We start from the raw sequence: 72,089 nt of genomic DNA, 5'->3' as shown, positions 1-72,089 counted from the left end.
TATAATACTGCTTTTAAAGAATTTCTGAAATAAATAACTACTAACTTCTCTTGAAATAATAATAGAAACACAATTCTGGAGATTTCTCACTTTTTTTTATTCCTCTTAAAAGGCAATTAAAGACCAACCAACCAAACAAACAAAAAAACTCCACTAAACTACCTTTGAGGAAGGCTTCTCTCTGCTTACAAACTGTATCTTCATCATCTAACTGTGCAGCACAGCACCAATGGATGTGGAGAATGGAATAACACCTACTGCTAGTCAAATTTCACACAAAGATTTGAAGGAGTTTAATAAAGACTGACTAAATCAATGCACTAAATATCGTTAAATGGTTGGAAAGTAGTAAATATAGTACAAGAACATATCTTCCAGTTGAATTTCTTTTAGCTCATGAATTTTCAGGCTATTTCATTACAAAAAAAGCATTATAAATCAGAGATTATTCAGAAACTCACTTCTGATTTGAAACAAAACAAAAAGGGAAAAGTACATGCATGCACTTTAATATGTAACCAAATGCTAAAATATGTGACAGAAAATTCACATAGCATAACACTGTCTCATAGAAATTTGAAAACAGATCTGCAGTCTTTAAGTCACATATTAATTATGTATACCCTGAAGGAAAGGCCTGTTTTATAGAAAGAGGAGGCTTAAACAAAAATATTGTAAATAACAATGACATTTGTTGCACTGAAGAAAGTATTTTTAAAAAATATTTAACTTTTCTTAGATCAGTCTTTTCCAAAATAAACAAAACAGTATGGTTTCATAGAATCATAAGATCACCAGGGTTGGAAAAGACCTCCAAGATCATCCAGTCCGACCACCCAATATTTCCTCACTAAACCATTAAGGCTGAGTGAAGCGGGTCTGTTCAGCCTTGAGAAAAGAAGATCTGAGGGGATCTGAGAGAATCTGATTAAAGTTTATAACTATCTTAAGTGCGTGAGTCGAAGAGACATGGCCAACCTCTTTTCAGCATTCTGGGGACAGGACAAGGAGAAACAGCCATAAACTGGAGCATAGGAAGTTCTGCACCAATATGTGAAGGCACTTTTTCACAGCGAGTGTGACGAAGAAGTGGCACAGGCTTCCCAGGAGGTTGTGGATTCTCCTTCTCTAGAGATATTTAAGACCTGCCTGGACACCCACCTCTGCAGTCTGCTGTAGGCGGCCTGCTTTTCAGGGTGGCTGGACTTGATGATCTTCCAATCCCTGCAATTCTGTGATTCTGTGACTCTGTGAAACCATATCCCTTAGCACAATATCTAAACATTTCTTGAATGCTTCCAGGGATGATGACTCCACCACCTCTCTGGGAAGCCTTTTCCAGTGCCTGATCACGCTTTTGAAGCAGAAATTTTTCCTAGTATTTAGCCAGAACTTTCCATGGTGCAACTTGAGGTCATTCCCTCTAATGCTATTGCTAGTTCTGTGGGAGAAGAGACCAACTGTCATTTTACCACAGCCTCCTTTCAGGAAGCTGTAGAAAGCTATAAGGCCTCCCCCGAGCCTTCTCTTCTCCAGACTAAACAATTCCAGTTCCTTCTCCCATTCCCCATAAGGCCTATGCTTCAGATCCCCCACCAGCTCCATGACCCTCCTCTGATATGCTCCAGGGCCTTTATGTCTTTCTTTTAGTGAGGGATCCTGAACTGAATAGACTACTCAATGTGTGGCCTCATCAGAGCTGAGCAAAGAGGTTTAATGTACTTATTTTTTGTTTGCCTGTGTTTGTTGTTTGTTTGTTTTTGTATGTGTGTGCGTGTATTTGTTTATTTGTAAATACTAATGTAGTCTTAATATGAAAATAAACACAACTTTCATAAGCTTTAATAATGAACAGTTCACTCATTTGTAAAAATAATGCAGAAGTGTATCTATATTAAGAATACATTCCAACATATGAATGTTAACAACAGCATCTGTTAAAGTATATCTTATCTTAGACCATTTTTTTAATTTAGGTTTTGAAATGAAAGACTAGAAATCTTATCTTACTTTGTTATATCAAGTATCACTGTATATTTAAAAATACCTGTTCCTTGGTTTCTAACCACCTGTTCAGAACAAATTAACAACAATAGGACAAATACATCTTTGTCAAAACTATTACATAGTAAACCTTTGCAAAGAATGAAAGCTTCTCATATAAAGTGTCTGCATGGGGGATAGATATTTAGTTGTCTTAAAAAATAAATAAAAAAAATAATAATTTTAAAAAAATTCCACTAACTTAAGATGTCTGATTCACACTACTGTTGATAGACTTAGGTTAATTTTGTGAACTGCCTGTATACATGGCCTTCATTAACACCATATAATTATACTGAGATTTCCTGAGCTTGACTTGTCAGATAAGATCTTATCTAGATGAATGGTTTTTCTTGCTTTGAATGCTTGAATGAATCTCAGAGTCATTTGGCACTTGGCAGCCTACATTATGACATGTTATCAGCCAAGTAGTGCAAAGAAAAAATTAATTATTTCAAGGAAGAAATGCATGATAGAAATATTTTAAAATGTAACAATAGCTGTGTAGGCTCTAAGGAAAAATAATTGCAAAGCGGAGACAAGTCCAATGAAGAAGAACATCTTTCTTCAGAAACTTGCAACAGGGTTACCTATCAGTGAACACAGCTGTCAACCATCAATCCCCTTGCTGGAACATTATTTGGAGAAAAAAGTTAAAGTAATTCATGAAATGTTTTATTGTTCTCTTCCACATAAATTAATGCAACGACTTTTGCTGTTACTGTCATAATCTTGAGGCTATTTCTTAACATTCTTTTTCTCAAGGGAAGTCAGAAAGACAAATTGCATGTAGAGATAAAATGTTGGAATGCTATTTTTATTTTTTTATTTTATTTAATTCTCTTGCTATCTTATTCACCAGCTTACCTGTTGTTGGGCAGCCTCAGAACAGCAGAGGAATGCACTATGCACTAGCTGTTTTGTGGGGAAAAAATAAATAAATAAATAAATAAATAAATAAATAAAAATCACCTCAAAATGGCATTTTGTCCACAGTTTATGGAAGCATAATATTTAGATTGTTAAAATCGAGTTTAGTAGTACCAGAGTAAATGACTTTGTGAATACAGGCTTGTAACTGAGGTTCAAAGGATGAAGGCTTACTTTGTTAATTTGCTACAGATACTTGGTAATGAAATTGCCAATTCTACTCCTTAACTTTTCCTGAACATAAAGCACATATTTTATCAGTTTTTACCTGTAACTGCACTTATGTCATAGATTACTTACTACACAAACAGTTATATCTCCAAAATATTTTAGAATTTAAGGTTATTTTGTGTTTGAGTACTAAAGCAGAATAAATTATGAATTAAAACTACAAAAGCTGTTCCTAAAAAGCTCTTGATGCAGCTATTTTGTCACTCTGAAATCAATGCCTTTTTAATTCCATGGTAAATATAACAGAGACAAGGAGCACATTAACACTATTTGTGCAGCAAACTCTCAGCTACAAAATGCTATTTTTCAGCATAGTCACCACCATTAGCAGTGTGTTTTCACCAGTGATGAACAAAAGCCTGCATGCCATACTATAAAAATCTTCACCAGTGGAGGTGACCACTGTCACTGTCTCCACTGTTAAAATGCACTACCCACTGCCTCACTGTGCTCACATCCAGTCTTGGCTCTCCATAAAAAATTAGCAAGTATTGATGAATATCAGTAGGTGCCATTTTTTCCACATGGAGGAATTCAATTACATTCCTTTTCTTCTTATGCACTTCCATGTTAGGCAACATTTTGTCAGACTTCCCCTCTACTGCATCTGTCACACGACAACAAGATGAAACAAATTATTGGTGGGAAGGTTCAACATCTATAGTCATACCACCACCAACAGCCTCTGACATTATGAGTCAACATAATAAAATAATTTTTGACCAAATTGCTAGACTCTGCCTTTGCCTTATCACTGGGGTATTTCACAAAGTAACATTCTGGGTGAAAAAGAACAACAAGAGCATGTCCCCAAACTACAGCAAACAATAACCCAAGGAACAGGTATTTTGAGTCATAAGTAGGATTTTCTTTTTCAGTTCTGTGTGAACCTTTGAACAGATAAATTGTAAGCAATTAGCACCTTCCATATGTACTTGATACATATTCTAGACTAGTCTTACAAGCTAACTATTATTTCTATTTAATTGCTCTCTCTGTTTCCTATACAACAGAGTATAAGCTGAGTCTATAAAGAGTGAGAGAAAATGTAGTCTTCAGTGGCCACGATTATTTTCGTAGTAGATTTATATTAACTGAGAGGAAAAATAATCATCAAACTTCTGAAACAGTACAAAAATTTTCTCACAGCTGAGGACACCAAGCTGAGTGGTGCAGTTGACACGGTGGAAGGAAGAGATGCCATTCAGAAGGACCTCAACAGACTTGAAACATGGGTCTAGGTGAACCTGATGAGGTTCAACACAACGAAGTGCAAGGTTTTGCACTTGGGCTGAAGGACTCCCAGGCATCCATACAGACTGGAAGGAGTGGTCCTTGAGAGCAGTCCTGCAGAGAAGGACCTGAGGGTCCTCATGGATGAAAAACTTAACATGAGCCAGCAATGTGCTCCTGCAGCTCAGAAAGCAAATGGTATCCTGGGGTCCATCAGAAGAGGGGTGGCCATCAGGGACAGGTAGGTGATTGTCCTCCTCTACTCTGCTCTTGTGAGGCTCCATCTGGAATACTGTGTCCAGGTCTGAAGCCCCCAGTACAAGAAAGACAGAGAGCTGTTGGAGAGGGACCAGAACAAGGATGATCAGGGGACTGGAGCACTTCCCCTATGAAGACAGGCTAAGGGACCTGGGCTTGTTCATCCTGGAGAAAAGAAGGCTGTGGGATGACCTCATTGCAGCCTTTCAATACCTAAAGGGAGCCTACAGACAGGAGGAGAATCAATTCTTTGACAGGGTAGATAACTGCAGAACAAAGGGAAATGATTTGAAGTTGAGGGAGGAGAGATTTAGGTTGGATGTCAGGGGGAAATTCTTTACAGAGAGAGTGGTGAGGTGCTGGAATAGGTTGCCCAGAGAGGTTGTGGATGCCCCATCCCTGAAGGTATTCAAGGCAAGATTGGATGGGTCCCTGGGCAGCCTGGTTTAGTATTGAATGGGGAGTTTGGTGTCCCTGCATGTCGCAAGGGGGTTGGAGATTCATGATCCTTGAGGTCCCTTCCAAACCTGGCCATTCTGTGATTCTGTGATTCTGTGAAGACTGCAGGGAGACATGATTATAAACTTTCAATATTTAAAGGGACATTACAAACACTAGGGAAATCAACTTTTACAGGACAGAGAGTGATAGAACAAGGTGGAATGGTTTTAAACTGTAATAGGGGAGATTTAGATTAGATATCAGTGGGTAGTTTTATACTGAGAGTGTGGTGAGGTGCTGGAACAGACTGTCCAGAGATGTTGTAGAAGTACCATTCCTGGAAGAATTTAAGGCCAAGCTGGACGGGGTCCTGGGCAATTTGATCTAGTATTTGATGTAACAGCTGGGAACCCTGCCTGTGGCAGGAGCTTTGAAATACAATAATCCTTGAGACCCCTTCCAATTCAAGACATTCTATGATTTTAATAGGGGAAGAATTCAGCATTTGCTCTTGTTGAACTCCATGTAGTTGGTTATTGCCCAGTTGTCCAATTGTCAAGATCTTTCTGTAAGATCTCTGTACCACAATCCAAAACTGTAAATTGTTGAGAAGGACTCAGATACCTGTTAATTCCCTCAGGATTCTTAGATGAAACTCACCAATCTCCATGGAATTATAAGTATTCACCTGCTACAATAGGTCCATTACAATCCTAATGTTCATAAGTGAAAAGTTCACTCTCCCTGATTCATGTTCCTCCAACTCAGATAACTTAGAAGCCCAAGATTTGCTACCACTGAAAAAAATGAATGCAAAAACTCATTAAATGCATCTGTTTTTTAATTGTATCTGTATGTCAGGTGGCTACCAAGTATCTATCCATTGTTTTCCCTGGACTTTGTCCTGCTGTTGACATACTTAAATCTCCCCATTTTTATTTTGGTTTTTGTCTGACACCACAATGGACATTGTCAACCCAAGCTGAGTTTGGCTTTTTTTCCTCTTGTCTCTGCAAATGCAAACTGCATTTACATGTCCTTCTTGAGGAAGACCGATACATTCAGTAGTAGTGTACAGTTGAAAGAGAAGCAAAATTTGGATAGCACTATACCACAGCAACAGTTAAAAAGATGATCCAACTGGTAAAAAACAAAAATGATCAAGGAAGAAATGCTTTCCTGTATCCAATGATCGAGGCTTGCAGTGCAAAACTCCAAAAAGGTGGAATCTCCCGAAAGATATCCTTCCCCATTTGTAGTCAGTCCTCAAATGGGGTCTAGGAGCGGTGGAGCCTGGCTCCACCTATTCCAGTCACATAGGTGAATTGCCTTCACCTGTGCTCCCACCGCTGACCCAGTCCTTGCCTCAGGTGATCAATCAGTGGTTCAAGCTGTGATTCAATAGTTCCCATACATACAGGCAAAGATGTATAATCATAGATCTAAATATATGTATTTTTTTAGGATAATTCATATTCACTATTCTTAAAAATTGGTTTCACTGATTTCATTATGCTTTTCCTACAAATAAGGGGAATTTAAACTTTCAAAATAAGACTGAATCCTTATAAAAAGAACACAGATAAATTTAGTAAATTTCCCTTGTAAGGAAGGCTTTAATGCTTCCTTTTCTTTTTTTCTCTTTTCTTTCTCCTTCTCCTTCCTTTCCACTTCTTTTCTTTTTAGAAATTAGCTTAGCTTGAAAATCGTAATTTGGGTAAAATATTCATAGCAAATAATTTTCTAATTGAAGTTCAGTTTGCTTTTTCACTTACTTTGTGTGCATTTACATTTTTTTTTTTCTTGATTTAAAAATTGTTTGTTAACTCACCCCCTATATTGCTGCACAACTTTTAAAGAAACAATATGATAAGACTGTTCTGTGGAAGTCTTGTGGTTGATATTGTTTACTTTCATTGTGCTTTAATTTTTGCCTCATAATTTCAGTTTTCACAACCCGTGATGTATGACTAGCCATCTGATTACATGCAATACTGATTCTGATTTTGGAGATGAAATGATAACTGTTAAAGCTGAATGAGGAAACTATTTTTTTTTTTTATGGATCTTCTTTTGAAATATTCACAATCTGTATAACGAGATATCAGCTTGATAGGTAAGTTTTATGACCATAAATATATTAATCACATGAACATATAATCTCACGCTATCAACAAAACAACTAAAATAAACTAAGATAAACTAAGACAAGAAAGTGCCTGATAACATTGATAAATATTTGTATAACAATGAAAAATCAGCTGAAACAGTCATGTATTTTCAATACTGAAAGAAATCAGACACTTGTTTGATAGGAGGAAAAAAAAAAAAAAAAAGACATCTAGTATCTAATGAATTAAAATACTTGGTGTTTTTTTTTTTTTTTTTTTATAAAAAAAAAAAGCGAAAAAAAATTAAATAATATTAACAAAAATTATTTTTTTTTTTTTTTTTTTTTTTTTAAATGCTTTTTAAAAATGTTCTTTGGTGAAGGAGAGGAAGAGAGAAAAGATAATTATGAGAACATTATATTTTTTCCCCTGTGAAAATGATTATAAAATGTCACAGATTAGATTAACCGAAAGAAAAATGAGCACTTAGCAAATTAAATTAAAGTAGCATTTTTACAGGAAGAAGCAGATAGTGTACTTATTTTTGAGGAAGAGTCAAGGTTAATATTTGCATTAGTTTTATGTGAACACAATAGCATACATAGGTTCAAAAAAAAAAAAATTGTTTTTGATTATATTGCCAAATCTCCTGAATGGAGTTCAAGATTGCAATATATGCATTTTGTCAATTTTTATTTTTGCATACATGATTTTAAAGGTATTTTTCTACTTTACACACAATTAATTTTAAGAGCATTTCCTCATATTAGGAAAAAAATATTAATTGGAAACTAAGAATGCAAACATTCAAGTTGTATTCAACTTTCTGTTGTTGTTTTCTTTCCATCTGTGACTGTGTTCACTTTCATTCAGCTAATGCAACGTAAGGTTTTGTAATCTAACTCTCACTGTATGTTTACTTGTAGGAAATATTATTTTTTTAAAAATTGCTTTCTTGTACTATCCAGTGGAAATATATTTTGCAAATCTAAAGATGAGTTAAAAAAAAAAAAATCAATTTCTTCATTCAATTATTCTTTTTTCTCTTCTCCACTGATCCTTCCCAAAAGGTGAATGCTATAATAATAACTATAATAATAAATAGCTGGTTATATAAGGCAATGGTGGTTTATCTGATTGTTTATTAACTAATTTGATGCTGTGTTACGCTTAAAGAATACAGGCCGCTGTACACTTCGACAATATTCTGGAAACCTACTCCATATCTCCCGTAGGTCATCCATACTGCTGCTAGTTACAATTCAAAACTAGAGCTATCACCTAAATAAGGAAACTTCTACAATATATAATTCTTACACCAGTGAGAATCTGTGGTTTAGTTTCAACTATCCATAATTCTAAGATAGCACTCACTTCAAAATGCCTTTGGTTATTTTTAAATTTAATAAAATTTTTATGAATGTCTCTGGCTCCTATGAGGCTGAGTGACTGTTATATGGACAGCAAATATGCTCTTTCATATTTATAAAGTGTCTAATAGCAGGTGAGATTAGTTGAGAAATTGCCATGGTTACAAGTTCAATTACTATTCTCCAAAACAACAGTTAAACTAAAAATCCATTTATCAGTGATTTAGCAATCATCTTAAAAAATGAATACCAAAGGTAAGCATTCAGGCTAACAATAACAAATAATAATAACATTGAAACATAAGGTGTAAATATAACTATCCCGAAATCCCATGATTCATGCAGAAGTGAGAAGTAGTAAATTTTCAACTAGAAAAGGCTTAACAAAAGAAGGAAAACTGACATGAAAGTTAGAGCTCTCCTGGAGAAACAAAAATAAAAACAAAATGACAACAAACATCTCAAAACATATTTTTAGCAGAGTGAACAGGAAGAAGATAGCAAGAAATACAGAATTTAGGACAGGTAAACTATTTTTAAAATATTATTGGGTTAGATAGATGTGTCCATTAAACTCCAATGTTTGTTTAAATGTTAAAGGGTGGAAATCTTAATCAATTTGAGTTTTATAGACAGAGAACTGAAATCCTAGATGAAAATCAGCATGTAATTGCTAACTAGAAGTTATAGGATTGGTATGTTGAATAAGTTGAGAAAAATCAGGAAAAAAAAAAGTCAATAAAAAATGATGAGAAGTCAGCAAGGATTATGTCATTTAAAACATTTTAGAATAAATCTCTTCCATCTTTTACAAACAGTCAGCTAAGCCAAGCATGTAAGATAGGCCATTTCATTCTTCTAGGACTACCTGGAAAGGCTTGCTTTCTAGTATGTATTATACAAATGACTGAAGTACTCTGTGCAGATGTGGAGTGTGCACGTGTAAATCTCGTAAGTATCTAGTAGGCTAAGGAGATGGATGGTAACTACTTTCTTGACTGTTCAACATATTAATCACTGTGTATTTGGTGACCTAGCACATAAGGAAGGGTAGATGTGTAGAAACATCCCAGTTCATAGGATCGGGGATAATAACTCATAAAATTAAATGTGAAATTACAGACATTATAAAACGGAAACTTGCCTTGATGTTTCTGAAAAAATATTAAAATACCTTTTTTTTTTTTAATTTAAAATTTGAGAATAAGTTATTAGTAAATGGATGTTTTCTTTGTAATCTGTACTTAGCAATTGGAAATCATAAACACTACCTTCTTCACAATTGTATGTTAAGACAGCATAACATAACTGTGAGCAACCTTCCCTTCATGCCGCAAAATCTGTCAATACTTTCTTGATCTTCCTAATTACATATTGGAACTCCACAAAAGCCCATTAAGCAGTTTAGAGTTATCTTTATGAACAGTCTGCTATTAGTAATCATTAACTCAAGTTTGGAGGGGTTTAGAGAGGAATACAGAGAGAGAAAAGTATACATTTCATTTCTTTTCATGCTTATGTAATTTATATGTCCTGACCCCCTGGATGACTGCTATCAGTGATGCTGTAAGTGTTAGAATCAACTGCAGATACATCTAATTGGTAACATTCTACTCACAAGAGCTTGCAGAATAATCCTGGAAAATTGTGAATTGGCAATAAATTAATCAGAAGAAATTTGGTAGTAGGAGTTGCTTTTGGTTCTGTTTTTGTTTTTGAGGTGATATTTTGGACAAAATACTGAAAACATCAGTGCTTTTATGTCTCTGCTACAGAAATTACCAATTACCGTAGTGGGAAGTGTTTCCCTTCTACAGCAGCGAGTTCTACAGGGTATTACAACTAATCTGCTACAAGCTGTCATAGAAATGATAGACCTATGTATCATAAAACTGAATTTAACTGAGGAACATATGAATTAGTCTTGATATAGTATATGCATTTCTACTCCTGCAGAAATAAGAAATAAAGGAGTGAGCTCTGAACCTTATATTCACTTAAGATGTTTAGATCTTTTGAATCTAAAGATCCAGATAGTACTTTAGTGAGGGTTAATTATTATGCCATGCCCTGGAAGTTTCTACACTTTAATAAATTGAAAAATATATGCTTGTCCTGTGTACCCTGAGAAAATATTGCCAGAATTTTTTCTTCTAATACAGGGTTGCAACTTACTTAAAAAAGAGCCATCCACACTACAGCTATCAAAATAATTTGATTTATACATAAAGTGTTGATACATTCCTTTTTTTGAACTCCTGCAACTGGTTGTTAGGCTAAATTTTTGCACTTAATACCCTAAGATTTTATATACATGTAATTATCCAAGATTAAATGTACTTGTGACATCACATCTGAGTGGTCCATAAATCTGAATTCTTTGTTCATAATAAACATTTCCTGATCTGTGAATAAAGCAATGTGCTCAAAACTATCTTCTCCCTCTCAAGAGCCTGAATATATCATTCTCTGAATTTCTTTATCCCGTTTTTCTTTCCTTGCATTGTTTCCTTTTCGTATTTTTTTTTTAAATTCTTTTATAATAGTAACTATAACTATTAATATTAATATAAATATAACTATTATTTTCAATCTTGGAATATAAGGTGCTATACTGGCATAATTAACAAGGATAGTTTAATCAGGAAGGATAGGGTAACAGTACAAAAAAGACAGGGACCTCTTGGAAAGAGTCCAGCGGAGAGCCACAAAAATGGTGAAGGGCCTGGAGCATCTCCCCTATGAAGAAAAGCTGAGTGAACTAGGTCTATTTAGCCTTGAGAAAAGATGACTGAGAGGGGATCTAATCCAGGTTTATAAATACCTGAGGTGTGGGGGCCATAGTGGTGAGGCCGGACTCTTTTCCGTGGTACGTGGAGACAGGACAAGGGGAAACAGACATAAGCTGCAGCATAGGAAGTTCCACACAAATGTGCGCAAGAACTTCTTTACGGTGAGGTGACGCAGCACTGGAACAGGCTGCCCAGGGAGGTGGTGGAGTCTCCTTTTCTGGAGATGTTCAAGTCTCGCCTGGATGCCTACCTGTGTGACCTGGTGTAGGGAACCTGCTTTGGCAGGGGGGATGGTCTCAATGATCTCTAGAGGTCCCTTCCAACCCCTACAATTCTGTGATTCTGTGATTCTGTAAGGTAGGAATATCCAGAAGAACTTCTAATGTGTATATCTGAGTATGATTTTGTTATTTTTATTTGTTTTTAAGAGGGGAAAATGGGGAATTTAATCTGAACTAAGTGGTTAGAATGATTGTAAAAAACATTAGATGACTGCACAATAATAATCCTTTTTCAAGTCTGATTCGATTATCTGTTAAATGTAATTTTTAAGTGGCATATGGAACATAATATTCTGATGCTCAAAGAAATAAAATGACTGTGCTAAGTGCACCCCAGGCTGAAGAGTGACACTTATTCTGCCAACTTGTCTACTCAAGGCTTGCAGCTTTATCTGACCTGCAGTGACTTCAGTGGTCTGTAAACAGAAAATACAGCTTCTGGATGTTTCTTTATGTTTCTTTCGTTATTCTTCTACTGTTTCCTTTGTTAAAACAAAAGTAATTCTTAAGTGAATGTTTTAATAAATGTCCGTATTCTAATTTGTTAAATGTTTGGGTTTTTTTGTTTGTTTGTTTGTGATAAAAGAAAAATATCATGCAAAATAAGAGAAACTAAAGTCTATTATCTGAAAGGAGCATGCTATTTCTTATAGAAACTGTATTTGTCAAAATCTACTCAATTTTTAAACATGTATAGATATATATGAGATTATTATTTTGTGCATAGACAGAATGAGTTAATGCTCTTTACTATTTTGGGTCCACTTAGCCCATCAAATAACAGTATATCCAGCAACTACCTCATCTGCTTTTTCTCTTTTCTTTTTTTTTTCTTTTTTTTTTTTTCTTAGTAGAGGAGAGTAGGAGGCGAAGGCAGTAAAAATGGAGTGTCATTTTTTAGTGTACATGTCAGGAAATGACCTGAAAGCTAATGGATCTGGAAAGGTTGAGGGTTCACATTTGACCTGTTCATGATTATTGGTTTAGGCCTTTCACAGTCATGTAGCTGCTGAAATTCAACAGTAATTCTCCATTTTTGGAAGAGTCAGCATGTATTTTTCCACTTACAAATTTAATCATAAGTTTTTGAGAGATTTGATCCATAAGGAGACTAAAGTGTCACAATTATTACTATAGCAGAAAACCTAACTTTTAGACATCCTGCTAATCACACCCCAATTTCATAATTCAACCCTAAATTCACATCCCAAGTCAAATTTACAGGTTCCTTATACAATTAGATACCTTAAAACTGTTTTTACAGAATATTATATGCTCAATAGGAGACTGACTAATCAGTCTTTTGTAAACTGTGGAGGACAACACTCTACATATATCCTTACTCCTTTCAGAATCTTCTTTATAGAACAGGCATCTATGAATTTTGTCATAGATTAATATGCATAGTTGGTTTTAGGTAGCTTCATCTGAGACTATATTTGAGAAAGAAAAAAAGAGTGTAAAAGTGGAAAAAATTATATTTTTTATTGGCTGTAGAAATTTGGGGGCTAAGGATTTGGTTGTTGGGTACATAGCCTAAATCAGCTTCTTATTTTGTTCAGTTAACTGTCATACCAGGAGTCATTTCCTGCTCATTGGACCAGGTATGAAAGCATTATTTGATGAAATTCTATCATGATGAAATTGTGCAAATATGTGAACTAGTCATCTCACTAGAATTAGTATTATTAGAATTATTATAGAACAGGATAAACTCGTCTGAATCACAGATTCTCTTTCCTTTTCCAATAAGGAATTAATAAGTAGCTTGACACAGTCAATGTTTTCTGTAACTTTATAGTTCACTACTTAATTTTCTCCAGAACATTAAAAAAAAATTAAAAAAATAATAATAATAAAAAAATAATCTGATACTTAGGTTGCAGATAACACAACCAGTTTCTTCCTTTAACTTGAAGCAAAGGCTTCTGAGGTGGTACAGGCAAATCATAAACATGGTTGTTTAAAGTCTTGGTTATTTTTGGCTTGAAGGCATGAACAATCAAGTCCTTGAATAATCAGTGAATATTCTATCTAATTATAAAGAAAGTTTGAGTGAGCCTCAAAATATTTTCATGTTACAGGCCCAAATAATATGGGAGTCATTTACTATGAAAAATTACTGAAGGGAAGTAACTTATGTTCTTGGTGTTTACCCTTAGACTCTGATATCCCTAGGAGAAATTTGAGGTTACACTTTGCTTCTCTTTTTCTTGGTCTAAGGATACCTTAAAAACTCTTTCTGTAAAATTAAGCAATTTAATAATAGTCTCCCTCATGAATCAGCTGGTTAAGATTAGCTCATCCCATTTCCTTTGCTGCTTCTATCCTTCTGCCTTCACATTCCTTATGTCTTTGACATACGCAGGGTGAAAACTGGAGTAGAAGAAACATATGAGAAACACTGGACAATTATGATGAGTTCAGATTTTATTATGAGGTTCCTGAACAATCCAATATTTTCCTGCAGGATACTGTTTTACCCCAAGCTCTATTGCAAAGGCTGAGAATGCCTCATCATTAATTTCTCTACATTATTATTAATAATGTATTTCAATTTAGAAGGCTAAAGATAATTCTGATTTCATTAAGAAGGAAATAAAAATGGAGATATTTCAAACTACTTCTGTGCCAGTTCAGAATAAATTGAGTACATCTTGCTATGTGGTAGTCAGAAGAGCAAGGGTGCATTGGGACTATGTAAAGCTGAATCATATTAACCATGAGGAAAAACAAACAACAAAAACAAACAAACAAACAAAACAGAAAACAATAACAACAAAAAAAACATGGGACACCTTTAAGTGGTCCCATGATTAATTCCTGAGAACAGAATTTTCATGAATTAAATGTAGTATTTCAAGTGCCACTGTGTTTCAATTTAGAGAAAAGGGATGATGGTGCCTGAGTTTCACTGGGATAGTGCATTCAGACTTTTCAGCTTTAAAGCTGTCATGCTGTGGAAACCTAGAGAGTTTCTACAGATAAAGCCATGTAAGTCTGACATTTCCTGAATACAGTCCTTAATGATCACACTAGATCTTTCTGAACTTATTTGTGATCTGAAAACTGAAAAAAAAAAAAAAAAAAAAAAAAAAAAGAAAAAAAAAGGTTAAGGGAAAAGGTAAAAAGCTGTAATGAAGATAAGAGACATCTAACAGCTCACATTCTATATTTCTTGCAAGAAAATCATTGATAGTGATCCCAAATAACTGAGTCTTATGTCAGTCTATCTAACTAATTTTAGAGACAAAATAACAGAGCTAGATTTACCAATTTGAAGTTCATCAATATTGCTTTATCTTAATATAAAGGCAAACATGAAGATGGAGGCCAGTTATCTCATGAATCACATTTTTTTAATGCACTTGTTGGAACGTAATTGCTTCTTTACCTGGAAAAGAATAAAGAAAGACAGAAAAATGGAAACATAATGATCTTATCTCGATTTCTAAAGCGTATTTTAGAGATAGAATTAGGGCAAATACATGGGTAAAAGTTATATATGCTCACTATAGTAATGGTACCTGAGAATAGTTTCTTGATTGCCCAAATTTAATGAAAAAGAATTTGAGCAAATTCTTTAATTTTTTTTAAAAAAAAAAAAGATTATGGAAGTAGTAGGTCTCAATTAAATGATTAATAGTGAGTATTAAACTCCTGAATGTACCCCCTATCAGCTTGTGAATAATTTGTGATAGAATTTTGCAGAGGAATTATTTCTTTCAAAAATGGGAAGTATTAGGAGAAATATCTGAATAGTATTATGATTTTGTTTACCTTTCTTCAGATTATGTATTTTTTACCCTGTACCATCTTAGTGTGCTGTGCTGAGACAATTGGGTATACTTTCCTTTTGAGTATGCTTTTACTCCTCAAAGACTTGTTTTGTTTTATCTGCCTGAGAGCAGCAAGAGAAACAACTAGTATTTGAGTACAGAGCAATAATGAAACCATTGTACTGTTAGATGTAGTATTCTTTGAGGAGAGGATGCTAGTGCGTGTTTGCTATATTTGGGGCCATACATGGATTGTTCTAGAGACAGACCTTTTATACTTTTAGATTAAAATAAGAATAGCATTACATAGATTAAAATTCAAAAAAAGGGATAATTTGAGACAAAATGTACTAAAAATATGCATGCTTTTAATCTAAGGACCCCAAAAGTACAATATTTTGAAGAAATCTTGATATAGCACTCACCTTTTCAGTGCCACATCATCCTCTGCAGAGGCATCAGTGAAATTCTTCAAATCCATTTTTAGGAACCAGATACAGTTTCAGCAAAGAGGAAAACTGACATTTCTATTCCTCCTGTTCATACATACTTTGGGATAGCAGTGTATTTCCTTCTGAACTGTAACTACTGAAAACGCTGCTTCACAACTTGCTGATTACTGTTCAACTTACATGGAAGATTCAAACAAAACAGGAACATTTTGTGTCAGAACCTTGGAACAGTCCTGAAATGTATTCCATACCACAAAAACAAACAAACAAACAAAAAACCCTAAGAGTGGATTTAATGAGTGTAAACCATTCCTTCTGGAAGAAGGTAAACTAGAATTTTCATTTTAGTTGCTCACCAAAAGTTTCACATACTGGTCTAAACCAAGTGGTCTACACTGCTGTGAGTTCCTCCAATGCAAAAGTCCCACTGGGAATTATGTGTAAGTGCACATCCACATTGTTATAGCTTGTTACCCATCATCTCTGCACCTTCTCTCTTTCTCAAATTAACATTCCATCTTGCTCAAAAGAATTTTTTCTCTTCTGCTTCCACCTATGGCTCCTGGATCTCTTGCATTTTCTGTCATTTTTCCTCTTTCTTAGCCATTACTGTTTGTTTGTTTGTTTGTTTTTTAAAGGTAGCAGCTATTTCTGAATATTCAGAAAGCTTCTACCTGTTCCCATGTTCCCAAGGAAATGACAGAGCTTATTCTTAATGAAAAGACACTGTTATGAGGGGATTAATAGTTTATGTGTCATCAGGCTAACTTGTGGAAATATCTAACTGCTGATGGCTGCTGAGACAGTAGGCAAACAATGCCATAATTCATAATAGAATATGAAAACTGTGAAGGCTCAGGTCAAAAGAAGATATTCACCTATTACAGAGCTCTTGGACAGTTCTTTAGGTTAGAGTAAACCACCAGGTCTGCTTTTGTACTGAGATCCTGGGAATCCCATATAGGAAAATTCTAAGATCCTATCTGGCACATCTTTTTGGTTCAAGTTTCTCACAAAGGATCAACAGCACATCTACAGATAGCTATTTGGCTTGCTCTCTGCCACAGAAACACAGAATGACCATGCTTGGAAGGGACCTCAAGGATCATGAATCTCCAACCCCTCTGCCACATGCAGGGACACCAACCTCCACATTCAACACTAGATCAGGCTGCTCAGTGTCCCATCCAGTCTTGCCTTGGGCCTCTCCAGGGACAGGGCACCCACAACCTCTCTGAGCAGTACCTCACCACTCTCTCTGTAAAGAACTTCCCCCTGACATCCGACCTAAACCTCCCCTCCCTCAACTTAAAACCATTTCCCCTTGTCCTGCAGTTATCAATCTTTCAAAGAGTTGGTTCCCCTCCTCTTTGTAGGCTTCCTATAAGTACTGAAATGCTGCAATGAGGTCATCCCACAGCCTTCTTTTCTCCAGGCTGAACAAGCCCAGCTCCCTTAGCCTGTCTTCATAGGGAGGTGCTCCAGCCCCCTGATCATCTTCGTGGCCCTCCTCTGGATACTCTCCAACAGCTCTGTCTTTCTTGTACTGGGGGCTCCCTGTTGCTGCTGTCCACCCCTCTTCTAATGGAGACCAGGATACCATTTGCTTTCTGAGCTGCAAGAGCACACTGCTGGCTCATGTTAAGCTTTTCATCTATCAAGACCCCCAGCTCCTTCTCTGCAGGACTGCTCTCAAGGACTGCTCCTTCCAGTGTGTATGGATGCCTGGGATTCCTCTGGCCCAAGTGCAGAACTTTGCACTTTGCTGTGTTGAACCTCATCAGGTTCATCTGGGCTCACCTTTCTAGCCTGTCGAGGTCACTCTGAATGGCATCCCTTCTTTCACCGTGTCAACCGCACCACTCAGTTTGGTGTCATCAGCAACCTTGCTGAGGGTGCACTCGATTCCATCATCGATATCATTGATAAAGATGTTAAAGAGCACCAGTCCCAAGACAGACCCCTGGAGGACACCGCTCATTACCAGCCTCCACCTGGACATAGAGCCATTGATAACCACCCTCTGTCTGAGGTCTTTCAACCAGTTTCTTATCCATCGAGTTGTCCACCCATCAAATAAACATTCCTCCAGTTTGGAGATAAAGATGTGGTGGGGGACCATGTCAAAGGCCACAGATTGTATCAGGAACTCCCTGTGTCACCATTCTAGTTTCTAACCTGAAAATTTTTCTGATATTCTTCTGTACCTGTCATTATTACATGCACAGAGGGAGGGAAGAATTACAGCTCTGGTCTCTGAGATGCAGAGAGATGACACACAGCACTGGATCACAAGGGCTGTTTTGTCTTTAAAAGCTGACCTGGGGCTCTGAGCTGTGAGGAAATCTTCTGCCTGGCATTTAGGTATGTCAGAAAATGTCTGCCCAGTCTGTAATCCATGTAGTCCAATTCAGTCCCACTGACTAGCTGAGCTGTAGCAACACAGTCACCACAGGCTTATCGAAAGATTGATGCACATGGTTTCTTCCCTTTTTCAAAAGCAGTGTGTAATTAGCTGATGATATGGTAAAAGAGCCACACAGAACATTGGACAGTTTTCTGTCATACATCTTTGTGAATATCTGACTACAAACTACAAGGGCAAGAAAGGAAGAGGTTTTGTTTACTCAGTATTCAGAGCAGTTTGTGACTATTAATGTTTGGCAGACAACAGCTCTCTTCCTCCTTCAATTTTCTGTTGATGATAAAATTATGTTATGTCACTAGACAACCAAACTTCAGTGGACTACTGTCATGGTTTTATGTTTTTTGGTTTTCGGTATTCCACATCATAACATCATGTAGTGAACTGGGAGTTAAAGTGTTAATGCTCCAATTCCAGGTACCTGTCCCTTTACATTACAGAAGTCATGGGATCTGGCCCTTCCAGGTGGGGCGGTCTCTTACTGCCTTGCAGTGGGTGCTGGAGGGTGCTTTCCTAGCTGTTCCAAGCTTTTCAGGTTTGACTTGGTCTCAGGAACTCTCTCTCTCCTATCTTATTTGATTTATTAGTCTCAATTTCAATTAGATTGTATTATATTGTGTTATCTTGCATTCCAATATCACATTAGCAGAATAAGTTTTCCTTCATAGATCGTTGCCGCTGTTTTTTTGTGGGGCTGGGGGGTGGAGGGCGGGGGGGGGGCAGCAGCCTACTGCCCTCCTATCTCAGGCATAGATTGATCTACTTAACTCCATGATAGAGAAATGAGTAGTAGAATAAGCTTGCTACTGGAACTTTACTGGGTCATGATCTACTGTCATGTGTCTGAGTAGCCATTTTAGGCTCAGGTGGTTAATTGTTTGCAAGAATGACATCAGGTGCAGGTTTTCATCTCTAGATTTAGTAGACAGCCTGCAGGAAGAGGCTCAGCTGTGAGCTTCTCTGAGGTCAGGGTAAGAGGAGAATGTGTTTTGCTGTATTTGCAGCCACACTGTCATTTCTAATGGGAGCTACTAAAGGAACTGAGGATGTTTAGTCTGGGGAAGAAAAGGCTGAGGGGATACCTTATTCCTCCCTTCAAATACTTGAAAGATGATTACAGAGAGAGTGGGGTTGGTTGCTTTTCACTGATGACAGGTGACAGGATGAGGGGAAATGGCCTCAAGTTGTGCCAGGGTAACTGTAGATTGGATATCAGGAAAAACTTCTTTATGGAAAGGGTTTGTTAAGCATTGGAATAGGCTCCCCAGGGAGGTAGTTGAGTCACCATCCCTGGACGTGTTTAAAAACCATTCAGATGTGGTGCTCAGGGACACAATTTAGTGGAGGGTTGTTAGAGTTAGGGTAATATGGTTAGGTTGTAGTTGAACTTGATCTTAAAGGTCTTTTCCAACCAGAACAATTCTATAATGCTATGATTGCTACTTAGTTTGAAATCAGGAACAGCAAAGTTGGGTGAACTCAGTGAGAGCTTTAGGATTCTGAAAATATTATCATTATGAGGTTTTGTACAGACTTTATGGAATGCATATCAGACCTGAATGAGCATCTGAGCCATAGAATACAAACACTAGGTGACCCTGTCACTTTCTATCTCATCTACTGTTATTGAGAGTACTCATCAAGACACATATATATCTTTATTTATTTTTAATATATGTTTTCTATTGAAGAAGTTAATCAAGTAAAATTTAGATTCTGAAAGGCCACTATCAGATCACCTCACAGCATTCTCTTCTCCAGGCTGAATAGCCTCATCTCTCTCAGCTTATCCTTTTAGGAAAGGAGTTCTGTTCCATGGATCATTTTTTTGCCCTCCTCTGGACTTGCTCCAACAGGCCTATGGCCATCCTGTACTGAGTGCTCCACATCTGGATGCAGTACTCCAGGTGAGTTCTCACCAGAGCAGAACAGAGGGGCAGGATCACCTCCCTTGATCTGTGGGGCATGCTTCTTTTCATGCAGCCCAGTATATGGTTGGCCTTCTGGACTGTGAGGGCACATTGCTGGTTCAACCACCAGTACCCTCAGGTTTTTTTCAACAGGGCTGCATTCAATCCTTTTATCCCCCAGCTTGTATTGATAGTGGAATAAATAAAGGAATTGTTTCCAGACATGGTTTAAGAATCTGCAGATACCAAAGCCTGGACATTTTTTACTGATGTTACCCACACTATTAGAACAAGAGGCTTTGAAAAATGGCATATAAGCTATTGATTGTTGTTTCTCCTACAGTGGATTTGGTGACCCTTAACTGATGAGGTCACTGATCAGCAGGAGTTCAACATTGTGAGGTTTCACAAGATGGATCAAGAGATAGCCACTGTTTTTATCATAAGTATGATTTTCTGAAACTTTAAGCCATGAAGAACTAGTAAAATAGAAGTAGCTCACAATGATTTCAACTCACAGGAAAGCCTACACTGCCTTTGCAAAGAGTATTACATTCATTGCTAGTCATCCCACATCCCCAAGACAACTTAATACTGGTGTGTTAATTAGACACGAGTAGGAATAGAAACAGGCAGGAACAGAAACAAGAACAGAAACTAAGTTCATTTCCATTTGTCAAATTTTATGTGAACCATGTTGGAGCAGGCTGTGATATGCTATCATTTACTGATCACAGAAAAATGTCCAGTGTGACACTTTATAGTGTGGTGAGAATTCCTTTACTTTTTATAGCTTTATATCTTTTTCAAGATGGGAATACTCAGTCTCTGAAACAGAACTAATCTGTCCTGAAGTAAAGCACACACAGAGTGCAGGTATAAGGACAACCTCAGTTTATTCATTCCTCCTACTGAATCATTAGAAAGTAATTACTTGCCAGTGCAGATATAGCCAATGAAGCATGGCAGCACTACTAATTTTTTCTCTTTGGAAATCCTCTCTATACCCCTATCTTCAAGCCATCTAACTTTAGATGTTTCTCTAGACATCTTACACTAGAAAGAATTAGGAGTGATAATGCAAAAAAAGGCATGTTAGTTCACTTATATTCATGGAGAGGGTATATACTCTGAAGGACAAGTCAGAGTACCTACCAGGGAAACATACAACTAAATACATATTTTTGTAGTCCCCTTTGCTTTTCTCTTTTTAGTTGATGAAATAGGAAAGAAACGATTGCTGTTCTCAGCCATAGTACCAAGTAGTTCCTAATATTAATAAAAATTATTTGCCTGCATCTAATTGTAGTGATGTTTTTCTGTTTGTCATAATAGTATCCAAACATTTTAGAGTTTAAGCAGAGCTCTGCAACAAGGCCCATAAACAGAACTTCAGAGAAATGTTGTGTACTTCTTATTTTCTATTGAAAAGTAACAAAAAAAATCCCTGTGCTTTAGGAAACAAATTCTGTTCTTTAATAATATCATAGGTCTATCTCCCACTGAAGCTAAGAGTCACAGGTGCACACATGAAGGTAAAGAGATGAGATCCCATCTATATATAGCCTTTCTCGAATAAAATTGCTGTCAAGTATTTAAGATGTCCTCTTTCCAATGTTTATTCAGAGTGTATTTTTGGTACAGATAGGAATATTATACTAACAAATAAGCAAGCCTGAGTAATGAGAATGTAGCACAGCTGATACTTATAAAGGTAAATATATGAATTTGTATCAGTTGTAGTATAAATGCAGACATAGTTCCTAACACTGATATGTGATGAGTGACTAATGCTAGCTCAAGATGAAAGACTGCAAAGTTAAAAGAAATTCTCTGATCATAAATCCTCCCAGGGTATTATAGCATAACTTAAAAGCATTAGAATTTCAAGATAGAAGAGGATTGGTGAAAGGTCAGCTATAGATTCCTTTATTGACAGATGTTCTGATGATTTCAAAGTAAAGCTTTAATAAATGTCTTTCTAATGTTCTCATTTTCTTTCCAGTAAGTTATGGTTTAATAACTCTTGTTTTATTAAAATAAGCATATAGCCTACTGATAAGGGTAGGGGTAAGCTGCACTGTGTTCAAAGTAAATTTCTTCTTACTATTAAAAACAAATATTAAGAAGAAAGTAGTTAAGTAACACACTGAATGTAGGATAAAATTCTTTCAGCTGTTTTGATGTAAACATGGAGCAATTACACTGTCTCTGTTTAGAAAATTCCAGATGCTAACACGAAAGGAAAGAAAAAAATGCAGTCAAATTTGATCTCTAGTCCATAAAGGACCAAAATCACCTGTAGTGTAAGCTTGATTTTGGTATCAGTCTGAGAATTACTCCACTGAAGTTCAAGAGAAAAAATTACATAAGGGCTCATCAACATATGAGAGATCTCACGCTCTAATCAGTAATCTGAAATATTTTTTACTTGGAGTGCATAAATATAGAGAGCATAAAGAGACAGTAAGACCCTTCTCCAAATATCCCAATGGACTATGAATCTTAGTCTGAATACACAGGTTTAAACTGGCGTTATTCATCCTATTTTCCCTCGAACATATGAAAAAGGAGTGGAGGAATGAAGATACCAAGTATTATGGTTTTCTCTAGATCCTGTTATGCTGGAGTTAGTAAGGAAGTGGTAATAATCATCAAATAGTCTCGAGAATAAATTATTTCCTGCGAGGAAGAAGAGTGCAGAAAATATATATATATTTTTTCTCCGTCGTCATTTTGGGCAGATCTGAAAGTAAACTGTACATGCAGAAAATGAAAAAGTTGCAGTACTACTAATGAGCTTCTTACCCTGTATATTTTTATGCTATGATTTGGTCCAAGTTTCAATTTTAACAGATGTCAGAATTCCTCTCTCTTTGTTCTATGTGCATTGTTACTTCATGGCTCTGTGACGTTTTTTTTGGTTTTTTTTTTTTTTTTTTTTTTTTAAAAATTTCACTCTTTTTTTTCACACTGAAATTCTACAGCTACTTCAATCTATTTCATGGATATGTTATCAAATTACAAGGAGTTGCATATTTGCAAAACTTTGGAGTATTCCCAAATACACATATACATTTTGTAGCTCTGACAACAAAATGAATTGTCCACAGCATTATGAGTAAAACCGAATTTGTTAATTATATGCAAAGAATTAATGAAGAAATACTTTTATGGCATGTAACCATCACATTTTGCTTTAATATATATTCATTATACTATGGAACTGAAGTTTTATGGTGTCATTAAAATGCATATAAAGTAAAAAGAAATCAACATTTATCAGAAAAAATATGATTTCAAAATTGTCTCATAATAAGGCAAATAAATAAGCTATCATTTTTTATATCACTAAAGTTAACAATAAAAGGCAATATCTGAGATGTATTAAAAAAAAACAACAATGAAAAGAATAAGGTCTTATAATCATAGAAGAACTGTAACACCCTATTTAAAAACTAACAAACTAACAAATAAAAACTTACTTTAAAATCTACCATTAGGGTTATATATAGGGTTATAATATAGAATCATAGAATTACAGAATGGGCTGGGCTGAAAAGGACCACAATGCTCATCCAATTTCAACCCCCTGCTATGTGCAGTGTTGCCAACCACCAGACCAGGCTGCCCAGAGTCACATCCAGCCTGGCCTTGAATGCCTCCACAGATGGGGTATCCACAACCTCCTTGGGCAACATGTTTCCGTGTGTCACCACGCTCCGTGTGAAGAACTTCCTCTAATCTAAACCTCCCCTGCCTCAGTTTGAAATCATTCCTCCTTGTCATATTGCTATCCACCCTTGTAAACAGCCGTTCCCCCCTCCTGTTTTTATGTTCCCTTCAAGTATTGGAAAGCCACAAGAAAGTTTCCCCAGAGCCATCTCTTCTCCAAGCTAAACAAGCCCAGTTCTCTCAGCCTTCCTTCATAGGAGAGATGGTCCGGCCCTCTGATCATCTTAGTGGCCCTCCTCTGGACCCACTCCAAGATGTACATGTCCTTCCTGTAATGGGGTCCCCAAGCCTGGAAGCAATACTCCAGATGGGGCCTCACAAGAGCCAAGTAGAGGGAGACAATCACCTCTCTCTCCCTGCCGGCCATCCATTTCTTAATGCAGCCCAGAACACAGTTAGCCTTCTGGGCTGCAAGTCCACACTGCTGGCTCATGTCCAGCTTCTCATCCAGCAGAACCCCTAAGTCCTTCTCCGCAGGGCTGCTTTCAAGGAGATCTTCCCCCAGTTTGTATAAATACCTAGGATTGCTCCTACCCAAGTGCAGCACTCTCCACTTGGCCTTATTGAACCTTATAAGGTTTTCATGGGCCCTCTTCACCAGCCTGTCCAGGTCACTCTGGATGGCTTCCCTTCCTACCAATGTATTGACTGCATCACTCAGCTTAGTGTCATCCTCAAACTTGCTGAGGGTGCACTCAATGCCATGGTCTGTGTCATTGATGAAGATGTTGAAGAGCATCAGTCCCAAGACCAACCCCTGAGGGACACCACTTGTGACTGGTCTCCACCCTGACACAGAACCATTGATCACAGTCCTTTGGCTGAGTTCAGCCAGCCAATTCCTAATCCATTGAACTGTCCATTCTTCAACTCTCCACCTCTCCAACTTAGAAGAATGTGGTGATTCAAAGGCCATTGCCCTTCCCCCATCCACCGAAACCATCATTCCATCATTGAAGGCCACCAGATTGGTCAGGCATGATCTATCCTTGGTGAAGCCATGCTGGTTGTTTCAAATCACCTTTTTATCTCACATGTGCTATAATATAGCTTCCAGCAGGATCTGCTCCATGATGTTCCCAGGCACTGAGGTGAGGATCACTGGCCTGTTGTTCCCCTGGTCTTCCTTTCTCCCTTTCTTAAAAATGGGAGTAATGTTTCCCTTTTTCCAGTCACCTGGAACTTCACCAGACAGCCATGATTTTTCAAATATGATGGAAAACAACTCAGCAAACCACATTAGCCATCTCTTTCAGAACCCTAGGATGGATATTATTTGAGCCCATAGACTTAAACACTTTCAATTTTGTGAGGAAGACTTAGACTTGTTCCACCATTACAGTGGGACAGAAATCACTCCCCACACCCTCACCACAGGCTCACGGTCCTGGCAGACACAGGAAGCCTGAGCACCCATGAAGAATAAGGCAAAGCACTCACTGAGTACCTCAGCTTTTTCTATGTCTAAGGAAGCCAGCTCCCTTTCATCAGAGAGGAAACAATTTCCTTGGTCTGTTTCTTCCTGCCAATGTGTTTTTTTCTTCTGAATCTGACAAATCTTGCTAGTGAGAGTCCTGAGCTAGACACTACTTTCTGATGTTCATAATAAGATTACTTTATGTGCCGCTCCCTATACTAATCTGACTGTTTTACATACACTAAAATGTTGCCAGTTACTCTATGCTATTATTATGAGTCATTAATCAAACATTTCTGAAAGTTAAAAGCACTGTTCTTTATATCTAAACAAATATTTGTAAAGCATTTTTTAATTCTTCCTGAAGATGTGAATTAGAGGGTGATAATTTTCACACTGGAGCGAGTATAGACAAATGATGCATTGAAGAATGTGATGGATAATCCTAAGCCATATATCAAGATGTTACCTTCTAGATACTATAATTAATGTTTTATTATACTGAGATAAGCATGAATAAATGATAAGCTTTACTTAACATACTGAGATAAGAGAAGGGTCAGGAATTTGATGTAAAATACCAGGAATTAAATGGAGGAGGAGGATAACTGATCAGTAATCAAATCAATCTTCGAGAAGTGATATTATATGTGGTGAATAATTACTTTTTTGCTTGTTTGTTTGTTTGTTTTCATTGGGTCTGTCTATATTCCAGACCCAATGAAATTTTCCTTTAATTGCCTTCATAATGTAAAAACTTACAATTCTATGATAATTTCAAGGTCAGAAAATGGAACAAGTGCCTATTTATTTATTTATTTACTGCCATCTTGTTTTCTTTAATGCACAGGAAGCCATTTGCAGGTTACTCTGAGCAGACTGTTCCAAACTGTGCCTTACAAATGATGAGGTTGTGGGTTATATCAAAATATATCACTGCATTATGAAATGATACCCCAGTGAAATGACAGGAAGTTATGTGTTAATTACAGTTCTGTTGGGACGGTTAACTCAACCAATTAAGACCTCAGTTTTAATGCATATTTTATATTCAGAAAGAGAAGGATAACAAAAAAAAAAAATCCTCCAAAAAGTATGCCTCTCAGCTAAATAGTATGAAGCTTTGAGGCAAGGAAAATAATATGCTCCATTGCACAAAGGAAGGGGAAAGATTTCCATACTAAGAATGATCTATTTATTTGTATTTCTAAAATATAATGTTTCGCTAATAAAACATCCAGGAGAAATAATTCTACAAAACAAAACAATAGTACATCTTTATCTTCAGGGACATCAGCCATACACAATGTGTTCTCTACCTCCATTTAAGCAAGTTTATTTTTCTTTCTGCTGAAAACTCTTAATCCAAGCAGGACATTAGTGTCGGGCAAGCAGTTCAAAATGACTTTTTTACACTTTCCCATCCATTTTGTACAAATACTCTATGTGTGCTATATTCCACTATATCTACAATGTAATAAAGAAATTACACTTTATGCACTTTTAATCTCCTTGTAATAACCAAATTTCTTTAAGAATTCACTGCTTTGTTTTCTTTTATTTATAAATGAAACAGCTTTTATGTTTTCAGAGGGTAAAGAATGTCTCAGGATACTTCAGACTATCACACAGGATTACATTTTTACTCCCAGTGATTATCTGAAAGCAATCCTCAAGACTAGATAATCACACACTTGTTTTGCAACTATTTTCACAGCATATGGTTCTAAAGCTTTAGCTAAGGCTGTTCTCATGACTTGCTTGCTATCACATGACACTACCAAGAGGAAAGATTTAGGCTAGTAGCTCAGGCTTGCTAGCACAACCGAAAACTAAGCTTGAGCAATGGCAGGGTTTTACAATTTTACCACCGGTGTGACCTGGCTTAAAAAAAAAAAAAAAAAAAACCAACCAACCAAACAAAAAAAACCAACAAAAACAAAAAAAAAAAGAAAGTAATTCAAGTAACATTTCAAGAAAAGTTTTCTCCCAAAATAAAGGGCTCCACAAGAATTTAGTAGTTCCAGGGGTTGTTTTGTTTGTTTGTTTTAAATTTCCTGTTAACTTGGACTATTATTTGCATACAGAAAAACATGAAATTATTTCAGGACTTCTCTTAGGAGTGAAGTGTGCAGTGCTTCAATCTCCTTCCATGACAGTAGTACAGACAAAGACATATCTTATTTGTCCATTTCTAATTTTGTGATCTCCTAAACACCTGATTAGTGTAAGAATGCCCGGAAATGTCATTGGCAAGGTGTGAGATGTAGACAGAAAATATCCTTCTCACTACTGACAGATAAGAGAGACTTATAAATACGCAAAAGAAAAAGCCATCATTTTCAGATGGTTTTGGAATGTTGTTAAAAGCTGTTTTGTTTTTTGTTTTTTGTTTTTTTTTTATTATTATTTTTTTTATTTTTTTTTAAGAAATGTGTGGCATTAATGATTTTATAATTTCAGCTGTTTTTACCAGATTCCATGCAGTGAATGTCTAGAAAAAGTAATGTAGCAAATAGATTGTGAGTTGACTGTTTCAAACACTGAGTGAAATAAGATTTGTCAATAGAAATCCAAGATCCATATGTAAGATCAACCTAAATCTTACTCTATTGCACAGATGGATGACAAAAATGAATTTGTAAATGATCTCCTTTCCTTCATAAGAAAAGCCTATATGCCAAAGTCTTTTGAATTTGTACCACCAGGAACTTATATCATTCCAAGTGATCTTTCACTGAAACCTGAATAACCCATTGCCCATCGACTTTGGCTACCTTTTAACATAAAAATAAACAACATCTGAGAAGATCCCTAAATACAGTAGACACATTTTCATAATATAAGGATTTCTGTCTGTTTCTATTCAAGAGTGAGTACAGTTATGGACACACTGAATCAAGTTCAGTAAAATACTTTCATTTATAAAAAGTGGAAAACTTAAACAGCAACTGTTGAGAGATTCTTCCCAAAACGGTAACAGAAGTTTATCTTATCAGTTATCTTGTATCTCGTCAGTGCTATGATACATATCAGACTACAACTATTGTTTTGGTCTGTATTTATACAGCCTACCACATGAGTCTGTTAATTTACAAGTAAAAGTAGGAGATGTTATCCTCATATAAGTTTAAAAATGACTACCACAATAGACACATACATTCATCTCTTACAGTGTGTGATTATCTGTTGCTCGTTTCAAGGAGGTTTTTTTGAAGCCAACAGTACAAACCTGTTGTTTGTTGCTTCTTGCTGGGCAAGTTGGTTTTCAGTGTTGTAAAGCTGATGCAATGAAAAGATTATTTTGCAGGATATAAGTAGGAGAACCTGGTGCTGTAAGATAGAACTAATGTGGATCAAACATTCAAAATGCACTCACTGTCTTCCATGATATCTAGGTGTAACTGCATTTGTGTTCAGAAGCCCTCTAAAACAATGTTAGTGTAACATTGTACTTTGCCACACACACAGCTGTGTGTTAAGGCCTGTTTATGGTTAAGCTTTGTGTTTTTTACCTATGCACTTTGACTCTTCAGGAAGTGAATATCGCAGAGATTTTTATATTCATGTGATTTTACCCCCTTTTATTTGGGAAGTAGGATATAAAATTTTACAATATAATATAAGAAGAGATATTAAAATAGATTGAAACAAAGCAAATTAAAATAGAACAGCATTAAAAAAAAAAAAAAAAAAAAAAAAAAAAGATTTAAATTAAAACTAAGGGTTGCTTTTCAGGGATTTATCTATTCCTTTAAGAAAGACTGCTTGATGTTATGCTCCCTTAATAATGTAATCCTCACTGGAAACATTAAATATTTCTGAAAATGTGACTCAAAAGCATTTTAAATCAGATCTCTTTCTCGTCTTTCTCTTGCCTTCCCAGTATTTTATATCCATGTGGGAGAAATACAAAACCTTGGAAGTAATACAAAAAAAAAGAAAAAATAAAACACAAACATATTACAAAGACAGTTGCTTACCTTCATCAATAATTTAATTAGAAAAAGTTTCTTACAAATCTGAAAAATTCACCAGCCTTTTAGAGCTTCTAAGATAACTAACTCTGGAAAAATTGCTTTGTTTTCCTAATATATATATTTTTTTCCAGATAGCTGTGTCCTCTTTTTTCATGCTTTTTTAGGTGTCAAAATACTAAAAAAATACTGCAAGTCCATCATACTAATTGTTTTCTACTTAATTACCAATTTTTGAAATTTAAATTGGCTTGGGCTATTTGCTTCCATCTCTCTTTACATGTTAAGAAATACTCTTCATCTCTTTACTGTGTATCTTTTTATACTATGTTTAAGAACATCTCAGTCAAGGGGAAAAAAGTTACTTTCAGTGAGTTGTTTAAAGCCTACCAGTTTTGATCATAATATGTTACTCAAAAAGTGCTGAAAGAATCATCTTCCCTTATTTTTTTGAGCTTATATGAGCTTATTTTTTATATATTGCTATCTGAAACTATCTGACAAATACGAACCTCAGCATGGAAAGGGTTAATGTGGGAAAAGTAACAGACAATTTCTGAGGAATAATACATATTCCCCTAGCACATTTCTCTCTGTGAGACAGCTCCATATGTTTTAAGAATCCGATGACACAGTTCTGAAGAATAAGGAATTTTCTCTGGGAAAGGATTTTGTCCAAGAATCATAGCACAATAAGTCCTTGGATGAACACCTTGCTGTTTAGAAGTAAGCAAATAATGTTGAATCTTCTGTAGCAGTTAAAGTTTGAACATTTTTTTCCTATTGCTTTTAATTCTGATTTTCATCAGAGACACCCAAGCTTAAATTGAAGAAAATTTGAGTAAAGTTTTGAAGCAATACGAAAGGTGGTATTTTCAGAGGAATGTGAATGTAATGGTTAATTGTAAACACAGTAGGTTAACCCATAAGGAGAATGTAATTTGGCAGAAGTGTCTCCAAAATTGCACAAGAGAAGGTTGGAAGGAAAATAATGAATGAAATTTTTGAGTCAAAACTAATAATACTTAACTAGTCTAGAAGGAATTTTAAAAAGTACAAGTGTAATAAGGACTTTTGAGCAACTACCATTACTTTTGTACATGAGTTAACCAAGGTTAGCATCATAGCCCTGATCCTGTTTCTTAACACTTGCTGATATTTTTTAGCCTCCTCAGTATGGCAATGAATTAGTAACAATAATACTCGTGTTTTAAAAAATCACTTTTAGAAACAAGCAAACAATTTCAGAAAATAAGAACCAGAACAATGAAAGGTATATAAGTAACATGGCTTGGATTTTTTAAACCAGTTCTTGTATTTTACACACATCCTCCACACACATCCTTACTCTAAATAACTGTAACAATTGTGGAGTCTTTTTAAATTATTATTATTTATTTACTTACTTATTCTGCATTATTTGGGAAAAAAAAATAACTAAAAGTTTTCTTCTTTTAGAAAAGTCTACTATATGCTGTGTTGTTTGTTTTTTTTTTTTTTTAACTTCCTTTTATACTTTTCTAGCACAAAGAGGTGTTCTGTTTAAAAACAAACAAAACACAAGGTCTAGACTTCTACAGCTGAGTCAAGGAGATATACACTGTTGTTTATTATATTAGTTACTATAATATAATGTGTTGATTGGGGTTTGTTCCTCATAACTTCAGAAGGAAAGCAGGTTATCAGTTCTAACTTTTAAAATTTCTCTTCTACTGTTTGTATCATCAACCAGAAAAAAATATTACTTTTGAGTAGTACAGGTTGTACTGCTTTATAGGTCCTGGGGATATCCCTTGCTGAAGGCTACAGTGTAAGCAAAGGCACAGCATCCTTCCTGTCCCTGTGCATACTCCTGTTTGGCATATGATAGCGTTTGGCTCTGTACTTTCTGTCTGTGCTTAGCACTGGAGGGAAGAAAAGCTCACAAAGAGTTTACTGAGGGTTATAAAATTCTGGTGGGAATAGATCTTAACACCTAGGGCTAGATTTGCCCTTGCTTTAGAGTAGAAATTATAAATATCTTCCAACAGGAATAAAATCTGCCTGTCACTTTGGCTATCAAACAGTAGTTCTGTGAGATATTTGAAAATGTAGGGTGGCATGCATCCCCCTGTCTCTTATGTATAAGTAGGAACTTTCTTATCAGCTGCTTAAACAAAAATCATGGATACTTGGTATTACTATAAAGCCATACAAATTAATGTTTGTGTTTAGACACTATTAAGTTTTTGAGGAATTTTCTTTCCTCTTAGTCTTAATTTCATGATTTATTTTTCTCCCTGAGGTATTGAGCATCAGGTTTTATTGATATAAATCTTTAGGATTAGTTTGTTATTAGAAAACAACAACCACCGCAACAAAAAACTAGTGACTTACTGTCATACCTGCTCTTTTTCCAGCTTTTTTTTTTTTTTTTTTTTTTTTTTTTTAACATCATCTGATATCATAGCCATTGTCCATGACTTTTCAGAATAATTAACAATGGCTCAGTAAGCTTATTAGCTAATTTCTTGTGGGAAACCTGACTGTGTCCAAAAGCTTACCTAGAAACAAGCAAAAAAAGTATTAAAGAAAGTTTTATTATTCCATATGAGTTTTCTGAATACAAAATTTGTGGGCTTAAAAATTAAAAGGTAAAATTCTATTCTCACTTTTTAATTATGATCAACTTTTTCCATATCTCATACTTTATACTCATTACAGAGATATTTTTGACAAGCATAAACAAACATTTTCTTGATGAAAATAATTTTCTTTTCATGATTACACTTGCTGACTCCTCATTACTTAAACTGCTAGAAAAGGATCTCAAGGGAGTGGCTTAGTCTATTCCCTGAAGGTCAAGAACTTCACAAGTGGATGCAAGTAATTGAGTTATAGGGCAAAGATGAGAAAAGCTTTTAGGAATTTAGGAAGAGAAATCTTCTTGATAAAGAAATGAATGCAATTTACAGTGTTATTTCAGTACATGAATTGTCTAATTATATTGTATCTCACAGGCAAATTTACTATTAATTACTAAAATTGAGGGACTAATTCTGAGCCAGTTGCAGGAATTCTTATATCAAAGAGTTGACGAATTTTAGTAGTCCAATAAATTCACTGTGTCTTGAAAATGAATTTGCATCCTGTACATTCCTACATTGTAATGCCTTGTCAAATGACTGTAAGCAATTATTCAGTACAATAGAGAGCTGTAGCTTCCTAGGGAGAGTATCTGTGGAATTCTTGATAGTATTTTTTTCTGAACATATGTAGAAATTGTCTGCATTAACATCTGCAACTCATCTAGTTAGGAGGAAATCACCATCAGGAAATCAGCACTTTCAGGTCACCACTCATCCCACCATAATGTACTTGTGTAAAATAAATCAGATGAATCCTGCCTGACAGTTTTTTCATGAATGAAATTCAAAACAGTATGTGATCATACTGAGGGCGGATGTGGATGCGTGCAAGCCTTCACAATAAGGATTTTCTTTACAGAAGTTTCAGGTTCCCCAAGGGATTTTGAAACTTCTGCATGGGATCAACAATAATAAACATAGCCTACAGCATTTTTTTCCTTCTCTGTATGACTAGTGAATGTCAGGACGTGAATCTGAGGCATCTCTAATGGGATTATGGGTGAACAAACTCTTCTGATAACATTAAGTGTAATGTAAGCATACTCATTGCAATGAAAACTTTTTCATTGCTTCATGGTACATTTACAGCACATCCTTAATTGCCTTTCTATTTTTTGAGGTGACATCAACCTGATAGAAATCCTCATGCTCTGCAATTCTGACCAACCTGTAGCTGTGATACTTGAGATGGGAAGAAAGCTTTACTTATTTCCACCTCACAATATAGCCACAGATAGTGGTACAATACATGTACTGCTACAGTAATGATGGCTTGAAGGAAGACTACACATTAAGGAAATAATTTTGATGAATGAAATGAATGAATGAAAACAACAGCATCTTTAAAACATCAGTTGCTTAGGGAATTCATTTTGAATCCTGATAATGATATCCTTGTCATTGCCTGATAGTCACTACAGAATCATAAAACCCATAAAACCTAGTCAGGACTAGCTAAACTTTTCTGGAAGATAATTCTACCTGGGTCACTACTGTCAGATTTTCTTCCAGTTCAGGTATGGAAAAGATCTCTGACACCATAATCATTTTATTACTGCAAATTACATCTTGAATGGGTTTTCCACAGGGAAAGGTAACAAAAAATAAACAGGGGAAAATCAATCTTTATTTCTGAAAACACAGATGTTTTTTCTTGGTCCTCACACTGCTCCCACCAAACACTTAAAACATGAATACTTACTGAGTATTTACCAAGATAGGAACTTTATATTTAGAAGGCAGTTTAGGCATACTGATGCAGAAGACCCCATTGCTAGCAATATGCATTGTACCTAAATTACCATTACAGGTTTTGAACCTTATGAATGCTTCTGTTTGTATTCTATGGAATGTGTTGATTTCCTAATACACAGAACATTTCTAGAAACGTACTGAGAATGAAAAGCACAATATATAATTTTGCTTTAATTTCAAAATTTAGAGAATTATTAGTGAAGTAAAAAAACAAATAAAACAAAACAAACATTAAAAAAATCTACCCTACTTTGTTTTCTTTAAAACATTAAAACTAAAATTAAAAAATTGATTTTGATAAATAATATATGTAAGAAAGACTTCTAAATCACCTGAACATGCCTTTATAGAGAGTGTTATTGCTTAGTAATTTGAAGAACTGCTCTTCTAAATGTTCCAAATTTTAGTATTAGGTACTCAGACACGGCTCTATGATAATAAAAAAGTAAAGCCATTAACTGTCTAAGTATCTAAGCAACTGGAAAAATGTTTGGTTTTTTTTCTGCATTAAGTGAAAGCAATGAGGAAACAAGTATATTGTCAGTAAGAACTCTCATAACATAATAAATAATAACAACAATGCTATTATTATTTGACATTCATTTATTCTTTTATTCACACACACAACCCTTTAAGTCTCTGTTAATGACACTACCACACTCAGTGTATAATACACAGTATTGCACAATATTACAAGAAGTATTACACAGTAAAGCTATCATATGCCATAAATAAGCAGATTGCACAGGCCCTATCATATTTTATTTAACTCCTACTCATTTACCACTTCCTGTTTGTTCCACCTTTGTTGTAAGAAAGTTATATTTTGGAGAACAGAACAGAACAGAGATATCTATGAAAATTTGCAATTCTACTTACTGAAGTCAGATGGACCACCGAAGAGATAGCTAAATAGTCAATATTGTTTCATACATTGGTGGTATCAAGATATTAACTAATGTTTTGATACCAGGAATGCAAAGGAGAGATGATATTATTAAGGTGTGATAAAGAGAATAAATTCATTCTACAAGAGTGATTAAAAGAGTTATGAGTTAAATAAATCATAGCTTATTGGTTTAGATAGAGGATTTCATAATTTTTCATCACAGAATACTGGAATAATTAAGGTTGGAAAAATGTGGCTTGTCTTTATTATCACCGTCTCCACTAATGAAAAGCACCACTTCACTGTGCTAATAATACCCACTGTTTCATCTCCATAAATGTTCAGCAAGTGTCAATGGGCATCATTTCTTTTCGATATGGAGGGATTCAGTGACACAGCTTTGCTTCATAAGCACTTCCACGTCAGATTGCTCCTCTTCTGCTGCACAGCAACAAAATGGAATGGAATGTTGGTGGGAAGGCTCAACCTGTACTGCCATACAATCAGCATTTGCTTCTGAGATCATGGGCCAACTTAGTAAAACAGGAAGCATTACTTTCAGAGCAGTTCTGGTACAACAGAACAATCCTTTTGCTTTCTATAGACATCACATTTTGAAACAAGTTAATTATGCATTACAATATCCTACAAATTTTGAGATGAAGCAAAGCCAAAATTTTATTCATATTATTCATGCATGAGGTGTAGTGCATGCAACTGTAATGATATACAAGCTATTTCACAAAATCTGTAACTTTGAACTGGCGGAGCCATTTTATCAAGGGTTTTTCTGTGCCAGTTCCGTCCATGATCACTTTTGTGTAGACTTGTCAAGAATCTCAGCTTCTGTTCAGGAGTTTTAATAGATGCTGTTTAAGTCTAAAAAGAGTGTATGCCTTCAATTATTTTTCTCCTTGTTTTTTGCAGTTCTGAGAATGATACTGAAACATCAAAAAGTAATTAGAGAAAAAAATATTCAAAAGTGGGATTAATGATTAATTCTTTGGTATTTTGTCATAGTCCTCCTCATAATTTCCAAACTTAGTCAATATTCATATAACTAATAATTCCTAAGCAGAAAATAAGTGTGCTGATTAATAAATAATTTATTAAAGTTCTGAGGATACAATATTAATAGCTATTTCTCTTTAGTATTTTTACCCAAACTTTAGTTTTCAATGCATATTTATTTTGAGATTTACACTAGAAAATTAAATTCAAATTTATGTTTATAGTTTTATTATTGCATAAAAAGATGAATAAAGCTTACTTTCTCTGCAGCTATAGAAGCGCAGTGTTGCATTTTACATGGTTCTGAGTAACAACTCAGATTTAAAACAGACAGTGTTATTCACAAAAGAAGCTTTCAGAACCATATTTCTTAAAATATTCGAGCTCTAGAAAATGGATACAGCAAATAGAAAATTTAAATCTGCATTTCTAGTATGCATTTATTTCACATGAAGACACTGTCTTGCTGACTTTTCAAACTCCCAGAAATTCTTGTATTTCATTCTTGTGCTCCCGATTTTTCTATTGCGCTATCCATAACTTTCAATTTTTACTAAAACATAAACAATATTTCAACATATTTATTTGGCTGCAACAATACCACCTAAGCTGTTATAATTATTCAAACATATTTTAACGAGATTTTTTTAAATCTACCTTGATTTTTCTTCTCATAGTTAGTAACTGTATTTAATGGTCATGTTCCAATAAAATTTCTTAAAAAAAAAAAAGAAAGAAAAAAAAAAAAAAAAAAAAAAGGGAAAAAAAAAAAAAAAAAATTAAAATTTATGTTTGGGATGTAAAAAACACGGAAAAATATTCAGTCTTTCCACATCCATAAACAATTAAATTTTACATTTAATTATTTGCACTGCAACAAGAAATCAAGAGAATGTCACCAAATTCATTTGGATATGTTATAATAAGTGCAAGGTTTTGCACCTGGATCAAAGCAACTCCTTTATCAACAGAAGCTGGAGGACAAAAGGGTTGAATACAGTCCTGTCTAAAAAGACTTTGGGGTTCTGATGGATAGGAAACTGGGCTAGAGCCAGAAATGTGCCCTTGCAGCCCAGACAGGCAATCATATCCTGTAATGTATCAAAAGGAGTGTGGTCAGCAGATCGAGGGGCGTGATCCTGCCCCTCTGCTCTGCACCAATTGGACCTCACCTGGAATACTGCGTCCTGATATTGTGAGAAATATACACAAGATAAAAAATTTTGAATCAGGCAAAGATCTCTGTGAAGGGCATTTTATTCATTATTGCAATATCGGGCACACACCTCCTGTTAACAAGGGAGAAATTGTGCAACTAGTCAGTGAAATCCATCCCATTATATACCCTGGGTCTAACGCAGGTAAAGCCTCTCCTGGCACACTTTGGTTGAGCATCTCAGGCTCACAGTCTTCTGACACTGTTGCTACATTACACTTCCATAGCTTCGTTATACTTCCATAGCTACATTACACCTCCAAACAATGTCTGTTACCAACACATTGTCTTTGGGTATGTTCTGTACTTTTTATGGTGATAGAAGGACAATATTTTCAACTATCTGCGCACTAGTTCTGTCCTGTACCAGACTCTCCCCTATACTATATAATTACCTTACCTAGTGCCTATGCCAGTTTTACCTAGGTTGGAACGCCCCAGTTTCAGCTTTACTCTGTTCAGCAACCTTCTTTGTGAAAGGCAACTTATCGTATGCTACATACAGAAATACTGGAAATTTCCACTGCAAAAACACAATCTACCTCTCACAACGTGGAGCCTTCAGTACAGGAGAGACATGGATCTGTTGGAGAGTGTTCAGAGGAAAGCCACAGCACTGATTCAAAGGATGGAACAGCTCTCCTATGAGGACAGGCTGGGAGAGCTGGGGCTGTTCAGCCTGGAGAACACAATACTCATGGGAAGACCCAATAGCAGCATTTCAGTATCTAAAGGGGGCTATAAGAAAGAAGGAGACAGATTCTTTGGCAGAGTCTGCTGTGATAGAGCAAGGGGAAATGGTTTCAAACTAAAAGGGAGATTTACATAGAATACAAGGCAGAATTTTTTAAAGATAAGAGTGATGAAGCACTGGAACAGGATATCCAGAGAGGTGGTGAATGCCGCCTCCCTTGAGACATTCAAGGACTAGGCTTTGAGCAACCTTATTTAGCTGTAGATGTCCTTTTTCAGTACAGGAGAGTTGGACCAGATGACCATTAAGGGTTCCTTCCAACTCAAAAGATCTACGATTCTATGATTATATGATTCATAAACCAAGGTTGCACCTTAGTGCATTTGTCTCACATAGGCATCTGCTCTGCATGGGAACTGTCTATAACTGTGAGTAATGAACAAGACATATTAAATCATGTTTGTTCATCATTTTTTTCAGTAACAATTTAAACGAAAATGACCTTATTACTTCTTACATCTGTCATATTTCTTCATGAAAGAATTGGGTGTGTCTTAACAATTGATTTTCAATGGTACGCAATCTCTCTCTGCATACAATAAGTCTAAAATTTTTAGGCAAATCTGTGCACACTTCAATGTTGGTTGCTTTTTGTTTGGTTGGTTGGTTTTAATTTCTGCTTATTTTATTTTCCTAGGTTGAATAACTTTTATGATAACTACTAGTTTTGACCTTCCTTAATTTTTTTTCTTTTTTACTTTTGCATTGTTTTTTGAAAACAATTCTAAATGTTAAATTTAAAACCTTTTAAATGTTATTTTATAAATCATTCTTAAACTTTCATACGAATCTCTTTTCCTTCTTATTCTCATGAACATCTTGATAAAGCAAAGTGAGATGCATTTCAGACTGAAAAAAGCTAGCATGTGTTGCTTGGATTTATAAGAACTTCACAGAAATCTACAAGTTAAACTCATGGGCTACCAAGAACATGCAAAACTGGATATATTTATTACTTGGAACATAATTCCAGACAAGGATAGATATGATTCTGTCCATATTTTCAATCAAGCAGTGTCTGAAAAACCTATAAAATCTATGAAAATATTTGAAAGACATGTAAAGAAAACGCTAGCCTTTCTCTATCATGCAGTGCAGTTCATTCTCAGGTATATAAAAAGGCCATGTTGGGTGGAGCCCTGAGCAATCTGACCTAGCACCTGATTTAGTGGTTAGCAATTCTGCCCAAGGCAGGGAGTTTGGAACTAATGATCTTTGAGGTCCCTTCTAACCCAAGCCATTCTATGATTCCTATGGAATGGACTCCCTGAATGTATCATTTAAAGATGTAATGATTTTCTGAGGCTATAAAATAAGCATAATAGTTCCCATGCAAGCATTCCTGCAAGAGACATTTCCAAAGCTGCACCAAATACACTATACAAGTTGCTCTACTGAGTTTTTGGAAATGCCAATGATCAGGAATGGCATTCTCCTTTCACTGAAGAGAGAAAGAAGGAATTATGCAGTTCTGCACTCCAACTTGTATTTTTGTTGCACGTGTCTCAGTGTTACAAAGCATCTTCAGTGCTTTTTTTTTCTTTTTTTTTTTTTTGTGTGTGTGTGAGAGAGAGAGAAAAGATGCTTGGAATGATTTTTTAAATAGATGAGGTACAAAGAATTGAATTTTTGAGTGGACAGAAAGACAATTTCTTGAAAATACACTATCTCAGTTCACTAAAGCCCTATAGGTATCCAGAGTATATCAAGAATTATGAATTATTCAGATCCCAGGGTAGAGTTAACTGCTTCCAGAGTCCTGCGGTTAGTGAAATATTCACTATCGTAAACTATCTGTGGATAATAGAAGTTATTCATATTCAGCAGAGATATAATCCCCTGAAAATTATACTAGTGCTTTGTATGTCTCCAGTTCTGTCAGAACAGACATCCAATACCCAAAAAAGAAAAGCAGATTTCTCTATAATTTATGTGATACACAGAGCAATGGATTAAAAGTGAATAGATCATGGAATATTCCAGTTTTTGTTTTGTTTTGTTTTTAAACTATATTCTTTTACTGAAGTAGAAGATAAGATTTTGAAATAAATACTGTGTATTGTACTATGGTAATTGATTTATTTCCTATAGAGTAACCTGGAGTAAAATTTTGTCAGGAATGTGAGATATATATATTTTTTCTTCTTATATAATCACATTTGTGACTGTAAGCACATGATCAAAATAAAATGAAAAAAAAAAAAAAAAAAAAGGAAAAGAAAAGAAAAGAAAAGAAAGGAAAAGAAAAGAAAGGAAAAGAAAGGAAAGGAAAAGAAAGGAAAGGAAAGGAAAGGAAAGGAGAAAAAAAAAAAAAAAAAAGTATTTGACCTAGTAAGAAAATGGTGGAATGGAACCTCACAGAATCACAAAATCAGAGAATTATAGGGGTTGGAAGGGACCTCCAGAGATGAATGAGTCCAACCCCCCTACCAAAACGGGTTCCCTACACCAGCTCACAACAAGTAGGTGTCCAGGCAGGTCTTGAATATCTCTGGAGAAGGAGACTCCACAACCTCCCTGGGCAGCCTGTTCCAGTGCTTCATCACCCTCACCGTAAAGAAGTTCTTGCGCACATTTGTCCAGAACTTCCTATGCCGCAGTTTCTGGCCGTTTCCCCTTGTCCTGTCTCTACACACTGCTGAAAACAGTCTGGCCTCACCACTCTGCCCCCCACACCTTAGATATTTATAAACCTGGATCAGGTTCCCTCTCAGTCTTCTTTTCTCAAGGCTAAATAGACCCAGTTCACTCAGCCTTTCCTCATAGGAGAGATGCTCCAGGCCCTTCACCACCTTTGTGGCCCTCCGCTGGACTCTTTCCAAGAAATCCCTGTCTTTTTTGTACTGGGGAGCCCAGAACTGGACGCAGTACTCCAGATGAGGCCTTACCAGGGCAGAGTAGAGAGGGAGGATCACCTCCCTTGACCTGCTGGACACTTTCTTTTTAATGCATCCCAGAATGCCATTGGCCTTTTTGGCCACGAGGCCACACTGCTGGCTCATGGCCAACCTGTCGTCCACCAGGACACCCAGGTCCCTCTCTGCAGAGCCCCTCTCCAGCAGCTCATCCCCCAACCTGTACCAGTGCGTACAATTATTCCTCCCCAGATGCAAGAATCTACACTTGCTTTTGTTAAACCTCATCTAGTTTCTTACTGCCCAGCTCTCTAGTCTGTCCAGGTCTCTCTAAATGGCAGCACAGCCTTCAGGCATGTCAGCCAATCTTCCCAACTTCGTATCATCAGCAAACTTGCTGAGGGTTGCCACTATCCCCTCATCAAGGCCATTGATGAAGATGTTGAACAAAACCGGAACCAGCACCGACCCCTGAGGAACACCGCTGGTTACAGGACTCCAGCCAGACTTTGCACCACCAATGATGATCCTCTGTGCTCTCCCAGTCAGCCAGTTTTCAACCCACCTTACTGTCCACTCATCTATCCCACACTTCCTCAGCTTTGTTATAAGGATGTCGTGGGAGACAGTATCAAAAGCCTTGTTGAAATCAAGGTAGACTACATCCACTGCTCTTCCCCCCATCCACCCAGCCAGTGACAACATCATAGAAGGCCACCAGGTTGGTCAACATGACCTCATCCATTGGGTGGAAAAGAGAGACCTCATGAGAAAGAATGCAAGGGTGAAAGTTGCCTGGAGATCATCTAGTCCAACTTCCCTGCCAAAGCAGGCTCCCTAGACCAGGTTACACAGGTAGGTGTCAAGGCTTGTCTTCAGAAAAAGAGACTCCACAACCTCTCTGGACAACTTATTCCAGTGGTCTGTCACCCTTACCATGAAAAAGCTCTTATGCACATTTGTGCAGAACTTCCCATGCCTCAGTCTGTGGCCGTTTCCCCTTGTTCTATCACCAAAGACCACTGAAAAGAGTCTGGCCTCGTCCCTTTTCCTCCTGTACCTTAGATATTTATAGACATTGATCAGATCCCCCGAGTCTTCTTGTCTCAGTGCTGAACAAACCCAAGTCGCACAGCCTTTCCTCATAAAAGAGGTCATGCAGAACACTTTATCACTTCTATGGCCTCTACTGGACTCTCTTCAGGATATCTCTGTCTTTTTTTGTACCAGACAGCCTACAACTGGACACAACACTCCAGGTGAGGCATTACCAGGGCAGAGTAGAGGGGGAGCATCACCTCCCTCGACCTGCTGGACATGCTCTTTAATGGACCCCATTGGCCTTCTTGGCCACCAGGGCACACTGCTGGCTCATGGCCAACCTGTCGTCCACCAGGACACCCAGGTCCTTCTCCGCAGAGCTCCTCTCCAGCAGGTCATCCCCCAACCTGTACTGGTGCATGCAGTTATTCCTCCCAAGGTGCAAGACTACATTTGTTCTTGTTAAATCTCATCTGATTTCTCTCTGCCGAACTCTTTAGTCTGTTCATGTCTCACTGAATGGCAGCACAGCCTTCAGGTGTGTCATCCATTCTTCCCAGCTTTGTATAATCAGCAAACTTGTGGAGAGTGGACATTATCTACTCATCAAGGGCACTGATGAAGATATTGGACATTCATGATCTTGTCAAAACACTCACTCAGAAATAAGCAAAAGGAATATAAAGGGGCCATATAAAATGATCCTTGTATTCACTGAAAAGCACATGTCTGACCTGTAAACTACAACCAGATTATTGCATTGTAACGTTTTAGCAATTTCATTATATGAGAATCAGTATAACAGAAGAACAAGCAATCTTGGGAACTCCTTTGGAAATACTTATTATTATCATAGTAAGTATTTATTTTATTTATTATTATCATGTTAATTTTGTGTGTGGATAAATTCACCTGACTTTCTGTTTACTTCTTCACAAACATAACTCTTGGCTTTTAAAAAGGTACTGTCAACTTAATTAATGTTCATGCCTTGGTAGCATAAACTATTTATACTTTAACATTATATTTAGCATTCTTAGTCTTTAATTTCTGTCCTCCAGTGTGAACTTTGTGTAACTTCTAAAAGGAAGCATAGTGTTAAAGTGTATGACCTGACAGTGTTTACAGTTCTGCTCCCACCATTCTTCTCCACACTCCAATTGTAACTTTTTGTAGCATTGATCATAGACTTTGATCAGCTATGTTAGAATATGTAAATAGATAATTATTCTCAGATATTTAAAGTAAATTAAGATTTTATGTTTACCAAGGTAATTCTATTTGTTCCTTTATTGTAACTGTAAAGCTCTAGAGAGTAGAGATAGGCATACAGACATAACTTGTCACAGATTGGCCATTCAAATGGAAATTGTTGTCATGGTTTCCCTTCGCATTAGCTGTAGGAACTCAAAGGAACCAATACTTCAGCGAATGATAAAACTCAATTCCAAATCAGTGGCCCAATAACTAAAATCAAATTTCTTATACTGTGCCCCTTTCCCTGAATTAATATTGAAAAAAATATCCTCTCATTTCACTGTAAATCCTTGTATCAGGATTCAAAATGTTACAGAATTAGGATGCTTTCTGAAGCCATGGAAAGCCTGCCAGTGAACGATCCAGCCTACTATCTGAACAGATACTGTTCATGTGTTTCAATCATCAGTTACAGAAATCAGTTTCCACTCACTCTGCAGTAGTTATCGTGAAACAGTTAAAAGCTATGCCTCCACTTTGACTTTCTGTACAGCAGTTTCAACAGCAAAATCTTGAAATTGGCCCTACTGCTTCATTCTAATGGAACTGATAACACACAGAGAAGGAGCAGACCACACATACTACACATGGACCCACAGACACATGCACTCTCTCCTGCTTATGTTCAAAAGCTATTTTTTTTATTCTGAACTACTCCCTTGATATTGTTTGATTTTTTTTTTTTTTTTTTTTTTCCTTCTGAACTTGTTTTGGCATCATCAATGGTGAAGAACAGTCACATTCAAAAGGCTGTAAATGCCTTCGTATAATGACTACACAGAGTCTCTTGGGATCATATTACCATTTTCACGTAGGTGAACAGCTCAAAAACCTAATTTACTGAAGGACTCACTTTGTCTCACTTATAGTAGAAGAATTACACATGTACTTCTAATATTAATTCAGTTGGATCATTAGCAAGAGTGGTTGTCACTTCATTTTCCAAAGAACATTGAAAGAATAAATTTTAATAGCACTGATTTCAGAAAGTAGTCCTAGGTAAAACATAAAAAACTGAGAATAAGAATTCTGGAATAAAGTTATTACCTTCCTTAATAATAAATGTAGATGTTATGCTGCATGAGTGTCCAACCTTTTGACTAGCCTGGGCCACAGTGAGTGAAGAGGAATTGTTCTGGGCTGCATCTATGTTGGTTGCTATGAAAGTAATGCCTCCTGTTTATTTCCATAGAAACTACAACAGATACAGTGAGCACAGTAAGACTGCTTAATAGAGCAAATTCTCAAATACAAAGCATTAGATCATCATATTCATCAGCACTGAACAGAAGCCTGCATGCCATGCACATAAAAATCTGAACCAGCAGAGGTGACCAAACATTTCTGTCGCCAGCACTGAACCACCACCCACTGCCTCAGTGTCCTCATGTCCACTGTTTGGTCTCCATAAACATTCAGCAAGTGTTGATGAATCAGTGGGTGCCATTTTTCCCACAAGGAGAGATTCATTGACACACCTTCATTTCATATGCACTCTGATATCAGATGCCTTTTTGTTAGACTTTACTGTCATCTGTCACATAGAAATAAAATGTAATTAAATATTGGTGGGAAGGTTCAACCTCTCTTGCCATACCACAAACATTTGCCTCTGATGTGGTGACCAATATCATAAAACAGAAGGCATTAATTTCAGAGCAGGCCTTATAATGTATATAAAGTAGTTAATAAATGTAAGTAACAAAATATTTTTATTATTATTAAAATGCATAACAGTTGATTAACAAAACACAAAACTAATGCGGTATTTGACCTTTTTTATTGAAATTAACACATCAGTACAATTCAGTGGAAGTAGTTGCAATTCTTTTTGAGGTCTCAAAGCATTTGTCAGAAATTTGGGATGAAATTTTATTTTTCCTGTGCTTCATTTTTGAGAACAGTTATTCACAAATGCACATAATGCACATAATGCCAAAGAGCGATGACATGAATAAGGCAAAATTGTGAAGTTAGGGTTATTTCCCTCTGTTAAGACAGAGCTTGTAACAGTCTAGTAGAGACACTTGATGACATTCTTTGATTTGAATGATTTACCAGAGTATCAAAATGCATAAAATCATTTGCTCTAACTTGAACTGGCCTTGTATTGGCCCCATGTCTTGGTGTCAGTCCAGAGAGAGTTAATCGCACATTCAAGTTTGATTGTCACTGTGTGGTGATTGCATGCCCTAGGCCAGGCCAGACTGTTCAGCAGAGCAGAACTACTACCTTGAGTGAGGACAGAAGGTGGGCCACATTCTGTTCTGTGCCAGGTCACATGTGGCACTTAGGCTACAAGTTGAACATGCCTTTATGTTTTAATAGGTCTTTCCATTTACCCTAATTACTTTTCTTTTCAGAAATGACATGAATGTGTGACAAAAAGACCACTACAAGGGTTGAGATAAAAGAAAGCTATGCTTTGAAGTTATCTGAACAGCCCATTAAATTCACTTGTGATAAGATGAACATAACTTGTATAGTGATTTTGAATGATAATTAATTTGTGTTCTCTTTAAACAGCAACAACAGCAACAACAACAACAAAAACAAGCAGATCTTATTTTTTCTACTTTTGTTTTCACTGAGGAAAGTATGGGAGTCAAAAGAAGATTGGACCACAGGAAAATATAACATTTTATTTTTTAAATGTTTTCTTAAATATCTTGTTAAATTTAATTTCACTCAACAGCAAGAACCAAGACAAGGGTGGTTAGGAGACACTGTAGGCAGAAAAATCATGTGATCTGAAATGTACTTGGAGAAAGCAAGATGTTTGGGAAACAGATCTCTTATTTTCTGGGCAAAATTTACAACAGCTCTGTAAAATGTTAACATTTGTAATAAAAAATAATAGTAGAGAGAAGAACTGAATTTCCTCTTCTGGATATATATATATTTTTTTCTTACAGAAGAATCTTCATTATCTTGAAAGTATGACTGAAAGTGCTTTTACACTTCTAGAAATTGGAAGTGCTTCATTGCAGTCTACTGCCAAATAGGTGTAAGTTTACTTCAAAACTCACAGGAAGAAGTCAGCAGTACAAAGTAAGTCCTTGCCTGATGCTGTTTGACAAGTATTGAAATAATAATAAGGACAATGGTGTTGTATTTGTAGATAAAATGACAACCCAAAACATAATGATATTGAGTAACGTATTTAAAGTTCTAGATTGAAAAGAAACATTTTGTTTATATGTTTTTGACTACAATTAGGCACTTAGGTTGTTTCTCAATATTCTCAATTTCATTAATTGACTGTGGAAGATTTCAATACTAAAATAAGTGAAACTCATAAAGGCATCAGGCTCTACTCAGACATTAAACTCTACTGAAATTATTTAGGCTTCTTGAACTACTTTTTCAGAAACAACATGAGAAAAAATTGATCAAAGCATTGTTTCATTTTTTTCCTCAGTACTTCATGTAGTGAAACTCAGAATTTCAGTTCAGCTTGCTGCAAAGTTTTAATCTTCTGTTGAACTTTTATTCAGTTTCAGATTCAACCAATAGTATTTACTGTATAAGCTGCACCTCGGAAAGTTAGTATGCGATTTCCGGATGGATATTCATGGTATAGGAAACTGCTCTTAAATGTTTGAAAATAATATAAGAACAAGGTGTAATTGAAAATGCTAATATGTACATATATTTAGGGAGCAATGTTGTTAAATACACTTAGTATTTTCTAAGTTGTTGATTTCTTTTATTAATAAAAAATTCTGCTGACCTTTAACTGTATAGTAAACATGCCTAACAGTTCGATTTTGTTGACCTTTGTAGGCTTTAATTAATGTCTGAATTGATATTAATACCATGCTTGAGTGTCAGTGTTCTCCAATATACAATTGAGTGATCTGTTTAGAGCACATATTGTCTCGCTCCAATTTATAGGAGGGAGAGGAGGTTCTTTTATTATCTATATACCCAGTGTGAGATTAAGAAGCAACGGTTAAAATGTTGGTCCGACTAGTTTATTACAAATCTTAATCAGGGAAATGGGGAAGGGGAGGACGGACACTATTATGAATTAGGGTAATAGGGAAGGGAAGGAGGGCGATAGAAAAGATAGAAGAGAAGGAGCAAGGGGTCTTTATAGGCAGCAAGAGGGACATAGTCACCACCATGGATCCAGCGAGGTTCATAGTTCAGTCTTTGATCTTCAGTAGTGGTGGGTCGTCAGGCATTGTTGTATTGATGACGACGACCATGGCGATGATGGCCCTTTTCCAATGCTTCGAAGTGGTCGAGTCAGCTCTCCTTTGAGTGACAGCTCAAACCCAAGGTGGTTGAGTCAGTTCTCGTTGCGGTGGCAGCTTCTGGCTCTGGGATCTCAGCAGGAAACCTCCTTTGTTCTTATCTTTCCGGCCTTGCCAGCAGATAAGAGGAAGCAGGGAGGCACCAACTTGTATCTTGCCTTAGCAGGATACAATGGTATCATAGAATCACAGAATCACAGAATCACCCGGGTTGGAAGGGACCTCAAGGATCATGTAGTTCCAACCCCCCTGCCTAGCAGGGCCACCAAACACACACATTCAGATCAGGTTGCCCAGGACCCTGTCCAACCTGGCCTTAAACACATCCAAGGACGGGTTTGGGGATGCAGGGTTCAGGGATTCTAGTCTTTTTCACGTCCCTGAACCCTGCATCCCCAAACCTCTATGTGGGGACCAAGGAGGTAAATCCCTCCCCACTGTAAGGGCAGAGCAAGTCCGAGAGTGCCTCCTTAGACTGAATGAATTCAAGTCTATGGGGCCAGATGGCTTGCATCCCAGGGTCCTGAAGGAGCTGGCTGAGGTGGTTGCCGAGCCGCTCTCCATCATATTTGAGAAGTCGTGGCTGTCAGGTGAGGTCCCGGATGACTGGAGGAAGGGTCACGTCACTCCCATATACAAGAAGGGGAGCAGGGAGGACCCGGGGAACTACAGGCCGGTGAGTCTCACCTCCGTGCCTGGGAAGATCATGGAACGGATCCTCCTGGACAACATGCTCGATCACATAAAGAATGAGCATGTGATCCGAGACAGCCAGCACGGCTTCACCAAAGGAAGGTCATGCCTAACTAATCTTGTGGCCTTCTATGATGGAGTGACGGCATTGGTGGACGAAGGGAAGGCGACTGATGTCATTTACCTGGACCTGAGCAAGGCCTTTGACATGGTCCCCCACCACATCCTCATCTCCAAATTGGAGGGAAGTGGATTTGATGGGTGGACGACCCGATGGGTAAGAAACTGGTTGAAAGGCCGCAGACAGAGGGTGGTGGTCAATGGCTCTATGTCCAGGTGGAGGCCGGTAACAAGTGGTGTCCCCCAAGGGTCTGTCTTGGGACCGGTGCTCTTTAACATCTTTATTAATGACATCGATGAGGGAATTGAGTGCACCCTCAGCAAGTTTGCTGACGACACCAAGCTGAGTGGTGCGGTTGATACGGTGGAAGGAAGGGATGCCATTCAGAGGGACCTCGACAGGCTGGAGGGCTGGGCTCGGGTGAACCTAATGAGGTTCAACACGGCAAAGTGCAAGGTTTTGCATTTGGGCCGGAAGAACCCCAGGCACCCGTACAGGCTGGGAGGAGTGGTCCTTGAGAGCAGCTCGGCAGAGAAGGACCTGGGGGTCCTGATGGACGAGAGACTGAACATGAGCCAGCAGTGCGCTCTGGCAGCTCGAAAGGCAAATGGGATCCTGGGCTCCATCAGGAGAGGGGTGGTCAGCAGGGACAGGGAGGTGATCGTCCCTCTCTACTCGGCTCTTGTGAGGCCCCATCTGGAGTACTGTGTCCAGGTGTGGAGCCCTCAGTACAAGAAAGACATTGAGATTTTGGAAAGGGTCCAGAGGAGGGTGACTAAGATGATCAGGGGGCTGGCATCCCCCAGCCTTCCATACTAAGCTGGAGCGGTTTAGTCACAGGCCAGATCTTCCGCCAGTGAACACTCCTGAGCACTCTCATCTACTCTTCTACAGAGCAAGCAGCTCTGGAGGAAGGGGCTTTCAAATGTTCCCAAAGCGATATCGATTGTCACACAGTTAGCACCCATCACTTGCCTCCTTGACTAGACTTGACTCAGAGTCTTATCACAAGAAAACCCTCAGGAAGCAAGCTTTGAGCCAAAAAAAAAAAAAAAAACAACAAAGAAGGGTTCTCACACATATAAAGTAATCTTGTCAAGAAAGCATACATAACACAATATTGAATTGAAGGTATAGATTGTCGTGTATGTAATTACACATTATTTCTTCTGAAAATTATGAGGTGAAAATCAATATAGAACCATAATAATACATATTTTAAAAAAACTACTCTCACGTTCTTTGTTTCTATCTTTGCAACTTATATTTTAATCTCATAGTAGTAAACATACAGACAGTGGCAATCATTACCTCACACACATTCTGATTCCTAACAGAAGTTAGAAAATCAGTAATTCCATCAGTTCTTTCAACAACTGAAGAATAGAAATGACTGTACTAGAAATAGTTTCAGCTCCAATTATTTATTATAATTTCAGTCCTATTCTATGTAGAAGTCCTAAACAGTGCATGCAGAAGTTGAAGTCATCAACAAGTTCTGCAGGCTTTTTTACTGTCACATCTAAAATTTGAAACAGAATAAGTATGAAAGATATATAAAAAAAAAAATTTGATGTCTTCCATTCATGAAAGAAGAAGTGAAGAGTAGATGAATGTTGAAAGAAAGGTGAAGAAGCATGCAGCAGTTGTCCTGAAATAGTATCTTGCTAGGACATATCTAATTTGAGCAGTAAGAAGAGTTTCTGGATTCTGTAATCCTGATATAGACTTGGACTTCTTAGTGTCAGAACTTTTTTTAGTTCTAGTACCTTCACCACAGAAAACAAAATCAAAAACAAAATCAAAAACAAAAACAAACAAACAAAAAAAAACCACCAGAAATTAAAACTACCTCTCATGTTATACTCCAAAGCTGTAACAAAGAAAATAAGTTCTGGATTTAGGCATGATGACTATAATGTCTGAAGTTATTCTGTTGGAGGAATAAGATTCACAGTTATGGACCATTTCCTAAGATGATGCCTCCCACACTTCTGAGTCACACTGTTGCAGTCAGAATTTGTGTTATTTTTCTAAGAATAACACTACAGCAGAAACAGGAGATCAGCAGTGCTACTTCTGCTGATTAGAACAATTTTGAATAAATAGGATTCAAAAGCAAGAATCTGTACAACTTGCAAATTGCAGTTATGGGAATCATAATATCTATTTTTTGACGTTTTTGTTTTGGTTTGTTGCTGTTTGTTCTGTAGAGGAATTTTGTATTTTGTAAGCTGTAACAGAATGTTACAGACAAGTTATTCTTTCATCACAGAGTTAATAGTGCATCAGATTTTACATTTGGAATTTCAGGAGCAAAACAATTTTTCTGATCACATTATTATATTTTTGATTACTGACTGATGGCTGAAACTTCAAGAGAATAGAAGGATCTCTAATAATAAAAATACATTCAAAATAAGAATGGGAATCCATATAGTAACAGTACTGGATAACTCCGTTCTGATATATTTTATGTATAACTCATGTGTTTGTGGATAATTAGAGAAATTAATAGCCATTGCTGAAATATTCACAAATAATCAAAATTGTAGAAAATCAAATTCATGTTCTCTAGTGTCTAGCAATGTCTCACTGTTTGATCAGTTCTAGTCTGGAGTATGATTTAACCCCCTGTGTGATAGGATACCAGTCACTGAAGCAATGTGCTCATAATGTACTGTACTTCCTTGAAAAATACATCTAATATCTTTACTAATTACTAAAATTCTTAATGCCAGATGCTATTAAAAATTAATTAATTAATTTTTATTAACATTACTTTTTAATTAACATTACTTAAGGGATATACCCAAATAAAGACATAAAAACCAAAAAACTTTAAACCAGCTGAATATGAGCCAGTAGTATGCCCAGATAGCCAAGAAGGCCAATGGCATCCTGGCTTGTACCAGAAATGGTGTGCTGAGCAGGACTAGGAAAGTTATCCTGCCCCTGTACTCAGCATTGGTGAGGCCCCACCTCAAGTACTGTGCTCAGTTCTGGGCATCTCAATATAGAAGGGGCATTGAGTTATTGGAGCAGGTCCAGAGAAGGACAACAAGGCTTGTGAAGGGCTTGGAGAATATGCCCTTCGAGGAGAGACTGAGGGAATTGGAACTAACTGTTCTGTCTGGGGAAAAGGAGGCTGAGAGTAGACCTTATTGCTCTCTTCCAATATCTGAAAGGTGCTTACAGCAAGAGTGGAGCTGGTCTCTTCTCAGTGGTGACAGGACAAGGGGAAATGGCCTCAAGTTGTGCCAGGGTAAGTTTAGGTTGGATATCAGGAAACACTTTACAGAAAGGGTTGTTAAGCACTGGAATAGGCTCCCCAGGGAGGTGGTTGAGTCACTATCCCTGGATGTGTTTAAAAACCATTTGTATGTGGTGCTCAGGGACATGATTTAGCAGAAAGTTGTTAGGGTAGTATGGTCAGGTTGTGGTTGGATTCGATGATCTTTAAGGTCTTTTCCAACCTAAGTGATTCTATGATTCTATGATTCTAATAAGATTACATGCACATGTCCTTGTTAAGAGCTTCAAATTTGTTGTGCCTTATGTTTTGAAATGTCTAAACGCCAATGTTTTTTTCAAACTCTCAAGCACAGATGCTCAGAAATACGAATTTCAGAAAACCTCTTCTTTAGAATGAATACCAGAGTTCTCAGTAAGAAATCCAGTGAGCAGTAAAAGGCAAAATAGGAATCTCATTAAAAACTATAATGCATATATTGGATATATTTATATAATATTATATATATTATATTATTATTATATAATATTGTATGTATTATATAACATTATATATATATAATATTATTTTTATATGTATATATGATGCCATATATTGGCAAATATTAGCTCATGACAAGGTCTATGCACGATACAGAAACTAAGCATGATGGTGGTCTGAATCCATGACACATCCATCCTGTCCATTGTTACAAGAACAGAGTTTATTCACAGAATCAGACTCCTTTCAAAAAATGGTGACCTGATTTAAAATTGTCTATCAGAGGAAACTGCCTACTTTGTATATAGTTGTTCTTTACTTAACAGAAGACTAGTGCACCATTTTTTTTTCATCATTTGTTGACCATATCTGGCTATTTTATGATTTGCTCTTCCACTGAACATGATCTAATCATTACATAACTGAAATGTTAAACATACATCTGTATTGACTTCTTAGGTCTTTGTGAATAAGTTTAATGGTGATTTTTTTTTAATAAGTTTAATGGTCATTTGACACTTTACTGTGACAGTTGTTTAGAAGTGATTGACCTTGCTGCTTGTTTTTCTGTTACATCATTTTTCTCATGATAAATCTGAGATTTTAATCCAAACTCTTTCAAGATCCCATGCAAAAAGAATTGATTGGGATTGTACAAAACCTAGATTTCTCCTCAAACTTCATAAATGACTTGGTAAGCCATTAATCAAATTTCTTACATAAGGTGTTATTTGTGGGAATTCTACACATCTCAGTTTCTGGAGTGAATCTCAGGAATGCAGCTTGCTAGCTCACTTAAATTTTATAGATACCTGGGACTTGAATCAGTTGCTTGAATACTGCTGACATTTCAAATATTCTAGAGTGTCAAAGGCACCTACAGAGCCAATAGCTAAGAAATCTCATTTATGGAACATCTATTCCTTTTTTGGATAAGTGACTGGAAAACATTTATGATAGCTTAGCATCTAAAATAGCTTTACAAACTCATGTTTATGTGAATTAATTCCTGGAGTGTGGCTCATTTTGATTAAATTGGGTGAAAACTATGTATTTGCACATATACTGAGTTAATAAAATTTGACTCTGTTTTAAGGGAAGCCCTGTAGTAATCAGATCCTGACCAATCATGGTCCTAAAGGCCTCTGAAAGGAATGGGACTTTTGGGTACCAGGTGTCCAGGCTAAAAATAGCAACCTCTCCCACTGTGGAACAAATCTGACTAGTCAACCTTACAGCACATGTACAAGTAACTCTGCACGGCACAGACTGGGCTTATTGTGCATAGGAGCATAAGGCTACTTTACATGTTTCTAAGTGAAAGGCAGTAGATCAGGCAGAATTCTTCTTTAACTTCATGGTGTAAATGCCATATAATATTGTCATTGCTAGTAAGAAATCATAAGCTTTGTACTGAATTTGTATGTCCACAGGATTAAAGTCTGTCAAGTCTGTTTCGTCTGAACTTGTTTTGACCTGCCTGCAACTTTCTTTCACTCAGTATAGCTGTAACATCAATTTGATGATATGCCTATTATTAATTTCATTTTTTACCTCTTTTACCTATGTACTACAGAAAGTAGTTGATCTATGTAGTTATCTTGGCTCTAATACAATAACGTAAGGCAGACGAATAGAGGCCTGGTGCAATAGCAGAGACCTTGAGAAGTTACAGTGTGGAGCACAGAACTAGGATGATAAATAAAGGAACAAGATGGTGCAAGTGCCCCCTCAACTGCAAAACTTAGTAATGGCCAGTAGCATAAACAGAGATCTGAAGCTGAGCAAGAATGATTTTGGCAATGAAAAGAGAACAAAGAAGTAATTTGGGGCATTTAGTGACAGGAAAAAGGGAAACAGTTTTAAATTGGAAGAGGGTAGATATAGGCTAGATATTTGGAAGAAATTCTTTACTGTGAGGGTGGTGAGATACTGGAACAGGTTGCCCAGTGAGTCTGAGGATGTTGTTCCCTGGAGGCATTCAAGGCCAGGCTGGATGGGACTTTGAGCGACCTGGTCTAGAGGGAGGTGTTTTGCCTATAACATGGGGATCGGAACTAGATGCAACAGATGGCAGCAGAAGAGCAGTCTAACAAAATGACATCAGATGTGGAAGTGCATATGAGGCAAAGGTACTTTCCATGCAGAAAAAAAGTTGTACCCATTCACATTCATGGATGCTTGCTGAATGTTTCTGGGGACAAAACAGTGAATGTTAATAATATTGTGGGTGTGAGTTTCAGTAGTGTTGACAGTGACATGACATCCCAGACAGTCATGCACAGCTGTCACATCATGATATGAAGAGTGTCTCAAATAGCTCATCCATGTAAATTGGTGGATTTTGACCAGGAAACTGTGTATGGAGGTTTCAGCTTACATACAGTGGAAACAGTGGTGGCAAAACTGGACTATCACAAAGTTTGCTCTGGGTATGTCCCATGAACACAGGAACAGAAAGAACACTGCATGCAAGTTTGTCAGCACCTGTTGAACCAATACGAGGCTGAATATGATTTCTTGGATTCAATCATTATCAATGATGAGATATGATGTCTCCACTGTGAGCCATAGTCAAAATGGTAGTCCATGGAGCAGCAACAAGTGAATTCCTCATTGAAGAAAAAGTTCAAGACTCAGCCATCAGTGTGTAAGCTTCCATATAGTGACCACTTTTCCCTCTGTTAAAGTACTTAAGTGCTGATGATCTGCCACAGCAAACCTACTATCCCCACTATAAGCACCAAGCAGCAGTGGCAGGATGACCATACTATCTTTTGGACCCTAAGTCCAACAAAATGGTCTAAGAAAACACACTGTTGAGACTGACTAACATCTACCTCAGAGTGCTTGAAATATACAGCAAGATCTAGTAGATGTAATAATAATAATACTATTAGCCTTTAACAGAGGTAATACTATGATGGACTAATAGAACTACAGAAAAAGCTTTGTATATTTCCCACAAAATAAAATCTAATAAAACATGGTCCCCAAATCTACTGATAATGTTTTGTAATAATTACATTGCTCCCACACTTCGTGTTCTTTAATGATATTTTCTCAATAAATGAATATTTTCTTCTCTCAAGGAATAGAAATAAAATTACTATTGTTTTTTGGGAGGGGGGAGGGGTGGGTCTCTAAACTTCATCGTGTGCTTAATGAAGGTCAAAATCCAATACATCTCCTAAAAATAATTTTTCTAAATTAAAAATACACATATATATATATATATATATATATGCTATAATATATGTAAAATCCTGGATGCTTCAAAATATTTCTTTTCCACATAATGAAGTGCATGTTCAGAATACGGAAACCTAGTGGCGAAACAAACATTACGTGTGCCCATGAATTAACGTGTCCCCATAGGAAAATGAAATTTCACAATGTAATTACCTCATTTCTTCACTCAAGATGTAAAGAAATTTACGGAACTAATTACCTTGATAATGGAGAGGGATTTTCTTTTTTTCTCTCTTTTGTTGTAACCCCATCTAAGAACTCGATATAGGAGAAATATGTTTCATTCATCTCCACAGCAGCACTGCTGTTATATGATTATTGAAAGAAACTGAGACATATAATAGTTCTTTTTTGTCATTAAACAGAAACTTTCACTGTAATATGATATGTTAGAATGCTCTTCTACTACAAGTGTTTGTTACTTTTGAAGATAAAAGTACTATTAAATGGAAAACAAGCAAACTGACAAAACTCAATATTCTCATAACTGTTTTTACATATCTTTTACTCAAGAATTGCTTTTAATACAGAGTATGAAATGTCATGATTAATACATTTAATCATATTCTTCAAAATAAGAAAGAAACATTAATTGAAAGTTGGGATAGTTATCCACAGGACAATCCTTGAAGGCTGAAGTACTTACATATAAATGTAAGTATGAATTTTTTCAATAATTACTGAGTATTTGTTCTTCATGATTGCAAAATTATTTGCATATTAGAATTATGCTTATATTCTAGTGGCAATATTCTTTAACACATTGAGAAGGGATACACCTGTAGATTAAAGGAATGCCATGCCTGAGAAAATTTCAGGCACAGAAACACACATAAACAAGTCACTAAATAGATTAAAAAATGAATACACTTAAATAGTTCTGTTCTTCCTCAGCCTAATCACAAGTGATCATTTATGTTCTGTTTACTACTTCTACTACTACTATTATTACTGTTATTATTATTATTATTTTCTTTGTCATTCCTTATGGAAAATTCTTGTAGTCCATTGTATACCGAGCAAATAATTCAAATTCATGTCTGTATTATTCAGGTAACAATACATTTAATTGTCTTTCACCTCAAACAGCAGAAGATAAATGATCTATTTAGTGTCTGTAGTGATCTGTGTTAAACATCTTACCTTTTTGGATACTATCTTAGGTCAGATTGAGAACTGAAAATACTGTAAATTGAACAGAAGTCTGGAAGCCTACCTGTTCCTTTATTATTTTCTATTTTTGTAGCTTTACTGTGTCAGTCTGTTGATTTTATTTGAATAGCCATTCATGTGACATTTGCATTCCTACTGAGTTTTGAATAAAATTCTAAGACAAAATTTATAGGCAATATTTTGACTCATTTGTGATAAACTGAGCTTCTTTAATAATCGTCCTTCAGTGTCTGAAATGAACATAACACATACAGGTTGCAAGTTTAAGAAGAGTAGGTGTACAAGAGAAATCATATTTAGACAACAAATGCATGAACTGGAAATGACAGATGAGCAGAGCATCTAGTGTTTCAATTTCAACAGTAGAGACATCTTGTACTTCTGGGATCTAGTCTCCAGGCAACTAGAGATCAGAATAAAACATTCATTTACTTTCTGTTCTACAACAATAGTCCCTGAATAATATGAGTGAAGTGCAGGAAAAGACTAGAATGTGGCAAGCAGGATAAAGTTTTGTTTATAAAATGTGTGGGAAGGTGATATCTATTTTGAATGTGATATTATTTCTGTATTTGATTAAATGGTCTTAATTTCAAGTGTATCATAAAAGAAGTCACAACATCAGACAGTTACAGAAGTCATTTTTATATTTCAGCTTTCCCAGAGTAGTTGCTAGATCCCACTGAACCATTACTAAACAAAATATTAATCAGAGAGACTATTTTCAAAGAACAACAACAAAAAAAAAGGTAGTCATAATATATATTATTCAGGAACACCCATACTAAATTAACTTGTCAATGCATTCAGTATTCATTGCAATATACCTACAAAAATGGCACAATAGAAATGATCCAGATGTTGAAATCCTACTACCTCTGATATAACTATGCATTTATCACACTGAAAACTATATACATTTACAAAATTGTCCCTGGTAATATTTGATCTATTAGCCAACTACAATAGGGCCAGGAGGCCAAGAAAAAAATAAAAACAAATAAAACATAAATAATTGTTAAAGGTGCCTTCATCTTCCATTAAAATTGATTCATTTATTGGATTGTTTTTAGATATGTGTGGTGGAAGGAATATACTCAGTTTCTCTATATGCATATATATGTGTACATATATTCATACATCCATGCATATGCACTTGTACATATTCAAATATAATTTTCGTACCTGTGTGTGTATTACAAGACAAAAATGGGAAAAGCTTTACTATTGGATAAAGCATTATTCTTATACTGAATAATAAAACCCTATTTTTTTTAAGATGTAAATGAATCATTGAAGAAAAAAAACCTTCAACCTGCTCTGTTCTGAATATCTTGATTCTCTCACTGATTGACATATGGCATGTGTAGTAATTAGTAGTACGATAAAGGCAGCACTGATTCCAAACTTATATATGAAAAAAAATAGTTTTCTGTTATGGAAAATTTTATTTTTTATAGAGAAATTTTGAGTGCTTTACAACCTCATTAACTTGTTTTAATATCTGTTTTGATACTGTTATGTATTTTTATAGATACACACAGTCATTATTTTTACAATTATGTTACACATTACAAAGTTATGGTGCAGGCTGCTTTTAGATATTTTAGATACTTTAGAAACTTAACATGTTGGCTATAGGTATCTCCAGCCTCTTTGTAGTGTCCACAAATTGATGCAGTTGCTCTACAGAGCAAATCAGTTATTAAGTGTCTAAAGGTAATTGAAGTGAATGAGTCAAAACTCATCTAAACCCTATAATTACACAGTCTACCAAATGTTTATTTTACTTTACTAGGCTCATACTCTAAACTCAAATTGTATAAACACCCTTCCCTTCCCTTCCCTTCCCTTCCCTTCCCTTCCCTTCCCTTCCCTTCCCTTTCGATCAATCTACTCATGAGCATGGTGTTTGAATTTTCTGATCGTGTTGTACGCTGTGCATTCTCAACCAACTCCAGAATATCTACCAAGTGAGTTGGTGCACCTTCCACAAATCAGAATCACTTGAGAAGAATCATACCATAGGTCTACCTGTATAAAGCTTTTGAAGAAATCCCATGCAAAATAACATAGGTAACACAAGTAACATCATTATAGCAGCAAAAGACAGAGACTTCAAAGATATTTAACACCTTTTGCTCTTACTGAACTACAAAGAGTAGTTATTATTTGAAAGTGCAGGCAGTAACAAAAATTATCAGGTAGGACTGTTTTGCCTGTGCACCAGTGTTTTAAGATTCAATATCTAGTACTGCACTAGTCATCTTAGGCTTGTGTTATCTTCAATGAAAGCATCTCGAGAGAGTGATTAATCCGATCCTTTGAAAGGCAACCAAATTACATCAAAACAGTCACCCTCTGGAAGTGCATATTTATCTTCAACAACCACAAATTAAACTTGAGGTGAACATCTCAGCCTTAGATGTCTAACACATAAATGTTGTGTAAAAGGAATCTCCAACATGTAACACTGAAACTTCTGTATGGTATTAACTTTAAATCTCTGTTAAATTTCTATTAGCGTAAGTTTCAGCACAAGAATTTATGAAGTTCAAACCTTTAGAACACAGATCAAAAAAATTTTGCAGTTACAGAAAGTTGTACATTCTTCTGGGCACAGACAGCGTTCTGAGGAATTAATTCCTATAGAAGTGAATTTGAGTGAAAATAACCAGATAATAAGGAGAATTAGGCCACAATTCCCAAAGGAGGTGGTGAATAAACAAAAATAAAATGCTTCTACCAGTCTCCCCAGAAGAAAAAACAGTACTTCTTAACATAGACTGTAAACTGTATCAGTGCCTCATAACCTTCACTACATTTTTTTCCTTTCACCTAACCTAAATCTACCCTCTTTAAGCTTAAAACCATTTCCTCTTGTTCTATCACCATAGTCTCTGCTAAAGAGTCTGTCCCCTTCTTTCCTGTAACTCCCCTTTAGATGCTGAAAGGCCACTATCAGATCACCTCACAACTTTATCTTTTCCAGACTGAACAGTGCCAGCTCTTTCAGCTTGTCCTTGTAGGAGACGTGTCCCATTCCTTGGAACATTTCTGTGTCCCTTCTCTGGACTTGCTCCAATAGATTCATGTATCTCCTGTATTGAGGATTTAACATCTGGACGCAGTAGTGCAGGTGAGGTCTCACCAGAAAACAGCTGGCTTTTTGGGCTGTGAGAAATATAATTTCCTATACTAAAAGCATTCAAAGAAGAAAGGGTGGGGTCTCAAAACAGAAAGAAAAAGTAGGTTTTAAACTTCTATTAAGTGAAACAAAGATTGATAAAACCAGAGAAAACTCTAAAAATGCTATTATGGACAGGAACTAGAGATAGTGCTTATAGATTACTCAGAATATTTCATAACTAAGAAATTGTGTAGTGATGATCATGGTGAACAGATATTTTTTAGTTATGGAGAAAATGAGAACTTGATTTACTTAAATCTAAAATAATCAGATATTTGTGTGAAACTGCAAGAATTATTTAAGTGGTTTGTCTTATAAACTTTAAAAGGTTTTATATATTCAGACAATATTTTATTGTATGTACATTTATGTATATCATGTTCTAATCTCCTGTGATTCCGCAACAGAAATATATTTTGGACTAATTGCTGACTTTGAATAATTTATCCAGCTCTGTTTTAAACATGTTTTTATAACTGTTTAAATCATTATGTCTAAATTAATCACAGTATCCTAATTTTTGCCTCCTTTGCCTTTCTTTTATAAAATTTCTAATATTTTGAAAATTTCTTTGGAGGGGAGGAATATAATTCTTTGTTATTTACATTCGATCTCACACCAAATCTAATTAAAAAGAAAAGCTTGTCCTCATATCCTCTTTTAATTCCTTCAACCTCCTACTATCTCCATTACAGAGTTTATGACCGAATGTTTTAATTCATCTGTTTTTACACTACTATATGTTCAATTTATTCCACATACAATTCTTACGTTGCGTTATTTAATTCTTTACATGTTTTGAGAACAGAATGTACATACTAAAAATTAGCTCCGTCATAACATTTGAAAAAAAAAACTACATACTGTATATGCTGAATTTATCTACAGACTCCAAAGAGATCTTGACTTCATGAAAAAAAGATTACATTTGAAATTTATACGAAACACAGCTATTCAGTGATTGTTTCCATGGCTAATATGATTACAAACAATTATGATTAGTCTTTATGAAAATAAACCACAGCACTCATAGCTTAGAGATATATTCTAATTATTTATTCTGGCTTTTAATTCATTCTAAATAATTGACCTGCCGTTTAAACCATCCTGTTTTTGAATACTTCACTTCTTACTTTCTGTTGTGTAAGATAGAAAGGAGCAGACACAAGCAGGAGAGAGGGAACTAAACATGTGTACATAAGAAGCAAAAGGAAAAGGAGACTAGAAGCAGAAAAAAATTCTTAACGACTATTAATGGATATCTGTATGCAGACAACTAGAGGAACAAAGGTAGAGGTCTGGGACTGAAAAAGTCAATCTGTGGAAGAAAAGATAGGGTAGAGAGGGGAAAAATATAAGAAAAAAAAAATATATATATATATATATATATATTTGGATAAGACAGTAGGAAATCATGGCAAAGAGCAGTGCATAGAAAAATGTGAGGAAATAAAAGCATGTAGAGATCATGTCCAGAAACAGAAGAGGGCAACATCCAAACTGAGACTGAGATGACACTAACAAGAAAGGGTAGAGGTAGAAGGGACTAAGATATTTAAATTACACTGTCTTCACTATACACTACATTGTGCATTCAAAAAAGTAATTACTGTGTTAAATCTTTTAAGATGTTACAAATACTTGATCCTTGAAAGAAAATGTTGAAAAAATTAATTGGTGAAAAATTCTTTGTTACTGAATCAATACTTTTCAACCTACAAAACAAAACAAAATAAAAAAAAAACATGCTCAGAAACATATACCAATGTCCACCAATAAGAATTTACTGTTGTGTATTGCGCTTCCTTCAACAGAGATCACTTCTAAACTGTCCAAATTATTAAAACTGACTTTTAAAATTATTTATTTCTTAGATAGAAGTCCACATTTATTTATTTATTTATTTATTTCCTTCCTTCCTTCCTTCCTTCCTTATATATTTGAAATGTTAATTCAAAACATCTGTTTAGATCATGCAATTGCTGCAAGAAGATGATCTGCAGTTATGTAAGTGACAAACAATGGCGGGGGGGGGGGAGGGCATCTTGGATAGGATACTCTAGAGATATGTTGCCTTGGAAGAAACAGTTATGTCAGATAAGAAGAGAGATTGAGAGACAGTTTCTTCATAGTCTCTGAACTCAGGAAAACAATGATTCAGCAGAAGGTACTTTCACATTCTACATGGTAGGTTGGAAAATAAACTTTTTGAATGGAAGTAATATTTCACAGAAACCATGAGTCCATTGAGCCATTATTGATTAAAGCAAGCTTTTTGTGTGGATTGAGGACCAAAATATTTAATCAGACTTTATCTTACTCCTAAAGCCAATAGTATTATTATTATTATTATTATTATTATTATTATTATTATTTTTCTCCTGCAAAATTTATAGCTGGATTTTATTTTTCTTTTCTTTTTCACTCTGTTCAGCGAACAATCATCTGCCAACCAACAATGCATCCACTTACAAGCAGGTGGAACAACTCCCTACCTTGCTCACGTTCTGTGAAAAATAAGGAGTTAATGCTGATAGTAAGTGCTTCACAGATTAAAATTGCTATGCGTGTGCAAAGGGTTATTATTATTATTATTACTATTATTATTATAGATACAATCTAACCCAAATATTCCTTCGATTTTATAGCTGACATAGATTCCATTTTGTATAATGCAAAAATGGCCTTTTTAAGAACAGTCAGGTAATAAAAGTTCTTGTAGTGTGTCTTGATGAATAACTCATTGTAATTTACAGGGCAAGAATCAAATGTACTTTTAAATTAAAAAAAAAACAAAAAATTTTATTACCTGAATATTATAAAAAAGAGTAGTCTTGATGTTTTCAATGGTAATGATTGCAAAGTAAAACAGTATTCCACATGAGTCAAAATGTTTAATTTCAAATACAAATGGCTCTCAGATTTGAAAAACAATTCCCAAATCCTATCTGACATATGTGTAAAGAAATAGCTCTCGTTCCTTTGCACAATCACACAAGAATTTATGGTGCTTGCAGAAAAGGATTCAGTGTGTGCCTAAATGTCATTTCAGCTAGTGAATTTCAGCACCTGGGGTGCTGCTTAGACCCACAAAATTTTACCAATCTTGTAAATTTGTACTAGAAGAATCACTAAGCAATGATGTTCCTTCCAATGAGTATAGCAATGCTCTTCGAGTCTTCATGACATCTAAATACTTGAAGCTCATATTCAACACTGAGCATCCATAAAATTTTGGATGATCAATTTCTTATTCTTTCTCTGTAACAGAGCATGGTGTGATACACATTCTTAAAGCACTCCTATAGGATTCATCAATCCTTAGAGGGCATCTGGGAATTAAATTTTGAGAGCTGGAGATGAGAAATAGTCATTTCATCAGTGATGAGAGCTCCACTCTACCTAATTTAGGAATTACTGACAATGTTAGTAGAATACAGATTATACCTACACTGTTTTGGGCATTAGCAGATATACTTGTTTCTTTACAGTCCTAAATGTCTGATTTGAAGTTTAAGCAATCCCAGCCTTTATTACTTTCTTTCCCAATTGTAAGTAAACTTTGCTTTCCTATAATAAAATTGCTTGATGATTTGTTTGGTTACCAGTATTTGCATCACATGAAAATAACCATGTAATTTTTGCTGTCAGAAATGGAAGATGAGTGAATGTATGTTAACTTCATTATTTATTTACTGTATAGTAAATATATCTAGCTAGTTGTACAGAAGTAATATAAGATATCTAAATGCTTCAATCCATTCTATACTGGGAATCTTTGATATTTGCCTGCCCTGCAGAGTGATTGCACTCAAATGAAAATAAAACATCTTAATAACTAAATTTCTTGCTCTGTCTTTCTGAGATAATTAAGATTTTTCACTGAAATAATCATACATGAGATTATTGCTTTATGCATCATGGGGTCATGATCTATACTCTTTAAAGGAGACAGAAGACAAAGGTCTATGAAACACTACCAATATGTATCTCTCATAGCCTGTGCCAGTCAGATTACAACTCTTCAGGTCTATTCCAGAGATCTTAAAATAAATCTAAAGAAAATGGAGTACCCAGTCAAAAAGCTCCTTCTTCTGAGAAGAAAAAGAGAAAAAGGAAAGAAAAGGGACAGAACTGAAAGGTTCTTATAGTTATCTATTCCTTCAAGAAACAATCTAGCTACATTCAACATAATATATAGCTGATAAGAACAAATTATACAGCATATTTATCAGTTTGAATTACTACTAATAATGCATTAATAGTATTTCAATTACCCCTCAATATAGAAAAAATACTATTAATTACAGTAGTTCCTTTATTTTTGACATCGTATTAAAATTGTTGATTTCTATAACTCCACCTAAGAATATAACATGATTTGAATGCCTGCAAGAATGGTGCAAAAACATTTGAAAGAACATAAATAAGATAAATTACCCTGATATTCCAAGATGTCATTGTCATCTGAAGATATGTGGTATCTAGAGGGCATTTGAAGAGATTTTGCATTTCTCTGCTAAATCAGAGCTTCTTACAAACTCTTGAAGTAGAGGCAACAGCATGACTTGCTCAGAAGAAATCTATTTCAGCAAAAAATGATTCCTACTGCAGGTTATAGCTATCCCTCAGCATTCACTGATGGCATCAAGGTCATAGTTTAATAATAAACTAAGAATTTTTATTTTATTTTTTTACTCTTCATTCTAAAGATTCAATAGATAATCAATACAACCTCTTATTTACCAGGCAGGAGGCAAACATTTTTAAGGATGTTTACGGTCTGAGGCACTGATTGAAAAACAAAGTTAAGTATTTTAATTACTATTACTATTGCTTTTTTTTTTTTTCCCCATTTTTTAAAAAACTGGTTCTAGCTGCAGTTCCTGAATTTTGCATCAAAGTACCAACTTGTGAATGGCCCCATTGAAATTGTGTGGGTATACACACCGTCATAATGAGAATTTTAATAGAGATTAATAGGAGAAACTCAAGAGATCCTCCTGGGCCCACTGCTCAAGCCTGTCTAGGTCTCTCTGGATGGCATTCTATCCCTCTGTGTCTTGCTCCAATTTATAGGAGGGAGATGAGGTTATTTTAACATAACATATGCAGCATGAGATTATGAAACAATGGTTCAAATTTTGGTCCAACCAGTTTATTATAAGTCCTAATCAGGGAGACAGGGAAGGGAAGGAGGGCGATAGAAAAGATAGGAAACAAGCAAGAATCTTGTAAAGTGGGGATAGTCACCAGCAGGATCCAGCAGCCGTCCCATTGCACAATGTTTCGAAGGTCTGAGGCAAAAGCAGCAGGGAGGGAGAGCAACAGCATGGCCGACCTTGGGCACCAAGCAGGTAGCAGAAAGAAGTCGTAGAGCCAATCCGGGAGGAAACAGCAGAACTCAGGTAGCAAGCCCAGGAGACTCAGTCAGCATGCAGGAATTCTGTAGTGAGGAATCTGATAGCAGACATCTTGGTTCTTCTTCAGCATCATGGTATTTTAATTACTATTACTAGTAGATTACAACAGAGCACAGAGCAAGTGCAGGAGGGAGAGAGGAGGTCATGAAGCTTCCCATGTCAGAAACCTCTTCTTCTTCATGAGGAATCTGTTGCCAGAAAACCTCCCCTCATGGTTGTAGGTCCCCTTTTTATCCTTCTTCTTCTGCCATCATGGCATTCCTGGGCGCTTGGCTAAGAGTCATATGCAGCACCTCCTGAGATGGCCATCTTCCTTGAGATAAGCCCACACAAAAGACTGCTTCCTGGCCATTAATCTTTGGCTTATCTCTCTCGTTGCCCCTGGCCTTGCCCATCTGCGTCCCTCAGACAAAGGATTTTGCAACCCTGCCCAGGATTTGTCCATCAGTGTTCTCCAGTTCTTGCCCAGGACTTGCTTGGACTTGTTTATCTATGTCCCCAGCAAGCTTTGAGACAATGACAAGTAAAAGAACAATCACTTACACTCTGGTGTGTCAAATGCACCCCACAGCTTGCTGACACATCTTTTTGTACAGATGTATGTACACAACAATACACATACATTATTTTTTTTTCTGAAAAAAAACATGTTTACACTTTAAATATTTACACTTTACATACTTTACATACTGCATTTTATGGTCACATTTATGTAAATATTCACTTTTTTTTTTTTTTTAAAGAGTCTTAAGATATTTCTTCAAATGCTTTTTAAAGCATATTTGACTATTTCAATGTGTATTTTTGTTACACTAACTGTCTGTGCAATACTGTGTCTAAACATACTTACAGAAAATAGAAAAAAAATGCCACTTTAATAATGAAACTTAATTCCAGTGAACTTTTTTTTTTTTTTTTTTTTTTTTTTTTTTTAATCACCATAATTACATGTGAAATTAAGGTACTCCATAGCAAGCTTAATGTTTTACACCCATTATCTCACTCAGGTAACTATATATTGAGATCATTCTACAAGTTCAATTCAAATCTTTTGACAGATGCCCATATTCTTCAACTTGTAAGATGGTCTGAAACTTACACAATCAAAAAGTTTATATTAGAGTAACCAAAACACTTAAAAATATTTTCTATTCCTGCACTGTGTGTAAACTCATTAAGGCTTTTTGTCCCTTACCATTTGAGAAAATCTTTCTACACTATGTTTCCATTTTACTTTCATAAAACACGAAATTTCTTTGTGGGTTATAATAGTCTAATTGGTCTGTAAATTATTGATGGTCCACAGTGCTATGACAGTGGCTTGCAGTTAATTTATAGTCTGCTGTACACTGCGATTTCAGTACAGATTCCCATTATATGTTTGATGATGTGAATGTGTGATTTGATGGTAAACTGCTATAATTGCTTATATGGGTCTGTTGTTTACTTGGTAATAACCGATGTCTGAGATTTTACTGTGTGCCTGTGTGTGTACAAACCTGCTCTGACACAGCTCTCCCTACTGCTGAAAGAGCAAAGATATTCAAAGGCAGAATTAAAACATTAAAATAAATAAATAAATAAATAAATAAATAAAATTAAAAAAAAAAAAAAAATTAAATCAAGCATACTTAGACAAGAGACCTACCGTAAACAGGAAGAGCTCCTGTTTGAATTTCACCCTTGAAATATTCACCTGGGTAAAAACAATAAAGTTCTAAGTAATGCACAACAGTATGAAGTCGCACATTAATGATATTTTAGACAGTAGCTCTGTACTGCACTTAACACGTTCTTTCACTGTTTGTTAATTGGCATCATTAGCACAAATGTCACGGGTAGTTAATTTAATTAGTTCTTACTCATACATAATACTAATTTTCTGTTTTGGAAAGACAAATGAAGAATGCAAGTGGAAAACATGTTTTTGTTTGCTTTACTTTTTCTGTATTTCAGGGATAAAGGATTTTCGGTGGTTTTGCCCCAGATCTGTGCCTGGAAAGATCATGGAGTGGATCCTCTAGGAAGAGATATTAAAAGGTATATGCCAGACCATTCCATGATTTTATGATTCTGTGAGGAGGTGATCCAAGACAGTTAGCATAGATTCACCAAGGTAGATCATGCCTAACCATATTGGTAGCCCTCTATGATGAAGTGATAACCAAAGAAATATCCCATACCTCATAACATCAAGCCTGAAACAGATAACTGGGGCATTCTGGTCAGGGATGTCGCCACTGCTTGAGGACCTGCTGGGTATCAGTCAGTTGGTCTTAAGTATTTGCATTATGAATCATTTGTTTAGTAAATATATATATATGTATAATAACCAATATTGTTTTCTTCTTTTCCCTTTTTGTCTTAATAATAGATTTTTCTCAACCCATGAGATTTACTTCATTGTCATTTTTCAGATTTTCTCTCCCATCCTACTGGGAGTGAGCGAACAGCTGCATGATGCTTAGTAGCTGCAAGATATTATTCTGTTAACATTAGTGTCTCAAAGCTTGCTGGGCACACAGACGGACTTGTTCAAGTCCAGGCAAGTCCTGGGCAAGGGTTGTGAAATCCTTTGTCTGGGGGACACAGATGGACAAGGCCGGGGCAAGAGAGATAAGCTGCAGCTAAATAGCTCTGAAGCGGTCTTTTGTGTGAACTTATCTCAGGATGATGGCCATCTCAGGGGGTACTCACATGACTCTTGCTCAAGCACCTAAGGATGTCAGGTAGGCAGGAGAACAAATAGGATAAAAGGGGAATAAAAAACCATGAGAATAGGTTTCTGACAACAGATTCCTCAAGAAGAAGAACTAGGATTTTCTGATAACAGATTCCTCACGAAGTGATGCCTGCATGCTGACGTACTCTCCTGGGCCTGCTGCCTGAGTGCTGCTGCTTCCTCCCGGATTGACTCCGCGACTTCCTTCTGCTACCTGCTTGCTGCCCAAGGTCGGCCACGCTGCTGCTCTCCTCCTCCCTGCTGCTTCTGCCTCAGACCTTCAAAACGTCATGCAACGGGACCGCTGCTGGATCCTGCTGGTGACTATCCCCACTTTACGCAATTCTTGCTTCTTTCCTATCTTTTCTATCGCCCTCCTTCCCTTCCCCGTCTCCCTGATTAGGACTTATAATAAACTGGTTGGACCAACATTTGAACCGTTGTTTCTTAATCTCACACCAGGTATACAGATATTAAAAGAACCTCATCTCCCTCCTATAAATTGGAGCAAGACAGTAGCTTTCTAGGTTAAATCACAACACTGATGTCAGCATGTCCAGTCTCTCAAAGGTGTTATCTTAGAACACAGAACACAAAGTCCTGAGTGCAGCATAATCTTCACAGACCGTTATTCACCCAATCTGTTTGCCACCCTCTTTCTGGGTCTCTAACTGGGAGATCAGAGGAAAATAGTACCTGTACTCTCAGTTCCTTCATCATCTTCCCAAGGGTCTTATAGTCTATTTCGATGTTTTGGATCATCCTTGTTACAGCCTCATGTGACCCAGCTTACAAGAGCAGGAATGGATAGTAGTCCTCTAGTTTTACCAGAAATGGTAGCCTCTTCCTGATATTGCAAATATAGGCCTCAGCAGGAAGTGAGCCACTCCAGAGAGTTACTCTGGATGACAAACAGGTGTTTCATCGCCTTTCAGCAAGAAGTCTCCAATTACTAGTTCTCTTCATACTTCTTTTTTTGTGACAGTGGTGTAATACAGGTGGTTGATTGGACCAATTCTGTATGGTTGTCCTTTCCGTTGGTCTTGACTATTTCCTATACACTTTTATTTTTTCAGCCCCAGAACACTGTATCTGTTGTGTAGGAGCACTGTGTTGCAAGGGGGAGATTCCTCATTCTGGTCCAAGCAGAGACAATTTTCCAGTATCCCTTGTCATGTTTATCAGTTGAGCATGTTACCTTCAGTGTACATATACATTTTCCACATAGAATCATAGAATGGGTTGGATTGGAAGGGACCTTTAAGATCATCTAGTGTCAACCTCCCTGCTGTAGCCAGAGACACTTCCCTCAAGACCAGGTTGCTTGAAGTTCCATCCAAGTCTGACTTTGAATGCGTCCAGGGAGGGAACATTCACAGCCTCACTAGGCAACCTGTTCCAGCATTTCATCACTCTCAAGTAAAGAATTTATCTCCAAAATCTAATCTAAATCTACTGTCTTCCAGTTAAAAGTAATTTCCTCTCATACAGTTGCTACTGCCTTTGTAAAAAGTCCCTCCCCATCTTTCCTATAGTCTCCTTTCATGTACTAGAAGGCCACCATAAGCTCTCCTCAGAGCCTTCTCTTCTCCAGGCTGAAGAGCTCCAGCACTCTCAGCCTGTCCTCTTAGGGGACTTGCTGCAGATCTCTGATAATCTTTGTGGCCCTCCTCTAGACCTGCTTCAACAGCTCAATGCCTACCTTGTTTTGGGTGCCCCAGAAATGGATGCAATACTCCATCCAGGTGGGGTCTCATAAGAGCAGAGTAGAGGGGCAGAATCACTCCCCTTGACCTGCTGACCATACCCCTTTTGGACTGCAAGGGCGTATTTTTGGCTCATGCTGAATCGTTCAACAAGCAATACTCCCAAATCCTTGCTGAGGGAGCACTTGATCCTAATGTCTATGTCACCTGCAAAGATGTGGGTGTGACCTCATTACAGCCTTTCAGTACCTAGAGGGAGCCTACAAACAAGAGATTGTACTCTTTGAAAGGGTAGATAACTGCAGAACAAGGGGAAATGGTTTTAAGTTGAGGGAGGGGAGATTTAGGTTGGATGTCAGGGGGAAATTCTTCACAGAAAGAGTGGTGAGGTGCTGGAAGAGGCTGCCCAGAGAGGTTGTGGATGCTCAGTCCGCAGAGGTGTTCAAGGCCAGATTGGACGGGGCCCTGGGCAGCCTGGTCTAGTATTGAATGGGGAGGTTGTTGTCCCTGCATGTAGCAGGAGCATTGGAGATTCATGAGCCTTGAGGTCCCTACCAACCCTGGCCATTCTGTGATTCTATGTTAAATAATACCAGTTGCAGCCCCGATCCCTGAAGAATGCTACTCATCCCTGAGGAATGCTACTGGTCTCCACTTGGACACTGAGCCATTGACTGCAACTCCTGAGTGTGACCATCCAGCCAATTCCTTATCCAATAAGTAGTCCATCCATCAAATCCATTTTTTCTCCAATTTGACAACCAGGATTTCATACAGGACAGCGTCAAACACTTTACACAAGTCCATGTAGATGACATTAGTTGCTATTCTCTTATACGCTGACACTGTAACTCCAACAGAAAAGGTGAGCAAGTTTGTGTGACATAACTTACTCTTGGTGAAACCATGTTTATTTCCATGGATCACCTCATCTTTATTTTCTATGTGTCATAGTAAGGACTTCTGGAAGATCTGCTCCATAGTCTTACCAGGCACAGAGGTGAGACTGACTGGTTTGTAGTTCTCTGGATCTTTATTTTCTCCCTTCTTGAAAATGGGGGTTATGTTTCCCCTTTTCCAAAGAGTGGGAATTTCATCAGACTGCCATAACCATTCAGATACGACAGACAGTGGCTTGGCAACTTCCTTCCGGTTCTTGTTCACAGCTGTTGAAAATTCATAACTAATGGTGGTGATAATGTTGAAAAACATTGCCTTATAGCTGAGAATTTGCTCTATCTAATGGTGTTATTGTGCTCTTTCTATGTACTGTGGTTTTCATGGAAATATATAGCAGGTATTACTTTCAGAGTAACCTAGGTACAGTCTTTAGCTGTTAGCTTAAGATATGTCAATGATTCACACAAAATGCTGGAATTTAATTTGCTGTGGAAATTAAATTGAACGTTCAATTTTGGTAATTTTCATAAGAAGAAAAAAAGAACTAACAAAATAAAGTAACTTTCTTGTAATAAGACTAGAGAATTTGTATTTACCCTGCAGCCTTTTTAAAATAAAGTACTTTTATTATAGGATATTCAGAATAATAGAATTTGCTTTTTCATCTATTATAATTTTATTTAAAAAATACAAACAGATAAGAGCCCCAAAGCCCTAGAAGCCAGAGCAAATTAAATTTGATTTGTTGGCAATTCAAGTTAATTTCACACTTTAGCTTTATTCATAGTTACGTAAGAAGGGCTTTAGAAAATATTGAGATAGATGTCACCACATTTATGTGGAAAATATTGTTGCTGTCAAAATAAGTATTCATTATTATTTCTTTACTGATGAACTGTAGTATGAATCAGATCCCTCAGGTGATATATGGATTTAAATTTCAATTTTTTAAATATTTATTTAACCAAATTTAGGACAATCTTTTCTTTGAATAAAAATATGTTTCAGTGACACGAATATGCTATAGTGTGTATTGGAAATTTCTGATGAACATGGCAGATCAATCATTTTTTCCTTCCTCTCTAGTACCTCTTGTCTCCCCCGTCCTTGCATATTTTGATAGCAAGAGGGTTTTGTGCATCAGAAAAACCCCAGTGTTTTTTTGTTTAGTGACAGTGGAAGAACTTATGTTGAGATGACACATTAAATGCATAGTTAGAAAGTAATTGGAACTGTTCACAAAAAAGTTTAATCAAACAAGAACTATGTGTTCATTTTATATATGCTGCTCTTTAGTCTACCTTCTTTTCCTTTGTATTTCCTGGTCTTCTATCTTTTCCTCCATGGTATGCTGTAATGGTAAATATGAACTGTTTTTAGTATGATTTCCATAACGTCATGTTATGGTTTCAACTTCAGAATTTGTCACAAATGAGGAAACTGATCTAAGTACATTAAAATAATGGTAAAAATATGTTGGTAAGAAATTAATTTTGGATGGGAAGTCTCTTATCACAGACTTCAGGTAGTTCAATTCCACTTCTCTTGAAAAACAAAACAAAAGAAAACACTTGTAATTGCTATGTCTTTCTTGAAGAATATACACAAATTTCATTTCAAATATTATTTATTATGTTTATATATATATTTCTATTAATTTTATCAATTTTTTTCTCTTCTAACAGTTACTTGCAATTTTAAAGCTTTAAAAACTGACCTCTAATAGGGAAGTTTAAGAAAGAAAAAAGGAAACACTAACTTTTCTAAAGAGACAAAATTAGAAGAAAAACCACCAACTCCATAAAACAGATATATAGTGAATTCACCCAAAAGCATAGTGGAAATTACAGCACCAATATTGTTCTAATAATTCATTTATTATAGACTTAGCAAAGGAGAAGATAATAAATTCTTTTGTAGAAAAAGATGAAGGTGACAACACAACCCCTATCTTTAGGCTTCATAAATGAGCTTTTATCACAGACAAAAAGAGAAGAGTACTAGATTCTCAAAAAGTCAATGTTTTCCACATACAAAGGTTAATGACACCATTTTCTTGGAAGCAGCAGAGAGGATTTTCTTTTGAAATATGTGAATAGTAACAATGTCACCTGGACAGTGATA

The sequence above is a fragment of the Centrocercus urophasianus genome, unplaced genomic scaffold (assembly GCF_019232065.1).
Source record: "Centrocercus urophasianus isolate 14NV4802_14NV808 unplaced genomic scaffold, USGS_Curo_1.0 seq_9, whole genome shotgun sequence".
Lineage (NCBI taxonomy): Eukaryota > Metazoa > Chordata > Aves > Galliformes > Phasianidae > Centrocercus > Centrocercus urophasianus.
The sequence above is the reverse complement of the archived record's forward strand: the minus strand, read 5'-3'. Positions refer to the sequence as shown.